Below are 72,089 nucleotides of genomic sequence, written 5' to 3'. Positions count from 1 at the left end.
AGCCATGTGCTCTTTATTGTGGAAAATATTGTATTGTTGATTTTTGTACAAGTTGAAATATTTGAGCACTCGATGTGAAATTTGTAATATGTTGTAATATTTGAGCACTTGATGAGCCATTTGTGATATGTGAGCACTTGATGTGCAGTTGTTGAAATCATATTTACTTTGGGACTACGGAACGGTATTCCGGGAGATTCTCCCGTCTTGCATATTTACTTTAGGAACTACGAGGCGGTACCTCGGGAGATCCCCTCTGTCTTGCATATTTATTTTTGGGACTACGAGGCACTACCTCGGGAGTGCCCTTTTGTTGATATTTTTCTATGGATGCACTAGCCTTTGGTTATTTTATTTTTTCGTGATATGTAAATTCTTGTGTTATTCCGTGATGTATTATTTGATTTTATTATGTGCTTTGTATTTCTTGTTGTATTGTGTTGGCTTTGGCTCTTTGTTTATGATTTTTACTGGTTTTCGAGAATTGAGTTGTTTCGAATAAAAGAAATTGCTATTATATTTTAATTTAATAAATTTTACATCCAAATTAGTAGTCATCGGATGCTTCATTTTAATTGAAATATCAGTTTCTTTACCCAAATGATTTCTAAAATAAATTCATTTATTTGTTAATTTCTTACTTGATTTAAAGATTTTAACCTTACTTTTGTGAAAATAAATTGATCATGCGGATCTTATATACATTGATATTTTGACACGTGAGTTGTCCGTGTGATGTCGATAGAAATATGGGCACGAGGTGCCATGAAAAATATGAAAGTGGTCTGAGACCCGTAATTTTTATGATTGTGAAATGATGTGTCACATGGTGACTTTTACTTGAAAATATATTTATTGGAAAGTATTATATCCTGAAGATTATTATTTGAAAAACATATAGGCGAAAGAATTTATATTTGAATGGCTTGATTAATTGGTTGTACTTGTGTTCCTTATTCGTCCGAGCAATAATTATGATGTTCTTGTTGCATTGTTGTTATATCACTGGTTGATTTTGTTGTTATCATTGCTAGTTATTTTTCAGTATTATTTTGTATACTATATTGCACAGGTTATTAGACTAGTGAGTGTCTTGACTGTACCTCGTCTCTATTCCACTGAGGTTAGTCTTGATACTTACTGGGTACCGACCATGGTGTACTCATACTACACTTCTGCACATTTTTGTGCAGAGTTAGGTATTGGAGGTATTGGACCCGGACAGAGTTAGAGTGTGATCGCAAGGATTCAAGGTAGAGCTGCTTGGTCGTCGCAGTCCCTTGGAGTTCTATTCATTTCATTGTGCTGTTAATATTTCATCAAACATTATTGTATATGTCACGACCCAATTTCACCTATAGGTCGTGATGGCGCCCAACACTATAGCTAGGCAAGCCGACTAATAAGTCAATCGTACATTGGTTAAACTTTTATTCTAAGAAAATAATAAAATACCAACTTCTACCAATGTATATGCCAAGACCCGGTGTCACAAGTGCATGAGCATCTAGTAGATTATACAAAACTCCAAATACTGTCTGAAATGAAATAGACAGAATATAAATATAAAAAGAGACAATGGTAGCTGCAGAACGACTCAGAAAGGCAGCTCACCACTAGGCCTCGGGATGACGTGGGTATGTGATGATAGGTCTTCCACTAGTACCTGTCTCAGGTCCTGCACAAAAAGTACAGCAAGTGTAGTATGAGTACGTAAACAACGTGTACCCAGTAAGTATCAAGCCTAATCTCGAAGTGGTAGAGACGAGATGGCCGACTTTGACACTCACTATGGGTCAATAATAACTGAAATAAAACTAGGATATTTAAATCAGCATAAATTACAGAATTTATAATAATTTATTTAATCAGCGGAAATAATTAAATTCATTCAAATGTAACAATTCTCAATATATTAATTAAATTCCTTAAATTCAAATAATTTCTAATTTATCAATTATATCTCATTTACAGGAGTAACAATTAATCCTTAACAAGCAAAAATAATAATTCATTAAATTCTAAAGATTTTCCAATTTATTTATTAGCTTCACAAGCTGAAATAAATTATTAAAGTATCGTATAATTATTATTATTAAGAACGATTTCTGCCGAGGACGTACGACCCGATCCAGAGTGTCGTGTACACTGCCGAGGGACGTGCGGCGCGATCCATAGATGCATCTATCTTGCCGAGATGTTCGGCCCGCTCCACAAGAAAGGAAGACATTTTCTTATGTGCCTCCGGAAGGAGAGTATATTTATTATAAGGTAAATTCGGGAGGAGAATAATTTCTTTTCACAATTAATTGATTTAAACAGACAATCAAGCCTATGAGATTTCCATCCTTTAATATCTGTATCTAACAATTCACAATATATTCATATAGATATCAATTAATATAAATAAATTAAAGAATACAATTTACACAAGTAAGGCATGCTTTAAGTCCTAAACTACCCGGACTTTAGCATTAATAGTAGCTACGCACGGACTCTCGTTACCTCGTGCGTACGTAGCCCCCCACAATTAGCAACAATTATTTAATTTTTATCACCTATGAGGTAATTTCCCTCTCACAAGATTAGACAAGAGACTTACCTCGTCTTGCTCCAATTTAATCCACTATAAGGCCTTTTCCACGATTATCCAACTCCGTCTCGCTCGAATCTAGCCAAAATAATTCGATACAATCACCAAATATTATAGGAATCAATTCTATAAGAAAATATCACATTTTAAAGAAAAGATCCCGAAATTAATTAAAAATTCGCTCGCGGGGCCCACATCTCGTAATCCGGTGAAAGTTATGAAATCCGACAACCCATTCAATTACGAGTCCAACCATACCAGTTTCACTCAAATCCGACTCCGAATCGATACCGAAATCTCAAAAATTTGTTTCTATGAGATTTCTAAAAATTTCCCAAATTTAAATCTCAACACACTAATTTATGGTGAAAACAATGATATACTTATATATGTAGACCAAATCCGAGTTAGAATCACTTACCCCAATGATTTTCCTTTGAAAATCTGCCAAAAGTCGCCTCTGCTCAAGCTCAAGTTCGTCAAAAATGGCAAAAGGGACGAATGCCCTCTTTTTATAAAACTGCCCAGCAGCCTTCGGAACTGGTCCTCGAACTGGGCCTCGATTGCGACTTCGATCACAGGCTCGAGCCTGGACCTCGGCCATGGCCTCGATCAGGGCATCGAGGTTGGGCCTTCGATCAGAGCATCGAGCATGGGCCTTCGATCAGGGCATCGAGCATGGGTCTCGATCCTAGCCCTCGAGCCTTAACTTCGATCATGTCCTCGAGCTGGACCTTTGATCGTGGCTTCGATCTCAACCTCGAGCCTGAGCCTTGACAACCCTGGGCTCGATACCTGGGCTCGATATCAACACATAATATCCAACAGAAGAGGAAACACTGCAGCAACTTTTAACTCCAATTTTTGATCCGTTAATCATCCGAAACTCACCCGAGGCCCTCGGGACCTCAACCAAATATACCAACAAGTCCTAAAACATCATACTAACTTAGTCAAACCTCTAAATCACATCAAACAACGCTAAAATCATGAATCATACCCGAATTCAAGCTTAATGAAACTATGAGTTTTCAACTTCTACATTAGATGTCGGAACTTATCAAATCAACTCCGATTGACCTCAAATTTTACACACAAGTCATAAATTACATAGCGGAGCTATGAAAATTTTCGGAACTGGATTCCAACTCCGGTATCAAAAAGTTAACTCATCGGTCAAACTTCCAAACTTAAATTCTTATTTTTATCCATTTCATGCCTAATTTAACTACGGACTTCCAAATAAAATTTCAAACACACTCCTAAGTCCAAAATCACCATACAGAGCTGTTGGAATCATCAAAAATCTATTCCGGGGTCGTTTTCACATAATTAGACATCCGGTCTCTATTCGAACTTAAACATTTTATTTTTTCTTCAAAATTCCATATCTCGGGCTAAGGACCTCGGAATTTGATTCCGGGTATACGCCCAAGTCCCAAATCATGATACGGACCTACTAGAACTGTCAAAATACTGATCTGAGTCCGTTTGCTCAAAATGTTGACCAAAGTCAACTCAATTGAGTTTTAAAGCTCTAATCCACATTTTAAATCCATTTTTCACATAAAGACTTTCCATGAAATTTTACGGATTGCGCACGTAAGTCGAGGAATGGTAAATAATACTTTTCGAGGTCTTAGAACACATAATTAATTATTAAATTTAAAGATAACATTTTAGGTCATCACAGTATATTTGGTCCTCGTGATCATTCCATGTATTCAGCTAGAGTTCGTGACTCAGTACTACCAGTCTTGGGAGGTTATATATTCTTATTTGTTCCGTTGTTAGTTTTGATTAATTATTTAATTAAAAAAAAAATAGCTTCAAAAATATAATTGAAATCGGCTTACCTAGTATTTAGAGACTAGGTGCCATCACGCCGCATGTGGCGGGATTTTGGGTCGTGACAGGTCTACTATAGTAGACATAATGTTTTGGAAATAATCAGGTTCTTGAGCCTCCAGAAAGACAGTGATCAACTCATGATTATCCATGGGTAGCTTAACTCTGGCTGGCTCCTTCCACTTGATGACATACTCCCTAAAGCTTTCCGTCGGTTTTTTCTTCATATTGGATAGGGAATTGCGATCTGGTGCAATATCAATGTTGTATTGGAATTGATTGACGAAGGCCTGGGCCATGTCATCCCATACATGCCAGTGAGAGATGTCTTGGTCAATGAACCACTCAGAGGCTACCCCTATAAGACTTTCTCCAAAATATGCCATCAACAATTCTTCTTTTCCACCTGCACCCCTCAGCTGGTTGCTTCAAGTGGGAGATAGGGTCGTCGTGTCCATTATACTTCTCAAATTTTGGGGTCTTGAACCCTGGTGGAAAATGGATGTAAGGGAACATGCATAGATCACTGAACGAAACACTTTTGTGACCACCTAGTCCTTGTATGTTCTCTATGTTTTGTTCAAGACTTTTCATTTTCCTGGCCATCTCATCTAGGGCTGCTTATCGGATGGATCAGGTGGTTATTTACTCTTAACGGTTCGGCTTATCGGTTATCAGATTTTAAATGTATTAATCCGCTAGCCACCCGATAAGATATCGAGCGGGTTGGTATCGGTTTAGCTATTATCGAGCGGTTATTGTGCTTTTTTAATTAGTAAATCGTGTAATAAACCAAAATAAAAATATAAAACACGGAAAGATAACATTTCATATCCGCACGAGTTTCGGCAGCAGCAACACATTTGGGACCCACATCTCAAATCCTGGAAAAACTTACGAAATTCGAACACCCATTCCGAGACGAGTCCAACCATAAAAATATTATCCAATTCCGATGTTAAATGGACCTTCAAATCTTAAATTTTCTTTTTTGGAAGATTTTGTAAAAATCTGATTTTCTTTCTTCCATAAATTCAAGGATTTATGATATAAATGAGTATGAAATAATGAAATATAATCAATATAGGATAAGGAACACTTACCCCAATATTTTTCCGTGAAAATCGCCTAAAAATCGCCTTACCCGAGCTCAAAAATGGAAAAAGTTGAAAATGCCAGAACTTAAGTTCTGTTTCTAGGACTTTTACCCTTCGCGAACACGGTCAGTGCCTCGCGTTCGCGAAGCACAAATTTCTACTGCCCAATTTTACTCTTCGCGAACGCGAGGGGTTACTTCGCGAACACGAAGCTTTCCTGGCTTGGCCTTCGCGAACGCGAGATGCCTTTCGCGAACGCGAAGGCAAATATCCTGGCCAGCCCCTTTCCCTTCGCGAACGCGAGGCTTTGATCGCGAACGCGAAGCTTCGCACAAATGAGATTAAAATGGTGGATTGACTCTACGATTGGTTTACACAGTATTACCCATCAAGTATAGAGGAGCGAAGCTCTAATATAGAGCGATAAATTAATATATGCATACAATTCCTCGAGGTCCTAACATATATATATGTGTGTGTATTCATAAGAAATTATATATTATACACTGAGATATACAGGAAGGAAAGCAAATTATTGATATACATTTTAATATATACAAAAAAGGATAATAAATTTGTGATATATATTTTGCTATACACGTTTTATTATGTATTATACACTGTGATATACAAATAATATAATTAGTTTTGTGTTATACACTTGGTTATAATGATAATAATAAATTATAGATAACTATATTTATAATTTTATATTTTAAATATACAAAAGAGGGAAAATAAAGTTGTGATATACATTTTGATAGACACAAAAAATAGAATAAAGTTGTGATATACATTTCGATATACACTTGGATATACACTTTGATATACAAACTATATTTATAATTTTTAATATTTTTAATGCTTATGGGAAATAATTTAAAAGCCTAGAAAAAAGATTGTAGAGATTTGGGAGAAAATCTTGAAAGATTTTCAAATTCTAACAAAAAGAAAATGAAAGCCTATTTTTAGGGTGATGGTTGGACTATTAGAAGACAGAGAAGATCATTAAATGTTAAATTTAGGCTACGTGTGCCAAATGCTAAAAGATAGGCCATTTTCTGCCAATTTCTGCCATGAAAATTTACTCGTATACGATATATATATATACACTAAATCATATGTTACATTGATATAAAAAATAAATATTAATCCACTAAAGAGGAAGGTACTTGATGAAAGTCAAGAGTAGACAATAGTTTTGAAGGTGACCTCTGAAATTAAAGAGTTGAACAATTTTTTTTAACTTTTTTATTCTTTTTAGAATTTATATATTTAGGTTAAAAAAGGTAATCGTCATAGTGAGATATGATAAGAGACAAAGGAGAAAGTCATTGTCGGATCCTTTTTTTCCCAATAATTTAACATGAAATTTCTATCACGTTTGCTTTGCTATCTACTTTCTCGTTTACATGATGTTATTTTTCCTATTATTTTTATTAGTGATACTGATATTTGAGCTGAACTCTTTCGGAAGCAATCTCTTTACTCCCTCGGGGTAGGGGTAAGGTCTGCGTACACACTACCCTCCCCATACCATACTAGTGGGATACCACTGGGTTGTCGTCGTCGTTGTTGTTGGAATTTAACATGAAAAAATAATTTAGTTGTCAATTTTCATGATGCAACTTACCATAAATATTTCAACTTAAAAAAAAATTATTGACATGTGAATATATGTTTAGCTAATTTCTATTTGTGTATTACAAAATTGTGGAAAATAATATGCCTTTCTCATCCTAATAATATTTAAATCATCTATAGAACAAAAAAGAACTTATTTTGTCTCCCTCATATAATCCCCCCCCCCCCCCAAATAAATTAATACCACAATTTACAATTTTTTAAAAATAGACAAGACGAGTCACATGATGCCATTAGACAACACAAAGGAACTTCCCCTCATGCTAGGGCTGCTTATCGGGCGGATTGGGCGGTTAATTACTCTTAACGGTTTGGCTTAACGGTTATCGGCTTTTAAATGTATTAATCCGCTAGCCACCCGATAAGATATCGGGCGGATTGATATCGGTTTAGTTCTTATAGGGCGGTTATTGGGCGGATTCAATCTATATTGCGTTCATTAATTGTTTGTTGACCGCCTAACATACAAATTCAAAATAGAAAATTACACATTGAATCCATACATACATGTTTGTTAACGCCTACATAAGAATGATGTAGTGTGTCATGTATTATAGAGTGAAAAAAGTTGTGGCATAACACTATTGTTCTTCTATTAAACATAGACAACATGCATTAGTTTTAAATAAATAAAAGCAGAGGTGAATCATAGAAAGCAGCTTAAACAATCTTGTTGTAGGGTGGGAGAATAAGCTAAGCTAAGCCAAGCCTGGGATCTTCTGATGCATAGTACGTAAAGGTTCTGATTATTTAGGAATAAGGCGTTAGAACTTAGAGATGGAGTACTGGAAGAAGTGGAAGGGTTTTTGATATTTAATATATATATATATATATATATATATATATATATATATATATATATATATATATATATATATATATATATATATACATGGATAAAAATGAATTTTAGAGATAGAGTACTGGAAGTGGAAGAATGGTTTTTGATTATTTAATATATATATATATATATATTCTTAACGGGTTAACGGATTATCCGTTAAGAAAATTGAATAATCCGCCACCAAACCGATAAGCCGTTAATAAAAAAATTTCAATCCGTTCCCCGTCCGTTAAGCCGTTAACCCGATACCAATAAGCCATTAAGCTTCGGTTTCGGTTCGGTTTTCGGTTTCGGTTCGGTTTTGAACACCCCTAAAGGCTGCTGGTTAGGGGAATCGATCTCAAATTTTATACGTGAAAAATTGCTATCATCGCTAATCGCTAATATTAATTAAAGGACAATTGATTATGCAGAGATCTCAATTTATTTTGGATTTAATTCCGAATAAGAGAGAATACCGACCTTCTAACATGGTATTACTTTATTTTTAATTAATGTCTGAAGTTATATTAGTCTTAGCGTGAAAAGAGAAAGTTAATAAAAGAATTTGAACATATATATATATGGAGCAAAGTTATATTATATTAATATACATTACATAGAGCAACTATTATGTCAAATAACTTGGCCAAGTCATTTTGAAAAGGTTTGAGTTACATTGGGAGCTACATTTACTGTAATAAATTTCTAATTTTTCTTTTTTCTTTTTCCAAAAAGGAATTAGTTGAAATGAACAATTTGAGTAATTCTTCTTAATTTAATTTATTGTCTTTAGTTACTCTCAGATTACGAAACACCCGATTCATCTCTTTTTATTTTTTAATTTACTTTTGATTGCACTTTTTCTAAATATTCTAATTTTCTTTCCTAACTTTTTTCTTCTTTATCTCCTATATATAAGCAGGCGTGGCAAATCAAAGTTATAAGTAAATAATTCAAGACAAAACAAAATAAAATGCTTCAACGACAAATGGAGTTGTTATACTAATTTGGATTATTTTAATCTAATTCTTACATAATACTTTATTATTAATAAGAACCATTTTTGTCGTTTGGGAGAGGCATGGCTAAACTAAACAAAATTATCCTAGGATTATGAAAATGTCAATGGTGGAATGAATATGACACCATTATTTGATTAAATTAAACTAAACAGCTAGATTTGACAAATTATGACATTAAATTTAAATTCTAAAATATTATTTCATTTATATATTTGTGGTCTAAATTTAAATCCATCATTAGTTGAGTCTTAAAAGTAAACAAAAAGAATTAAGTAAAATTAACGGCAAAGGGACAAATATACCCCTGTACTTTCGAAAATGGTCAAAGAATACCCATCGTTATACTATTGGGTCATCTATACATCTTCCGTCATATTTTGGAATAAATATACCCTTATTTTGGATGGAGTGCCACGTGGCAGCACCAGATGAAAACGACCCATTTTTTTTATACCCGATCCGTTTTAAAAAACCCGCCATCCGACCCGTTTTAAAATTTAGCTTTTTCAGTTTTTTTAAAGCATATATTTTGTAAAAACTGGAATTTTATTTTTGTTTGTAAAAACTGAAAAAAAGGAATTTACAAAATATATATTTTTAAGTTTTTTCAGTTTTTTTAAAGTATTTTTTTTGTAAAAACTGATTTTATTTTTGTTGTAAAAACAGAAAATAAAAACTGAAAAATAAATATTTTGTTAAAACTGAAAGAAAAAAAGAAATTTGTAAAATATATATATTTCAGTTTTTTAAAGTATTTTTTATGTAAAAATTGAAGAAGAAAAAATGATTTTGCAAAATATTTTCTTTTTTTAAGCTAATGCATATGTAGTTCACTACTTTAGAGGATTTTTTTTTTTAATGTTTTTACAAAAAAAATACTTTAAAAAAACTGAAAAAACTTAAAGCATATATTTTGTAAAAACTGAAATTTTTATTTTTTTGTAAAAACTGAAAAAAAAGAAGGAATTTACAAAATATATATTTTTAAGTTTTTTAAGTTTTTTTAGAATATTTTTTTTTGTAAAAACTGAAACAAAAACCTAAAGTAGTGGACTACATATGCATTAGTTTTAAAAAAAGAAAATATTTTGCAAAAGCTTTTATTTTCTTCCGTTTTTACAAAAAAATACTTTAAAAAACTGAAAAAACTGAAAAATATATATTTTGTAATTTTTTTTCTTTCAGTTTTTACAAAATATATATATTTCAGTTTTTACAAAAAATATTTTTTTTTCACTTTTTACAAAAAACATACTTTAAAAAAACTGAAAAAACTTATAAATATATATTTTGCAAATTCCTTTTTTTTTTTCCAGTTTTTACAAAAAATTAAATTTCAGTTTTTACAAAATATATGCTTTAAAAAAACTGAAAAAACTGAATTTTAAAACGGGTCGGATGGTGGATTTTTAAAAACGGATCGGGTTAAAAAAAAAAGAAGAAATTGGTCGTTTTCATCTGGTGATGCCACGTGGCACTCAATCCAAAATAAGGGTATATTTGTTCCAAAGTATGACGGGAGGGGTATAGATGATCCAATAGTATAACGAAGAGTATTCTTAGACCATTTTCGAAAATACAGGATATATTTAGCCTTTAACCGTAAAATTAACGACGAGTCACAAAATTACGATACGTGTTACGGTCCCATTTGCTTTTTAATTACTTTTGTCAGAATTTCAGCTTATCTGCCAACTAATGGTTGTCCCGTAAGGTTGGTCCATAAATTTTTCCCATAATTTATGAGTGTTTAATTAATTAATTAAAGTTATATTAGGTTATAATAAGATGATGAGAACAGAAAAGGGGAATTGATAATGTTTGTGTAATTTTTATAAATTATAATAATCATAAAGTACACCAACAATAGAGGCGGAGCCATAATCTGAAGTTTCTGGGTTCGGGATTTTAGTCAATTTAAGTTACTGAGTTTGAAATTAATAATTTGAACGTATTAAATGAATTTTTTGAGACAAATATAGAGATTGGACTAAAGTTATTGGGTTCGGCCGAACCCGCACCTCGGTCTCTAGCTCCGCCCCTGACCAACAAGGATTGTTGTGGAGTAATAAGTAATTCTTCATCTAACTAAAGGTTTCGAGTTCGAGGCGCTGAGTATAGAGAAGCGATTTACCGTTCAATATGAAATTTTTCCCCGCGAACTCGAATTTAGTCAAACCCAATACCAACCATAAAGTGCACTTGGAGTCTGTGGTTATAAGATTAAGTCATGTTGGTGGAAGTCATGATAGTTTGTACATATAAGGAGTTGCGAAAGTATTACTTAGTTTTCATACCAAATGAGGATAATATTTTCTAATAAATCTTTAAAACATACCTTGCTGTATCTCTACGTATGTTGCCAAATGTACTTGCCATACACAATTTTGTACTATCTACCATGTTTTTTAAAAAAAATAATTTTATTTGATGTTCGATATTCATATTAGAGCTCGATTAAATTTGAATTCACGGACAGAAATTTCATATTTGAGAGGTAAAACGCTTCCTAACAAATGATCGAACACAAAACTTTTGACAACAATAAAAGAGTATATACTATTTTACCACAACCGTTGTTGGTACTCTACCTGATTTTCCATTCGGTATTTGATATTCGTGTTGAGACTCGACTACTTCGAGTTCATCCTGGAAAGTTCCATTTTGAAGAGTAAAATATTATTTAACAAAGATTATTTCATATTCAAGGCTCAAATATCATCACTGAAAATCGTTTTATTATACTCCTTGATTAACCCTTGCCATATAAATTCCAATGTGATATTCTTATACCTTATTCATATTATGCTATTGTTGTATGTTTGCAAACCACAATCTACAAATTCAATGAATGGAATCTCGTTCCCATATACATTGCCTTTAAACTCATGATTCTCGTTAAGTCAAACATAAAGTAACCTTATATATAATCCTCTTTGATTTAGAAAAAGAACAAAATACAAAGATAAATTCTCTTCTACAATATTCCCATATATGTGTAAGGAGAATTCTTTCAAACCAAACATTTGTCAAATCTTAGTTATATTCTTTTGACAATTCAAACTAAAAAGAAATTTCATATATCTTTGTTTATTGAGGCATGCTTATTAGTCGTCAGATTTATGTTGTACATTAATATTGTTTTTATACCGCCATTAAATTTTAACATATGATAACACGTTAATTTTTATTTTTTCCAAGTTATCCATTAATAATTATATATTCCATTGAGATTTACATATAATTACCTTATAAGTGACCGATTGTGTAAATATTTTTTACAGTAATAATTTACTCCCCAAAGCTTAAGTTATTTACATTTGTTTCCACAATAATACATATCTTGATATAGTTACATAAAATCTTGAAATTTTTATTTTTAGATGGATTTTCTTTACTTCTTACGTACTAAGTGTACGTGAATATATTCTATTTTGTTTCTCCAAGTTGTTTTTAATGTGTGAAAATATAATATAAGGTGTGGTAGAAAATAGAAAGAGAAGTGATGTAAAGCAAAAGTAAGAATCATTTGGAGGAGGAGGGATTCCATTTGGATGCATATATAATTCTTTTTCACTTTTTGCTATATATATATATATATATATATATATATATATATATATATATGTATTTTATTTTTATTTTTTTTTTTTGCACAAATTTGATCTCACTTTTATGAGGTGGGTCATGTGGAAGAATATTATGAATCCATGGGTAGCCATCACTGGATTCTTTAAAGGAAACAAATGGGGGTTTTGTCTTGAATGAACTAACTTCCAAGAGAAAAGTATGTGTAACCCTAGAGAAGGATATAATAAAGAGAAGTGAAAAAAATATATTTAAAGAATGTATCTTTTTCACATCGATAATGTGAAAGATTTTGAAGTTGGTTGCCGGAACAAAGCGAGGAGGAAGCAAAGTTGTCTACGAAGCATTGATTCTCCCCTTGTAGTCGTAATACTCGGCTTGTCGGCTGTCACGTTTATTGACGCTTCTTCATACTATCCCGGTTTCACGATGTGAATTTAAACCACTGCTTTTCTTTATTGTCTTGAATGGATTAGCCCCCTCCTTAAATCACATAAATGATAACTACAAATTAACTATTCATAAAAAGTAAGATTAATAACCTGAGAAATAAGAATATATTATCTGATAAAATATATATAATATAATTTACTCATAATATAAAAATTTTATACATCGTCAGTGCATATGCATTTAGTCCTTAAAAATAAGAATAAGAAAACTAGTACTCCACTATTTTAGTCACAAGCTGACCAAGTAGTTGTACCAGACAATGTTACCTGTTGTTTCTTTGTAATTTGCATATAATCATAAGCTGTCAAAAGAGTTATAATTAATTTATTAATGTTACATACTTATTTATACTTTGCCAAATTGGGATCTTATCTTAGGAGTAAAGGCAATTATATGTAGTTCTATGAGAAGACAATTTCTCAAGAAGGTGCTAAATGTTTGACACCTAAAGGTATTAAGAATGATTATATGCTATTCTTGAACTTCCATACTATGCCAAAATATAGAAAGTTCTACAATTAATAATTAATAAAGAAAAATATATATCTCGAAACCTGATATAACAATGGGTTCTACTTATTTAGAGGCGGATCCACGGTTTAAATTTTATAGGTTCAGATTCGCAATTCTATCATATCTAATCTAATTTAATGGGTTCAAAATGTATTGGTTGTATATTTAATGATTTTTTAGGCAAAAATACGGGATATGAGCGAGTTGAACCCATAGCTTCTACACTGAATACGCCTCTGATCGTGTTTACGCCATACCAATACATACAAGACATGTGTCTTTTATTAGAGGCGGATGCAATCTTTTGGTATCGGGTTCGTCTGAATTCAATACTTTTTACTAGACATAAATTTGTGTAAAAATTTACTAAAAATGCAAGAAATAGTAGATATGAACCCATAATTTTAAATATATAATATGTTCACTGCCGAAAACTTTAAGATTAAACCCGTGAAACTTAAATCTATTTGTGAAGCTTTTCCAACAACAATGGGTTTTAAGTTGTTTAATTAACCCTTAAGACAAGAAGTAGTACATGTCATAGAAATATTAATTTTTAAAAACTGTCTTTCAAGACATTGACGTGTGTGATAAAAGCTTAGTCAGTTAATCATCAGTTGAAGTCATGCAAATCATGGTTATGCTGAAGCTTGATGCGAATATATAGTAGTAATTAATAGTTTTATTAGTGCTGACATAGTGTCTTATATTATACCTAAGATAACATTAAAGATAGGTAAACTAAAGATGTCCAACCAAGCAAAATCCTTATCTTCACACTACGAGAAACTGAGAAAGGAGATAATGGTAAGATAGATGGCTAAGATTAATAAACTCTTCTTCATTGTTTATTTTTATTATATGGGAGGGAAATTTTGGCGCAACGATAAGAGTTATCATCGTCTGATTAGAAGATTACAAATCTAAGTCGTGGAACCTCTTGAAAAAATATATGGCAAAATTGCGTACAATAAACTGATTAATGTGATCCGACCCACCCTCCCACGTTGCGTAGCGAGAGCTTAACACACTAATTACTGCCCTTCATTTATTTTTATTATTAATTTTTAAAAGGTGTCATCGTCGTTTGACGACAATATGAAAGCTCATTATATTGGAGGGCAATCTTGGCGCAACGGTAAGAATTTGTCGTCGTTTAATTAGAAGATTACAAATCTAAGTCGTGAAACCTCTTACAAAATATAAGGTAGACTGCGTACAATAGACTAATCAATGTGATCCGACCCTTCACCGCACTTTGCTGCATAGTGAGAGCTTAGTACGTCAGACTGCTCTTTTGTTATTTCTATTTTTTTTAAAGGTATCATCATTATTTGATGACAATATGAAAGCTTATTATATTGAAGGTCAATGTTGGCGCAATGGTAAGAGTTGTTATCGTTTGATTAGCAAATTATGAATCTAAGTCGTGGAATCTCTTATAAATATATAAGGTAAGACTATGTACAATAGACTGATCAATGTGATCCGACCCGCGACGACTCTTATAAAAATATAAAGTAAGACTGTGTACAATAGACTGATCAATGTGATCCGACCCTTCACCGCACTTTACTGCATAGTGAGAATTTAGTAAACCAAGATGCCCTTCTCCTATTTTTATTATTGAATTTTTAAAGGTATTATCATCATTTGATGACAGTATTGAAGGCTTATTAAATAATTTGTCTTTTTTTGTTTGCCAAATTTTGTCTCTGATGTGCACATGATTTGTCTTTTTTACTGCTTGGTCAAGCTAATCTACTTCCACTATTTGTAACGATTTGGTCGGTCGTTTTGAGTATTACAGCTCTGTTCTCTTATTTACTGCTCAATTTATGCTTTACAATTGGTTTATGACTTACCAGGTTAGTTGGTTCAGGTCCGGAAGGATTTCGGAGTGAAATGAGACACTTAGTCTCATAATTGAAAATTTAAGTTAGAAAAGTTGACCGGATATGGATTTTTGTGTAAACGATCTCGGATTTGAATTTTGATGATTTCAATAGTCCCGTATGCTTTTTTGACTTAGGAGCGTGTCTAGAAAATTATTTGGAAGTCCGTAATTAAATTAGGCTTGAAATGGCTAAAATAGAAATTTAAATTTGGTAGTTTGACCGGGGAGTTGACTTTTTGATATCGGGGTCGGAATCAGATTCTGGAAATTGGAATAGCTTCGTTATGTCATTTATGACTTGTGTGCAAAATTTGAGGTCAATCGGACTTGATTTGATAGATTTCGGCATCGAATGTAGAAGTTGATTTTTTTTAGTTTCATTAAGCTTGAATTGGGGTATGATTCGTGGTTTTAGCGTTGTTTGATGTGATTTAGAGGTTCGACTAAGTTCGTATGATGTTTTAGGACTTATTAGTATATTTGGTTGAGGTCCCGAGGGCCTCAGGTGAGTTTCAGATGATTAACGGATCAAATTCGGACTTAAGAAAATGCTAAAAATTTTCTGTTGCTGGTGTCTTCGCACCTGCGCATGAGGAACGCAGGTGCGGCTCGGAGAAGCATGAAAACTGGTCGCAGAAGCGACCTGGGGAAGGCTGGCTGGGAGGCATCGCAGAAGCGGCCCTACTCGCGTAGAAGCGCGACCGCAAATGCGGTTTGGACGTCGCAGAAGCGACCACTGCTGGCCAAGGTTGACTCGCAGATGCGAGCTTATTCCGCAGAAGCGGAGGCCGCAAATGCGACTATGCGACCGCAAATGTGGAATACGCTGGGCAAAAGCTTTAAGTTCGGGGTTTCGCTATTTTTAGCCATTTTCGGATTTTGGAGCTCGGTTTGGGCGATCTTGGAGAGGAAGTTTTTCACGCAGCTTGGGGTAAGTGTTCTTGACTTCCTTGTGATTATATTCCATAAATTAATCTTCGTTTTCGGCGTTAGATTATTGATTTTCAAGAGAAATCGGGGGAAGTTTCTACAATTTCATAAAATGAATTTCCAAGATTTGAACATCGATTCGGAGTCGGATTTAAGTGAAATTAGTATGGTTGAACTCGTAATTGAATGGATTGTCGGATTTTGTGAATTTCGTCAGATTTCGAGACGTGGGCCCCATTGTCGATTTTTCGAGCGTAGTTGGGAATTTTGTAAATTGTTAAATTATTAAATTGTAAGCATTTGAGTAAATTGTGATTAATTTGCATGTTGTTTGAATAGATACAGATCGTTTGGCTTGAATTAAGGAGATAGGAAATGTTCGGAAGTTGATACGCGCATAATGGAATTTCTGGAGCATTGTTTAGCTTGCTCGGCATTGAATTTGGCTTGTTCGAGGTAAGTAACTCTTCTAATCTTGGAGCCGAGGGTATGAACCCTGATTATACGTGTTATGTGTTTGATATTGAGGTGACACACATGCTAGTGACGGGCGTGTGGGGCGTGCACCGTGTGAACTGTGATTCTGTTATTTCTGTGGTACTGTGTAGTTACCTGAACTTATCTGTAATCATAAAATCTCTACGTACTAGAGTTATCGAGTTGTGATTCATGTTAGAAACCATGTCTAGGCTACATGCTTATTCTGTTGGGACCAATTGAGGTCGTTACTACTGTTGAGTTATTTGCTTACATTGTAATTTCATACTCAGTCATGTTCATTCATTTCATATCATATCTCAGTCTCTGTTGCTACATATTGACACATCATATCATCATTTTTGGGCAAGTTTCCTGACATTGTGAGCCCGAGAGACTGGCGAGATTGATGACTGAGTGAGGCCGAGGGTCTAATTGTGAGAATATTGATATTATGGCACGTGAGTTGTCCGTGCAGCACATGAGTTATCCGTGCGGATCCAGATATTGATATTATAGTACATGAGTTGTCCGTGCATCACGTGAGTTGTCCGTGCGGTTTACCAACTTATCACGACCCAAAATCCTAACCTGTCGTGATGGCGCCTATCTCAGTATTAGGCAAGCCGACAACATCAATAACCCACAATTTCCTTTAAATTTAAAAACGTAACGTTTAATACAATACCAAAGATCTAGAAATTTTTGATACAACACTCCCAAAACCTGGTGTCACTGAGTACATACGCATCTAATATGAGTACAAGTTTGGAAACAACGATCTACAATGGTCTGAGACCCAATACAGTAAACAACGAGATAGAGAAGGAGAGACAAGGTCTGCGGAACACGACAGCTACCTCAAAATCTCCTAAAAATTAACTGCGCGAAATGATCAACACCCGCTATGTTAAGGAATACCTGGATCTGCACACGAAGTGCAGGGTGTAGTATGAGTACAACCAACTCAGCAAGTAACAATAATAACTAAGGAACTGAAGATAATGACGAGCTACACAATCATAGTTCACTTTCAGTAGTTCCAGCAAAGAATAAACATGCTTTTAAATTCGGGAGTTTAAGTCAAATCAATTTTATACAATTCAATTTCAAGTAATCCGGATATAAATTCCTTCAGATATTTCACAACAATGACAGATAGCAACCAAGTGCAACAACAAATACAAAACAAGTACAACCTCTCAGGCAACAGTCACTCAGCTCATCACAACAACTCAACCACTCGGCTCTCAGCCCTCAGCACTCACACTCAATGGGTACCCACGCTCACTGGGGGTGTGTACAGACTCCGGAGGGGCTCCTACAACCCAAGTGCCATAATCTGCACGGACAACTCACGTGCTGCACGGACAACTCACGTGCTATAATATCCTGCACAGACAACTCATGTGCCATAATATCCTTACCTCACCGACATGCCCTCGGCCTTACTCAGTCCTCAACCTCTCAAGTCTCTCGGGCTCTCAAAAATCACAAATATCAGCCCAAACAAAGATAACATAGTATATCAATAAATATCGAGAAGGACTGAGGTATAATACACAAGAAAAATCATGACTAAGTACAAGACAACAAGTAGCAAAGCATGATTGTTTTTAAACATGATTTACAGTCAACTTTCTTCAACACAAATAGAGCTTATAGCTAACAACATGTTATTCAACTTTACAGTTTTACGGGACGGACCAAGTCACAATCCCTTCGGTGCATGCCCACACGCCCGTCACCTAGCATGTGCGTCACCTCCAAAATAATCACATGACATAAAATCCGGGGTTTCATACCCTCAGGACCAGATTTATAATTGTTACTTACCTCAACCCACGTAATTATTTATTTCGTTATGCCCTTGCCACAAGAATTGGTCTCCGAAAGCCTCGTATCTAGCCACAATTAATTCGAATCAGTCAATACAAATTATTGTAATTAATTCCATAAGGAAATACTAATTTTTCCAATAAAATCCGAAATTAACTCAAAAATCGCCCGTAGGGCCCATGCATCAGAACCCGACAAAAGTTACAGAATATGAATGCTCATCCAACCACGAGTCCAACCATATAAATTTTACCAAAATCCGACACCAACTCGACCCTCAAATCTTCAATTAAAGTCTATGAAGATTTCTACCATTTTCAACCCAATCCTTACCCATTTGAACTTAACAATCTTTCCACAATCTTATTGGTATATATACATGATATTCTATACCCAAGAATCATACTATTAATCACCCATCTTTACTCCAAACCCGAAATTGAAGAATTAGGGAAAGAAATTCTTACCTCTTTGAAGCCCTAGCAAGATCCTTGTGAAATCTTCAAACCTTAAAGAAGAATTGATGGATAAATGACTAAGTCTTCACTTTCTCTCTCTAAAATGCTCTCACCTCTCTCTAAAATATCAGATTTTGGCTCAAAAATGAGCTTCAAGGGCTATAAATTGAAGTTGGGTCGGGTCAAAAATTAGAAAGAATGGAAGCTCTGACACAGTTATGCGATCGCATAATAGGTATGCGGTCCGCATACCGGCCGCATAATTTGGCCTCCAAAGCTGGGCTTTACTGACCCGGTCTGTGGTCATTATGAGGTCCGCATACTTGTTCTGCGGTCGCATAATGCACCGCAAAATAGGTCTGCGATCGCATAGTGCACCGCAGATTTTCCTCAAATCTTGCCCCTCTCCTGAGCCACTTTGCGATCCGCAGAGTGATTCTGCGACCGCATAGTGGTCGCAGAAATGACCATTTTCTAACAAAATTTTCCTTTATACATCGGTGCATTGTTCAACCCAAAAAGTCCGAGCCGCGGCGAGCTTTCTATAATCTTTATACTAATTGATCTCCCTCGGCACCGCCAAACCTTAATTTCCTTAGCAAAATTTCTCCGGGTTCATTACACATAAGTTAACATCCGGTCAACCTTTTCAACTTAAATTCTAAACCTTGGAACTAAGCGCTCTAAATCATTTCAAGACCTCACCGAACCCAAACCAATTACCCCGGCAAGCCAGATAACAACTGTAATTCATAATTTGAGCAGTAAATGTGGAAACGAGATTGCAATAATCAAAACGATGGTCCGGGTCGCTACATTCTCCCCCTCTTAAACAAATGTTCGTCCTCGAACGGGCTTAGAATCATACCTGGAGTTTCAAATAGATGTGGATATTTACTCTGCATCTCCTGCTCAATCTCCCAAGTAGCTTCTCTGACTAGCTGGCCTCTCCACTGCACCTTCACCGAAGCTATGTTCTTTGATCTCAACTTTCGAACCTACCGATCTAAAATAGTTACCGGCTCCACATCATAAGTCAAATTACCGTCCAGCTGCACTATACTGAAATCCAGAATATGAGACGGATCCCCGACATACTTTCGGAGCATGGATACATGGAACACTGGATGAACACCTGATATACTAGGTAGCAAGGTAAGTTCATAAGCCACATCTCCAATTTTCTTAAGTATCTCAAAAGGCCCAATATATCGAGGGCTTAACTTGCCCTTCTTCCCGAACCTCAACACACCCTTCATGGGTGAAATCTTAAGCAGAACCTTCTCCACAACCATGTGAACAACATCATGAACCTTCCTGTCGGCATAACTCTTCTGTCTAGACTGTACCGTGCGAAGCCGTTCTCGAATTACTTTAACCTTCTCTAAAGCATCCTGAACCAAGTCAGTATCCAATAGTCTAACCTCACCCGACTCAAACCAACCCACCGGAGACTGACACCGTCTCCCATATAAAACTTCATACGGAGCCATCTGAATGCTTGACTGGTAGCTATTATTGTAAGCAAACTCCGCGAGTGGCAGGAATTGATCCCAAGAACCCCCAAAATCAATGACACAAGCGCGTAGCATATCCTCCAATATCTGAATAGTGCGCTCGGACTGTCCGTCCGTCTGAGGGTGAATTACTGTACTCAACTGAACCTCTGTGCCTAATTCTTGCTGCACTACCCTCCAAAACTGTGAGGTAAACTGCGTACTCCGATCTGAAATAATGGACACCGGCACGCCGTGTAGGCGAACAATTTCGCGAATATAAATCCCAGCCAACCTCTCCGAAGAATAATTAGTACCAACTGGAATAAAATGCGCAGATTTGGTTAGCCGATCTACAGCATCAAACTTTCTCAAGGTCCGTGGGAGCCCAACTACAAAGTCCATGGTAATACGCTCCCATTTTCACTCCGGAATTTCAAGTCTCTAAAGTAATCCTCCTGGTCTCTGATACTCGTACTTTACCCGTTGACAATTTAAATACCGAGCTACAAACCCAACTATATCTTTCTTCATTCGCCTCCACCAATAGTGCTGCCTCAAATCCTGATGCATCTTCGCGACGCCTGGATGAATAGAGTACCGCGAACTGTGAGCTTCCTGGAGAATCAGCTCGCGCAAACCATCTACATTAGGCACACATAGCCTGCCCTGCATCCGTAATACACCGTCATCTCCAATAGTGACTTCCTTGGTATCACCGTGCTGAACTATGTCCTTAAGGACAAGCAGATGTGGATCATCATACTGGCACTCTCTGATGCGATCATATAAAGAAGACCGAGAAACCACACATGCCAAAACTCGATTTGGCTCGGAAACATCCAATCTAATAAACTGATTAGCCAAGTCCTGAACATCCAAGGCTAAAGGCCTCTCAGCTACCGATAAGTATGCTAAGCTTCCCAAACTCTCCGCCTTACGACTCAAGGCATCGGCCACCACATTGGCCTTTCCGAGATGATAGAGAATGCTGATATCATAATCCTTAAGCAGCTCTAACCATCTTCGCTGCCGCAAATTAAGATCATTCTATTTAAACAAATATTGTAGACTCCGATGATCTGTATATACCTCACACTGGACATCGTACAAATAATGCCGCCAGATTTTTAAGGCATGAAGAATAGCTGCTAACTCAAGATCGTGGACTGGATAACTCTTCTCATGTATCTTTAACTGTCTGGACACATAGGCAATCACCCTACCGTCTTGCATAAGTACTGCGTCGAGACCAATATGCGACGCGTCACAATATACAGTATACGACCCTGAACCTGTAGGCAACACCAATACTGGGGCTATAGTCAAAGCTGTCTTGAGCTTCTGAAAGATCTCTTCACACTCATCCGACCACCTAAACAGAGCACCTTTCTGGGTCAATTTAGTCATAGGCGATGCAATAGACGAGAATCCTTCCACGAAGCGACGATAATAACCGGCCAAGCCGAGAAAACTTCGAATCTCAGTAACTGAAGAGGGCCTGGGCCAATTCTGAACTGCCTCTATTTTCTTCAGATCCACCTTAATTTCTTTGCTGGACATTATATGTCCCAAGAATGCCACCGAACTAAGCCAGAACTCGTACTTAGAGAATTTAGCATAAAGTCTCTCATCTTTCAACCTCTGTAATACAATACCCAAGTGTCGTGCATGATCCTCCTGGTTACGTAAGTACACCAAAATATCATCAATAAATACCACGATAAATAAATTAAGATATGGATGGAATACACTATTCATCAAATGCATAAATGCTGCTGGGGCATTGGTTAGACCAAAAGACATCACAAGAAATTCATAGTGGCCATAACGAGTTCTGAATGCCGTTTTCAGAATATCCGAATCCCGAATCTTCAACTGGTGATACCCAGACCTCAAATCGATTTTGGAGAACACCCTCGCTCTCTGAAACTGGTCAAATAAATCATCAATACGTTATAGAAATTTTTAGAATAACTTGAGCTGACAAAGTAAGTTAAAGAACTTCATTTGAATATCTCTCTCTCTATATAAATTTGATTTTCATTTTGCAATGGTTAAGTTTGTCTAATTATTTTTAGTAAGAATGGAATTGTGATATGCATTCACTTTCTTAACCTTTAGCCTAGGCACTCATCTTATTTGACTTTTTTGAAATAAAATACATATTTGGAAGTTGGTAAAGACTCGTCCCCCTTGTTTCACTCAGAATAAGTCTTAGAGACCGGATACATAAGATATCAAAGAAGGCTGGTATACGAACAATCAAATCATAGAGATAACGAATCTTAAGAGTCGGAAGAAAAGAAACCTCGATAATTTATTTCAACGGAGAAAGCCTTCTCTTTCCGATCGGCCGCATAAAAAATAAAGAGGAGAAAAGACCTTGAAATAGAGATTCAAAATATTTCAAAAACATAAATAGTATAACTAAATGCTAACAATTTACTTTAGGAAGAAAAGGGAGTTTAAAAGAGGTAGCATATGAGTGAAAGCAAATTATATAACATACACTACCAATAGTATAAGTGACTACTAATCATTTGGAGCTAAAATATTTAAGGGCTTTTTTCACTTTTAGTCCGCGTCAGAAACTATTTACGTTCGGTAACCGAAAAGATGTATAACTTTTGTATATAACATATAAAATGTATATATAAACAAAAAATATACAAAAGATATATATATTTTATCGGCTATTTTTTTAGAGCAGCTATACAATGTCATTTTTTCAATATTTAATTTTAGGTATATGGTTGGTAATTCAAAAGGAATGATGACCCCTATATATATATATATATATATATATATATATATATATATATATATATATATAAATAAAACTAATAGTAGTAACCTTTATGTTTCTTAGGTGGACTGAAATTTGACGAGTTTGTATAGTGTCTCAATACTATTCTCAAAAGACACGTACAGAGATGCCCAAGTTTGAATTATTTCTTTAGTATTAGATCTATAAAGACAGCCATGATTTCCTCCTACTACTTATGCTGAAAAACTAAACCTCATATTTTCTTAAAATGGCCTTTCATTAATTATGCCCTTTTTTAGACCATTATTATTATGATGATACTATTGATTAGTCGTTAATTGTATTATATTAATCTTCGAGCTCTGCTGCAGAAGTACTTATAATTTGGAGGTAATGATTAGGCTAATCTCGGTTAAGATACATAACTATGAGTCAAACGACAATAACTAGAAGATACATGCCTAATTAACCTTAGGTTAGTTACTAAGTTAATTTAGGCTAAAGGAAAATATAAAACTAATACTTGAAGAGAAGCATCAAAAGGGCACCCTGTTACACAAAGTATAATGCGTTTAGGCAGGGTTCGGTGAAGGGCCGCACACAGAGGCGGACCCTAGAGATTTGAAAGTGGAGGGACACATGAGCGGACCGATCAATCAGTGGCCCCATCGGACTTTTGATCTTAAGAATTGCAAGAAAAAGATATGATAATTTTTAACATATATACACATTTATATTCAGAATTTTGCCGAGGTTAACGGGGTCTGATGACCCCTCTAATGTATACATAGGTCTGACTCTGACCGCACCGTAAGGGGTGTGATACATGCAGCATATCCCGATACAAGTATAAGTGGCTGATTACACAGCTTGAATCCGTAATTTATAGGTCACACGAAAATAACTTGATCCCGTTGCTCCGAGGCTCCCTTCCAGCTTGAAAAGAAGCACCATTCTTGTTAAAAAGAGAAAGTTTAGATACCATTTTGGGTACTCAAAAAGAAAAGTGAAAAGAGAAATTGATCATGTGCTTGTTAATGAAAATCACATGATCATTTGCTAATAAAACCAAGAAATAATGCCAAAACAATAAAGTAAATTAAAGCAAAGGGTTTTTGAGGTTCTTTTATGCCGTCACTATCATGGAAGAATATGCATCCCTCCTGTTAAACCTTAGAAGACAGGTAACACTACAACTCATGAGCTGTCACATTTGGATTGGTTTATCAGACAGAATATTTGACAATGGGATGCACGAATGATGTTTGTATGAGCTCTTCAAGCCAAATGTAGCAGATCAAGATTTTAAAACCTATTTTTCATTTGTTTATGCATTTAAAACCTACTGGTCGGACTAATCCAAATTCACACCGGTCCGACTAATTTGAATATGCATAATGTAGAGCCCATTAAAGGGGAAGCACGGTTGCTACTAGCGTTCTTTATTTTCAAGATTCAAAACTAAGATATTTAGTTAAGAGTGGAGAGATTTAATCTATCCCACCATACCCCTTGTTAATGGCCCTATTACGCATTCGGAACATACTGGTCTGACTAATCTGTATTTACACTGATCCCACTTATTCAAATTTATAGCGTGTATTGTCTACTAGATGTTTTTCCGTTTCTGGGGTTCGAACCTAAGCTTCTGGTTAAGAGTGAAGGGACTTAATCCATCCCACCATACTCCTTGTTAAATGCTCTATTATGCATTCGGAACATACTGGTATGACTAATTCGAATTTATACTGGTTTGACTAATCCGAATTTGCAACGCGTATTGTCTATTAAATGAAGAAGCGCTTTCTATAAGGAATTTTTCTATTTCTGGGACTCGAACCGACGACTCTGGTTATAAGTGAAAGGACCTAATAATCCATCCCAATGTACCTGTTGGTGGTCCTATTTTTCTATTAACCCTTTAAAGTGCCTTTACTTCATAGTCTAATATTGCTTGAAAATTAATATATATACCACAATGTCTATATTTTGTATCATTTAATTCTATCTCTCATTTCCTCTTCCCCCATACCAATCTAGCTAAAACACCTTTATTGGATTTCTAATGGAGAATCAGTCTCCAAAATCAGAATCCTACATGCAAAAAGAATTGCCAACTTGTTATAAAGAAGTGGCCATAGAATCATTATCAAGATATTTCAAGAATCCTCACATTTTGGAAGGTCTAAATGATGAGAGTTCTGTAACTTCTTTTCCCAACATGAAAGAAAGATTGGTTTCAAGTTCAGATTCAACTTCTTCAACAAAATTCTCTGTGTTTTTTCCTCTCAATTTCCTTCAAAATGATCTAGGGAATAACAATATTTTTCCTTTGAATAATTTTCTTGAATCTTTTCATCATCATAATCAAGTGTCTGATCATCAAACATGTTCTTCACCAAATTCATTATCAAGTAATTACCCAACTTTAGGATTGTTTCTTCAGGAGCCTTCTATTTTAGAGATTTCAAAAAGGGCAGAAGAATCTCTAAACAACAAGAGCCACAAGTATGACTCTAATTCTTCTTTATTTCCATTTTCTTCACTAATTTCTCCTTTATTTCCATATGTGTATATATAGTTGGTGCGATTATGATATACAGTCAAACATGTCTATAACAGTCAACTTTTATAACAACATTTCACTATAACGGCTATGTTGTGTTGGAACCGATATTTTATGTTATCTTATATTATATGTTCTCTATAACAGCATTTCGCTATAACAGCCAAATAATGTCGGGACAAAGAATGATATTATAGAGAGATTTGACTGTACCTTCAAGCTCTCAAAATGTTTGTTTTTCTTTTTGGAACTGATTTTTCATGTTATATATTATATGATCTTTGTAATACCATTTCGCTATAGTGGCCAAGTAAATATTGGGACAAAGAACGTTGTTATAAAGAAGTTTGACTGTATGTTTAAGCTCTCAAAACGTTTGTTTTTCTTTTTGGTCAGGACATCAGTTGCCATATTTCCAATGTCTTCACTAGATGAAAGCCAAATTCATCAGCAGCAACAGGTTGCAGCTACAACAAGTACAACTAATTGGCTGAAAATGAATCAAACTTTAACAAATTGTACTACCACAAGAGGTTTTAGTGACTATTGGCTTAGTACTACAAAAACTCAGCCAATGAAATTCACAACAGGATCAAGAAAATCATCACTTCATTATAATCGAGGTAATCAAAAGTCATCGTTTTCTTCTTCTTCTTTGATCGCAACGTCTCAAGGGAAACTATTTAGAGGAGTAAGGCAAAGGCATTGGGGAAAATGGGTAGCAGAAATAAGGTTACCAAGAAACAGGACAAGAGTTTGGTTAGGTACATTTGATACTGCTGAAGAAGCTGCTATTTCTTATGATACTGCTGCCTATATGTTAAGAGGAGATTATGCACATTTGAATTTCCCACATTTGAAGAATCAATTAAAGGCAAATTCTATAAATGGGAATACAGCAGCCCTTCTCGAGGCGAAAATTCGAGCAATTTCATCACAAACAAAGAAGACTAATGATCAAGATCAATCTACAAAAGAAGTACTATTAGCTACTGATGATTCAACATCGAAAATCAAGAATGTGATTACTCAGAATCAAGAAATGGATAATTCTGAGAAAAAGGTGAAGAATATTAATCAAGAAAGGTTATTATCAGAAAATAATATTGATGGTGTTCAATTAAGTAGAATGCCATCTTTGGATATGGACATGATTTGGGATGCACTTTTAGTTTCTGATTCATCCTGACCTTCAACAGATGTATTTTTTTTTCTTTTTCATTTTTGACCAACATTATATTTCAGAAGGGGAGTCTTGGAGTAACGGTAAAGTTATTTTCGTGTGACATATAAGTTACGGATTTGAGCCGTGAAAGCAGCATCTAATGCTTGCATTAGGACAGACTGTTTGGATCACACCCCTAGGGGTACGACCCTTTCCTGGACACTGTATGAATTCGGAATATTTTATACACCAGGCTGTCTTTTTATTATATTTCAAGATTAAGAGCATACATAGGTGTTTCTTGTTTTTTTATTTTTTGAAGATTTATGTGGCAGTGGTTGGATTTCTGTACATGTTGTTCAAGAGGGTGTTCAACACGTTTTTTCATCATGTAATTCTTGTTTTTAATGACTCTAAGTTTGCCTTGTGTGTGATTTATCAGCCTGGTGCTTTCGGTTGACTCAATATTTTAAGAAAGTTAAAATTAGATACTCAAAAATTATACGGAAAGTACTACAAATCACAATTGTTCTCACGTCATATTAAAAAAAGGGATTTTATATTGGCTTGAACATTACAATTATAAAAAAAAGATTCAATTATATGATGAGAAAATTTATACGCGTTGTTAAGAAACTATGAGGTTTGATGTTCTTGATAAAATATTTTGAGCTTTTTTGGAGGTTACATTATGGACGCTGCAAAATCTACCAACTCTATACCAACAAAACTTGAACAAATATAAAAAAATCACCTAGAATTTTTTTGTCTCCACGCTGGTCTAAATATGAGATCTCAGGGTTCTATACTCCATTGACCACTAGGCTTTTACTTGAGTCTCTCATTATTTTTAATAATATATAGGGGGAGGAAAATAATGTCAATTAGAATCAATTTCGACAGGGGATTCGGATGAACTCCTTCTGCCCCTAGCTCCGCCCATGCATATACGTCCATCAATTATTATAAATGGTTTGCTAGGTCAGTATTTCATTAAAGTACCATAAAATAATTGCATAACATCACAAATACAAGCTTTGGTTGATCTCATTAACCTATTTGTTACCCATTTTTCAACAAATTTCTTTTTACTATGTTCTTAGAAGTGGTTCATGTCAAGCCTTCTCAAAAAGCTTCACAAAAGCTGAGACCATTTCCGAAGGTAGATCTTATATTGTCTAATGTTTATATTTATATTTCCCATAAAGTATTTTTGCTCCCTTAACTAGACTATATAAGTTGCTAACAATTATCATTAGAACATACTTGTGCATGTTCATCTTGGTGCAAATAATTACAGGCATTAATAGAAAGTAATGTAAAAGCAAGAACGATACTACGATCGACCACTAGGGGTTGTGGTGGGATGAATAAGATCCTTCTATCCTAAACTCGAGGACTTGGGGTTTGAGTCCTGAAAATGAAAAAAATTCTGATAGGGAACACTTCCCCCTTTAATGGACCTTACGCGGCACGAATCTTAATACTTACAATATTATTAAGAATAAATTCCATGCGTTGAAAGAGAAATTAAAGTGTTTAATTTGTTCATGATGTTCCAACTTACAACTTGTTCATCATTATCAGTGTGCTAAATTCGTTTACTTTGGAATTTACTTATTTAAATAAAAGTATAAAAATCGAAGTCAATACTTCTTGTTTTGTCAACCCATCTCAAGGGGTTGACTTTATCATTTTCTAATAATAGAGTGCAATTAAATTTTTTTTCCTTTCCTTGGTCATAAGATTTTTGACTTTTTCTTGATTATAATATCACTAAGACTATTAAGGCCAAATAAATTATTTAAAATCAAATAGTATGTTATTGTTGAGTAATGGCCCTTACACTATCACTAAGACTCAAGAGAATAGCTTTGACAACGTACAAACTTGTTGGTTAAGCTAAATAAGAAAAGTCTTTTAATTATTCAAAAGAAAATAGTTGAAAAATTGTTGATATATTGAAACAAAACTTTAATTAAATCATGTCGAAATGCACAAGCAAATGACATCAACATCAGTAGTTACTATAAACTTTAAAAAAAGAAAAAAAAAAGGGATTGGTTGGTCGGTATTTTTATGACATAGAATAATTGATAAAATTTCTTATCACAATGATATCACAATACAAACGCCATTATGAAAATAGAAAGAAAAAAAAACCATTGCGGGGTTAGGAGAAGAGGCGAATCCAGGATTCGACGGTCGAGGGGCAACATTCAATATAAATTTATTACTGCTCATAACGATTGGTACGTGAGACATTTGCAAGTATATATATAAAGTTTTTGCCGAAATTTTCAGGTGTCGGTGACCCCTCTACCTATAGTCACTGCTCATAAAGATTAGTACGGGGGACATTTGCAAGTATATATAGATTTTTTGTCGAAATTTTCTGAGTGCCGATGACCCCTCAAACCTATAGTGTAGGTCCGCTTCTAGTTGGGAGACATGGGAAAAACTTTCATCATGCACATTTTTAAAACAAGTTAAGAGCATAGATAAATGAGTGAAAAAATAATAATAATATAGATACATGAAACTTTGACACCAAAATCATGCCCTCAAGGTCAGAAAAAGATACTTTCATGTGTTATAGACTGCTTGGCCAAATTTCTAAAATCAGCTTGAAAATATATTTTTTTTAAAAGTACTTTTGGTAAAAAACACATCAGAACAACAATGTTTGACCAATCTTTTAGAAACTGCTTCTAAGTGTATTTATTTTCAAAAGCGCTTTCGCGAAAAAAACTACTTTTTCTGCTTCTCAAAAACTACTTATGTTTCTAGTCAAAAACACTTTTTCCTTCCTAGAAACTTGGCCAAACACCTTAACTATGTAAAAAAAAATATTTTTAACCATACAGAGAGCTCTTGAAGAACAAAAGACAGATATCTTTAAAGTAAGCCCATGTCATTAACATCAAAATGGTTCATACTTCCAAGTTGTGTCCCAACTATGCTAGAAACTTGACAATTGAACAACAAATAATCACTAAGTCAATAGGCAACTATAGTGAAGATAGGGTGTTATCTCTAGGAAGTTAACTAACTTAAGCTATGCCATGTTATATTTTCTCCTCAGTTGGTAATAAAGTTTTATCTTCTAGGAAAAACAAAACTTTCTCCTTACTATGTTGAAGTTCTTGTTTATCAGCTTCATCATCTTCTTCTACCTGCATTTATTTATCCTCACATTCAACCATGTCTACTCTTTTAAGCAACTCGAATTCCTCTACATCGCCCAATGCTTCCACGGCCGCGTTGTTGGCTGGAGCCTTCGCATCTAAATTCGGGTTTGTGCCTTTGTTGTTCTCCCAGTTGCTCTGTGCACATTTATCGGAACTTGGTCTGTACTCCGGACTCCAAGAAACGTTTCCGTTTTCACTTGGAAGTTCACTCTGCACATCAATCATATCGACGTTGTGTTCAAGAGGAAGTTGCATTTGTAGCGGATTACTAACAACTTGCCCTGTTTTTAATCTCTCGCGATAGTCTTCCATCTCCAATCTGTATCGTTCTTTGTCTTGCAAGGCTTTCTCCTGATAAATCTGAACTCAACAGAATATAACCATTGGAAGTAGTTAGCATGAAACAAACAAGAACAAGTATATGTCTTGGAATATATAAATCGGAAAAAGTGTCATATATAGCGTTGCACTATGCGAAATATCTCAATTTTACTATCAGTTATACTTTGGAGCCATTCATACCCTAATGTAATTCCCTAATGTAATTCCAACTCATGTACAATGACAGGTTGAATCCACTTAGTCCATGCTGGAGCTCCTTTAAAGTCAAGGGACGTATACGAGACAATTTGTCAATGGCAAGGGTAAAAAGATATTTCGTAAAATGGAGTAAAATTGGACATTTTCCCTATATAAATTATATATCATTTGGTTCTTACCATTTTCTCGGGTACGTTTAGGTTGTTCCACAATTCACCTATCATCCGACTAATCTCCCTATCGTTCCCAGGATAGAGAGGTTTCAGCCTGGCGTGTTGCTCTGCGAAGAAAAAGTTATAACCACTTCTGTTAGCCGATGCTGCTTTCCCTGTGTTATAATCAGGTAGATTCTGATTTTGCAACTCTTGATGCATTGCGTTCATTGGAACCTGATATAGAACACCTTTAAAATCTTCAGAACCGATCTTCACTGTAATAAGATATCCACTCTCGAACTTCCCATCAATGACACCACACACTGGCGAACCTGTCGATGGTGCTGCTGTTTCTGCAACCACAAAAGAAATATATTTAGATCTTAATATTTCATTACTTTAACAATAGGAACTTCATTTCCAAAAATCTGTATATAATCAAATAGTAAGGAACCACTCAAACAGACATCCACAAAAAAGGGCCCCAATCCGGTTACCACAACCTTAAATACTTTTCAGCTTTTTTGGCAATTCGCCTGCAATATAAAATCTAATTAACTCATGAACCCACAACGCAACGCCACAACCCCACGTCAAAATAATTATGTAATTGTTGCTATTCACATCATTCTTGTAACAAGACTACGTCCACGGTGGGGATTATAGACAATATTTGTTAGCTATAATAGGAACGTAATCGAACTTCCAACCCCGTTGAACAGATAAAAGCATTCTCAAGTTATTTTTACTTCAATATGAAACAGAATTATCAACATAGATGAGCACTCATCTTATCATGTGAATCTGTAGATACAAAGTTTTTGAGACTCCCACGTTCCTAGCACACACACACACACCCACCCCCACCCCCCCGGCTCTTGCATCAATCATCTTTAGATTAGTTGCTGATGCTGCTTTCCCCGTGTTATAAACAGGTAGATTCTGATTTTGCAACTCTTGATGCATTGTGTTGATTGGAACCTGATATAGAACACCTTTAAAATCTTCAGAACCGATCTTCACTGTAATAAGATATCCACTTTCAAACTTCCCATCAATGACACCACAGACTGGCGAACCTGTCGATGGTGATGCAGTTTCTGCGAGCACAAAAGAAATATTTCGATTTTTTTATTTCATTACTTTAACAAGAGGAACTTCATTTCCAAAAATCTGTATATAATCAAATAGTAAGAAACCACTCAAACAGATACATACAAAAAAGGGCCCCAATCCGGTTACCACAACCTTTAATACTTTTCAGCTTTTTTGGCAATTCGCATGCGATATAAAATCTAATTAACTCATGAACCCACAGCGCAACGCCACAACCCATGTCAAAATAATTATGTAATTGTTGCTATTCACATCATTTGTATAGATTTAGACTATGCTTGGTCGATGCATTATCCCCTTCAGTTGAGTAATAGTGTCATTCCTTACTTGATTTCCCTTTAAAGTTTTCAGTCAGACCATATTCAGTGTTCACCCATAGAAGAGAGTAAATTACTGCTGCTTTTAACTTGCAGAGGTCCTGTCTTCCTTCGGAATTTGTCATAAGAAACTAGAAAACTGGCTTTAGTGTGTGATCATGCAAATAATTTAGCTGGATTTCGCCCCTAGGGCTTCCCATAAGTGGTAAGATCGCAGCGAGTTGAAGCCTGTTGCGGAGGAAGCCTGGTATTTAAGTGAAGATGGGTAGTGGAAGTATTTAAGATTTTTGCTGTTTATATGGCTGGAAACTGCATACTGGTTTAGCGACTTAGGATATAATGATGCAGATTTTGTTGGTAAAGAGTGAGGTAGTGTTCAACATAAACGAAAAAAAAGTTTGGTGATTTTTCTCACTTGCCTAAGTTTAGGTGGGCAGAGTTACCGGTACTTGTACTGGTAGGAGGTTGCAGGTATCTAGTGGAATAGTCAAGTTGTGTGGAAGCTCGTTCAAAGTAATGAAAAGAGAGATAGGAGGTTGTGTTTCTGACATGAAAATAGAATACATTCCAGACAAAGGCAAATATTTTTAGAAGGGCAAAAGTTATCTGAATTCTAGTTTCTACTTGGTACTGTTTGGTTTGTGGATAAGATAAGGTGGAAGTAGTCTCTCTTCTTCTCTAAGAACTAGCAAGGGCATGCCCGTGCAATGCACTGGGCCCAACACAGTTCTAATCTTGGAAAATAAGAAAAAGGTTATGGCTCACTTAAATGTCATAAAACTTCTGTACAAGAACTATACCCATGTATATAAACAACTCGAATATCACCTAATTCCAGTAATACAACCAAAATATATTATACATATACTCATGCTAATTATTTCTAGATAAAGTTGTTACTAAAGCTAAATAAACCTTCATAGTTGAATAGTTGATTCCAATTCATCTTACTCCATCTCAGACATCTTCAACTTGAGATCACAAGTTATTTGCTATTGAAAATCTTTCAGGAGACACATAGACAACAATCAATCCAATCATGAGCATGAGCTTACCAGCCCGAAAAGTAAAACAAAAAATGAGGATGCAACCTGCAACATCAACTGGTGGAGTAGGGGATTAGTTAGTTGGATCTTTGTACAACATATATAACAATGACAATAAAAAATCTTGTCACAAGAATATTAGAGAACTCAAAATGTAGATACTACTTAATGCCTTTCCAATATGGAAAATACTTTCTAATAATCACTGTACGATTTAAAGAAAGTAATAGATGCTAATACCTACTTCAACCATGCAAGTGCAAGTGCAAGTGTTGGCAGGTGTTCATGTACCAAAGCAGCAATCTAAAGTAGCATTATACCTCAGCTGAACAATATCTGAGATCAAACATGCATCGATAATGCTTGATAGGCTAATGTTAATTGTATTTTGCGTTCAGGAAGTAAGGATGAACTGCAGAAGTATAAAAAATGTGAAGTATGAGCAGCCTATGATTTCTATACTCACATCAACTCGGTTTTCACAGAGTACTAAAAAAGCTTTGAGTTTGCATGCCTTCGAGAAGCTTACAAGAATCCCAGTATATGAAATCTTCTTGTTTAGTTGTTTCAATGACATAGGGCATGAGGGATCACGCAGCAAGCGTTTTCTTTAAGGATGTAAGTTATTTTTATAGGTAATTTTGTTTAAGAACTGGCTGCATAAGTAAATACACCAACATAACCAAATTAGATTAGTAATTCATATCTTTTGGAAGCAAATGAGACAACACATCATATTTTAAGCTCTAGGTTTGCTTAATCAAGTTTATAGCATCATATTCAAGAAATTCACCTGCCCCACAAAGATAAAAATAAAAAGTGGTTAAGATGTGTCAGAACAACAAACCCAAATAGAGCGATAAAGCAGTTCAGAGAGACAACCAGTGAGAAAGAAACTGAGAAAGACGGTACCTGAAATTACACTACGGGAGATTTCACACGTAAAGAAAGGGATTGTCGTCTACAGGTTGTACAAAGGGCTTTTCAAATCAGCCTTTTCCAATATGGTGGTACAGTTTAAATATTAGAGAAGGATGGAGCAAGACTTTGGAACTAAACTAAAAGAATCTTAGTGCAGATGAGTACCTCAACTACAGCACCAAGTTGGCAAGTTCTGTGTCAATACTTTGATATCTCTTGTGAACAACCTCTGCCAAAGAACCATCCTATTCTAAATCAGTAAGATAGTTATTATTTTTTTACAGTTATTACATTCTTATTCAATTGGTTCATCCTTTGAAGAAAGATTGAAGGAGCAATAACAAGGCCTGCATCGAGGAAGGAAAACTACCTCAATTAGCTTTGCGGGACTCCTAAGACAAAGGGGGAGAGTGTGCATACCAGTAATATAAGCAATGAACAGGTCTTCAATATCAGTGCTCTCCCTTCTCCTTTACCTAGCAGTATATTTAAAATTTTGAATTATTTACTTGTCGTTTTCTTCTTTCTCCCTAGTAAGATTTAATGATTTTTTGTGTAGCTGTTGTTAACCTAAACACAAGGAGGAGAGCCACTTCCTAGTCATGCTCAATTTCTCATTACAGACTGAGCTACTGGATTAAGTAACATAATTTGTAACCTTGAAGAAAAACACACATGAAGACAAACTGAAACTCAATTTCATTTTGCATAACTATTATGTGCAAGTTGTCATTCAAGGTATTACATCTTGTGGAGAAAGCCTTCACTCTATTGAAAACTAAATTTCAGTACATAAGCAGAATAGCAAGAAGTACCCATTATCCAAGCCCATAGCCACATCTAACGAAAATAAAGTAAGTAGCTTAGAGAGAGAATGAAATCAGACTATTAATATTTTATCACATATAAATTATCTTGGATTGGTAAATTTTATATCCATATTCTCAGCTATAATTCTCTAATCAATCTAATCATATAGGAAAAACAATCACTAAAAAATAAGAACTCACTCCCCCTCATTTTTTTCCCTTTGCTCACAGGAAATAACAAAAACAAGACATCTACATTTTAATATGCAAAAACAGGAACCTCATCCAGAAAATCCGCATAAAGCAGGGAAGCAAGAGCAGAAGAGAACTTAATATACCATTATTTATGATCCTGTATAATCATCTTTGTGAAAAATTAAGTAGAAAAAGAGATGCATGGCAAGCCAGAATGAGCGGTCAATTGCATATCAGTTGTTGATCGCCAGAAGCGACTAAACCTGTCGACATCAAAGAATACCATCGAGATATAGGAAATTTAACCAAAGGTTTTGATAACCAAGAGAATAAATAAATATAGGTGTTAGAGTTCATTTATTACCTCTAAACATGAGACACCAATCAGATGAGTAGAGCAAGCAGTTTCTATGCAGTCCTTACCCGGTCAGTCCCCCTAAATTTACAAGTAACACTACGTGCATTTGGAGAAAGATCAAACTTCAATATTAATGGTAATCAACAACATAATTCTATAACTCTTGTTTAAGTACAAATAAAGTTGATCTGTAGCAGCATAACATTAAAAAAAAATTTAAACTTACATACCAATACATATCTAGCCTGTTAATACAAAGAGGAAGGACATGTATATAAAGACGCCATTATAAGGGCAGAAAATAAATATGCAGCAAGAAATGAAGATCAAAGAACCAAATAATATCTCAAATTCACAATTTTAACGAAAAATGAAGAAAACTTTAGTACCTAAAACCAACCAAAACAGAAGTAGCAGTGTGCAAATATGAAAAGAAGAATTTAACCAACCTGTCGAAATGCTTGAAGACATACAGGAGGGGTACACCTTCTTTTAAAGAATCTGCAATTAAATAATCTAAAATTCCATCTTAAAAAAAATAGATATACTCGAACATAGAGAAAAAGAAAAAAAGCAAAGTAGAAGCAGCTAAAAATGGGCATAGGATGACTGATTAGGAACGACACAAAATTAGGAAGAAGGGAAATGGAATTAAAGTGGATGGCAGACGTTCCACAGAAATAAAAAAGTAAAAAAGTAACCACGTGTCAGTGAAAAAAGGAAATTGTTAATGAGTTAGTCTACTGCATTAACATATTATAAAACAACATTGTTTTAGAACCCACATATCATAAAAAAAAAAGCACATTTACTTGCGGAGGCGGATCCAAGATTTCATGGCTACGGATGCTATTATTTTAATATAAAACAATCACTAGCGAAGAAGATTGAATTAGGGTGTACATTCAGTCGATTCGATCCGTTTTGGATTACTTCGGTTCTGTTCGGTTCGATCCATTTTGAATTTATTCAATCCGATTTAAAATTTAATTTATGCATAAACGAATATGTGATACACCCCTTTCATCTACATGTAACTGATTAATATTATATTATATCTTTAATGCATCACTATTAAAAAAAATTTATAATTAATAAAATAACATTATATGGATAAAAAAAATGATTAGATTACATCCATCCAAATAAAATACGAACAAATATTTAAGATGAAGAAAATAAGAGAAATTAACAAAAACAACAAAAAGGGAACAACAATTGCATTAGGAGAGTCTTGATCCCAAGTGTTGTCCATGGAATTTCAGCACTTCATCCGAGGCAATTCAATCATTTTGTGACTTAGGGTGCCACTTGTTCATTATGTAGGCATTTTTGTAGAAAATACTAGTATGTATATAAAATTTTATCCGAGCGACCGAGTGGCGTGCCACCCCAACTCAATACATATATCCGCCCCTGTTTACTTATACAATGAAAATAGAGAGGCACGCAGGGAGTTCAGATAACACAAGTACTGCATTTTATCGCCAATAGGTTGACAAGCACATTAGAAGGATTGTTATTTGGATATACATTTCTGTTGACCTAGATAGTAAATAAATAGAAGAAAAAATTAATAATATTAATCATGTAAATCTTACTATTTATATAGATACTCCGGACAAAGAGATAGAATAAAAGTTTCTGCTAATGATGAATTCCCGAAAAAAACAACATTACTAATTGCAGCACGATCAAAATGCAAGACACCATGAAAGAATCATTCTTACTCATTTTCTTTCATGTAAAAGCTAGCTCCATTTTTCAGATACAAACGAATATGCAAACACATTACCAGTAAAGGATATGCTGCATATTTCAGTGTCATACCTATAATTGCCAAAACATATTTCAAATGTCCCATATTTGTGTTATCAAAAGTTATGTCCTTGCAAATGGATAGATAATTATGTTAAAATCACCTATGGGGAAAGAAAAGGAATAGAATTTTTTTTTCTTGTTTTAGGCATATTGTCAAACACCTTAATTGCACCAAGTTCTTCCTTTCTAATTAGACTTTTTTATTCTACAACTCAATGTGCTTAGTGCTAGAAGCGTTCAAACAATAAAAACCATATGCATAAACAAAATCTACCCAAGAAATTTTGAGAAAGAGAAAAAAACAGATGCTTGTAAACCTAATCTATTTTATATTGAATTAAAAAGAAAAATAAAGCACAAATGCATGCTCACTTAATAGTCTATAAAAAGTAAAATAAAAAATTTATATTCTCACCGAGAAAGAAAGGAAAATTTAGCATATCTCAGAATCTTCTTCCATTTTCAGGATTTTTTATTTTATCGACCATGATAAATTGATAATGCATATTTTTGAAGTGTGTATTATTAGCTGCATATACACAAAAACACCGCAGGATAATTAAACAATACAGGCTAAACATGCGGGGTCAGTACATTATCGCTGGATGTACCCATTGAAAGGTATGTAGAATACCAGTGAATTTTTATTAGATATATTTAGTTGTTAGATATTATAATATCAAACTAATAACATTACTTTATTTCATATAGGTACTTGGGTACATTAAAATCATATGTTCGTAATCGTTCATGCCCAGAAGATTCAATAGCAAAAGCATATATAGCAAATAAATGTTTGGCATTTTGCTCACGATATTTGGAGGGCGGAGATTCAAGGTCTTATTGCTCAAGAAAATGCGATGACAACATTGAGCATGAAACTAGTAAAGAAGAATGTCTTTTTCCTATTGTTGGAGAGTCCTATGATGGAGTAGATGTATTTGAGTTGGATGAGAAAATATGGTTGCAAACACATCGGCATGTGCTTTTCAATTGCGAGTCAGAGGTGGTTGAGAATTATAAAAAGTAAGTGTTATATGTATTATTGAATATATGTATGACTTATTTGATAATAAAATAATATATGCGAATTACATGAATAGGGAACATATTGCTGAAATCAAGAGATCACATCGTAAGCGTCGTTTGTGTAGGGTCCATCCCATAAATTAAGAAAGAAAACTTTCTTCCTTTAATTGGTAGCCATCTTTTCTTTTGCATTGTCAAATATGGTAGACAACATAAGAAAAATGCCAAATTGTTAGGCGGAAGAAAGAAAAAATTTGCATTGCAAATTTTCAACCAATCCTTCATTCTGATTGGTTGAAGAGGTAGGCTATTTCTCCTATAAAAGGAGAGCTTCGGCTTCTTCGTTTCATCACACAGAAAGAGAAGCAACACAATAGTTGCAGAGAGTATTTCTCAGGCATTGCGTGAAATAGGCTGTGTAGAGGAAAATAGAGAGTGAACGATATTGTAGTGAGGTGAGAATATCAAAAGAGGGTTATTTCTTTTGAGTGTTGTAGTGGTATTTGGAGTATTTTACTCGGACCTACAAAGTGTAAAATTCCTTGCTATAATTATATTAGTTGCTCGTCTCGGGGCCGTGGTTTTTTCCCTTATTCAAAAGGGTTTTCCACGTAAAAATCTTGGTGTCGTTGTCACTCTTTTATTCTTGTTAATTACCGTATCTCGGTACTACATTATTATTTTACTTTTAGTACCGTGAATATTATTTTTGTGGGGGTTTATTCCCAACAACTGGTATCAGAGCACAAGTTCTGCTCGTTCACAGAAAACTGTTCACTGTCGGTAGTACTATACTCGGTGAAAAATAAAAATGTCCGGAGTAAAGTACGAGGTAGCAAAATTTAACGGAGATAGTGGTTTCTCAACATGGCAAAGAAGGATGAGAGATCTGCTCATCCAACATGGATTACACAAGGTACTAGATGCTGATGCCAAAATGCCTGATACCATGAAAGCTGAGGATTGGGCTAACTTGGATGAAAGGGCAGCTAGTGCAATCAGGTTGCACTTATCAGATGATGTGGTAAATAACATCATTGATGAAGACACCGCACGTGGCATTTGGGCAAGATTGGAAAGCCTATACATGTCCAAAACGCTAACAAATAATTAGTACCTGAAGAAGCAGCTATACGTCCTACACATGGATGAAGGTACAAATTTTTTGTCACATTTAAATATGTTTAACGGACTAATCACACAGCTCGCCAATCTCGGAGTGAAAATAGAGGAAGAAGATAAAGCCATCTTGCTGTTGAACTCGTTGCCATCTTCGTACGATAATCTGGCAACAACCATCCTGCACGGTAAGACTACCATTGAGTTGTGTCACATCGGCTCTTTTACTCAATAAGAAGATGAGAAATATGCCTGAAAATCAAGGACATGCTCTCATCACAAAAGGTAAAGGCATGGTTTATCAAAGGAGTTCGAGCAACTATGGTAGACTCGGAGCTCGTGGGAAGTCTAAGAACCGATCCAAATCAAGAGCTAGAAATTGCTACAACTGTGATCAACCAGGTCATTTCAAATGAGATTGCCCAAATCCAAGGAAGGGCAAAGGTGAAATTAGTGGCCAGAAAATGACGACAACACAACCGCCATGGTGCAAAACAATGATAATGTTGTCCCTTATATAAACGAGGAAGATAAATGCATGCACTTATCAGGTCCAGACTCAGAATAGGTGGTTGATACATCGACATCTTACCATGCCACACTGGTAAGAGATCTTTTTTGCAGATATGTAGCAGGTGATTTCGGCCTTGTGAGAATGGGTAACACAAGTTACTCAAAGATTGCGGGAATTGGTGACATTTGTATCAAGACAAATGTCGGATGCACATTAGTTCTAAAGGACGTGCGACATGTACCTGATTTACGGATGAACTTGATCTCGGGAATTGCCTTAGACCGAGATAGATACGAGAACTATTTTACAAATCAAAAGTGGAGATTCACCAAGGGATCATTGGTGATTGCAAAGGGAGTTGCTCATGGCACTTTGTACTGGACAAATGCAGAAATATGCCAAGGTGAATTGAACTCGGCACAATATGAGATTTCTGCAGAGTTGTGGCACAAAAGAATGAGTCATATGAGCGAGAAGGGATTGCAGATTCTTGCTAGGAAATCACTCATTTCTTATGCCAAAGGTACAATGGTAAAACCCTGTGACTATTGTTTATTTGGTAAGCAGCGTAGAGTCTCATTTCAGACATCGTCTGAAAGAATATTAAATATACTTGATTTGATATTCTGATATTTGTGGTCCAATGGAAATTGAATCAATGGGCGGTAATAAATATTTTGTTACTTTTATTGATGATACTTCACGAAAATTATGGGTTTATATTTTGAAAACCAAAGATCAGGTGTTTCAAATTTTTCAAAAGTTTCATGCTATGGTGGAAAGGGAGACAAGCCAAAAGCTAAAGCGTCTTCGAAGTGACAATGGAGGTAAGTACACTTTAAGGGAATTTGAAGAGTACTGTTCGAGCCATGGGATCAGACATGAAAATGAAAATACGGTTCCTGGAACCCACATCATAATGGCGTAGCCGAAATGATGAACCACATCATAGTGAAGAAGGTGAGAAGCATGCTCAGAATGGCTAAACTGCCTAAGTCATTCTGGGGTGAAGTAGTTCAGACAGCCTGTTACCTGATCAATAGGAGTCCATCAGTTCCGTTGGCGTTTGACATCCCAGAGAGAGTTTGGACCAACAAGGAGGTGTCCTACTCGCATGTGAAGGTGTTCGGTTGTAAAACTTTTGCACATGTACCAAAGGAGCAGAGAACAAAGCTGGATGATAAATCTTTTCCTTGCATATTCATCGGATATGGAGATGAAAAATTCAGATACAGATTGTGGGATCCCGTAAAGAAGAAGGTCATCAGAAGCAGATATGTAGTCTTCTAAGAAAGTGAAGTTGGAACTGCTGATGATATGCCAGAGAAGGCCAAAAATGGTATTATTCCTAACCTTGTTACTATTCCTTCTACTTCTAATAATCCCACAAGTGCAGAAAGTACGACCGACGAGGTTGCCGAGCAGGGGAGAAATTTGATGATGATGTCGAGCAAGTGGATCACCCCACTCAGGGAGAAGAACAACCTCAACCTCTGAGAAGATCAGAAAGGCCAAGGGTAGAGTCATGCAGGTACCCTTCCACGGAGTATGTCCTCATCAGTGATGAGGGGGAGCTAGAAAGTCTTAAGGAGGTGATGTCCCATCCAGAAAAAACCAATGGATGAAAGCCATGCAAGAGGAGATGGAATCTTTGCAGAAAAATGGCACGTACAAGCTGGTTGAACTTCCAAAGGGTAAAAGACCACTCAAATGTAAGTGGGTCTTTAAACTCAAGAAAGATGAAAATGGCAAGCTGGTGAGATACAAAGCTCGATTGGTGGTAAAAGGCTTCGAGCAGAAGAAAGGTATTGATTTTGATGAAATTTTCTCACATGTTGTCAAAATGACTTCTATTTGAACAATTTTGAGCTTATCAGCTAGCCTAGATCTTGAAGTGGAGCAGTTGGACGTGAAAATTACATTTCTTCACGGAGATTTGGAAGAGGAGATCTATATGGAGCAACCAGAAGGATTTGAAGTAGCTGAAAGGAAACACATAATGTGCAAACTGAATAAGAGTCTTTATGGGTTGAAGCAGGCACCAAGGGAGTGGTACAAGAATTTTGACTCATTCATGAAAAGTCAAACTTACACAAAGACTTATTCTGATCCATGTGTATACTTCAAAAGATTTTCTGAAAATAACTTTATTATATTGTTGTTGTATATGGATGACATGTTAATTGTAGGAAAAGACAAGGGGCTGATTACAAAGTTGAAGGGAGATTTGTCCAAGTCATTTGATACGAAGGACTTGGGCCCAACACAATAAATTATGGGTATGAAGATAGTTCGAGAGCGAACAAGCAGAAAGTTATTGCTGTCTCAGGAGAAGTACATTGAACGTGTACTGGAACACTTCAACATGAAGAATGCTAAGCCACTCAGCACACATCTTGCTAGTCATCTAAAGTTGAGCAAGAAGATGTATCCTACAAGTGTGGAGGAGAAAGGAAACATGGCTAGAGTTCCTTATTCTTCAACAGCTGGAAGCTTGATGTATGCAATGGTATGCACCAGACCTGATATTGCCATGCAGTTGGTGTTGTTAGCAGATTCCTTGAAAATCCTGGAAAGGAACATTGGGAAGCAGTCAAGTAGATACTCAAGTACCTGAAAGGTACCACAGGAGATTATTTGTGCTTTGGAGGATCTCATCCAATCTTGAAGGGCTATACAAATGTTGATATGGCATGTGACATTGATAACAGAAAATCCACTACTGGATATTTGTTTACATTTTCAGGGGAGTTATATCATGGCAGTCTAAATTCCAGAAGTGTGTTGCACTTTCAACAACTGAAGCAGAGTACATTGCCGTTACAGAAGCTGGCAAGGAGATGGTATGGCTCAAGCGATTTCTTCAAGAGCTAGAATTGCATCAAAATGAGTATATCGTCTATTGTGACAATCAAAGTGCAATAGGCTTGAGCAAGAACTCCATGTACCATGCAAGAACAAAGCATATAGATGTGAGATATCATTGGATTCGTGAGCAAGTGGAGAGCGAATCTTTACAGGTCAAAAAGATTCACACGAGTGAAAATCCTGCTGATTTGTTGATCAAGGTAGTACCAAGAGATAAGTTCGAGCTATGCAAACAACTTGTCGGCATGCACTCAAAATAGAAGACAGTGCTAACTCCTTCAGGTGAATGGGACTGGAGGGGGAGATTTGTAGGGTCCATCCCATAAATTAAGGAAGACAATTTTCTTCCTTTGATTGGCAAGCAGCTATTCTCTTTTGCATTGTCAAAAAATGGTAGGATGTAGAAGGAAAATGTCAAATTGTTATGCGGAAGAAAGAAAAAAATTGCATTGCAAATTTTCAACCAATCCTTCATTCTGATTGGTTGAAGAGGTAGGCTATTTCTCCTGTAAAAGGAGAGTTTCGGCTTCTTCATTTCATCACACAGAAAGAGAAGCAACACAATAGTTGCAGAGAGTATTTCTCAGGTATTGTGAGAAATAGACTGTGTAGAGGAAAAATAGAGAGTGAACGATATTGTAGTGAGATGGGAGTATCAAAAGAGGGTTATTTTGTTTTGAGTGTTGTAGTGATATTTTGAGTATTTTACTCGGATCTACAAAATATAAAATTCCTTGCTATAGTGATATTAGTTGCTCGTCTCGGGGCCGCGGTTTTTTTCCTTATTCAAAAGGGTTTTACACGTAAAAATCTTGGTGTCGTTATCACTCTTTTATTTTTGTTAATTACCGTATCTCGGTGCTATGTTATTATTTCGCTTTTAGTACCGTAAATATTATTTCTGTGGGAGTTTATTCCCAATAGTTTGACACAACAACAACTTGATTGTGTGCATTTCGATACATTTTATGAGTGGTTCAAGGAGAAAATAAGTGACTAAGTCATTGTCTACGTTAAATTATTGTCCTTGTAGACATATCTACATTTATAGTTTTACCTTTATATTTGGTTAGGTGAAGGAGCTGGAAGCCACATCTAACATCTCACAAGGGTCGAGTTTCATTGCGAAAAGATTTAATGCGTTCGATGTAAATAACGGGTATCGTTTTCGAACGAAGAAAAGTGAAGAGTTTAAGGAGACACAAAATAGTGGTGTTATGTTCGTTTCAAAGACTGAAAGTTATGCAAGTACAAGTGACAATACTCCAAAGTCTGCAAATATCAAATATTATGGTAGATTGAATGATATTGTGGAGTTAAACTACTATGAAGAATTTAAGGTTGTCTTATTTAAGTGCGACTGGATCGATGCAACCAAAGGTAGAGGAGTTAAGGAAGACGACTTGGGTTTTACACTTGTGAATTTCTCACGCTTGAGCCCTTTATTTTTGCAGAACAAGCTCAACAAGTAATATTTGTGCAAGATTCTCAAGATCATGAATGGTTTGTCCCTAGGTTAATTAAACCTTGAGACATTTTTGATATGGGAGAGGAACAAAGTGTGCATTTTGAGTCATCAATGCAGAGTAATGCCACTGACTTAGCTCTATTAGAAAATGCTCATGTTTCAGAAGATGAGTATAATGATTGGATAAGAAGTGGTGTCGATGGGATAGAGATTCATAGGAACACATATGGCAAGATTCCCCAAATGATGGTGAAGCTAATGTTGAGAGAGGAAATGACATTGAAAATGAAAGTGATTATGAATAAGATAGGTGGTAATTATAAAATATTATTTTGCAAGTATTATTTAAGAACTTCTAGAGATTTTTCTTAATGCAGAAATTTGAATAAATATACTTTTTTTTGTTTCAATTTAAGTCATTTTTATTGAAGATGCATGTTAGTCAGCTATGAATTTTTTATGTTTGTATTGGTTGATTATTAGTTGAGTTGAGTGAATTCTTTGTGCTTTCTTTTACTTATATTTTGCTTATTGTAGCCATTATATTGGAATATGCTAAGGTGTTATTATCATTGGACAATTATTTTTGCTGGTACATCAACACCTTTTATCTCTTGAACTTGTGTGCACGAATTGCTATTTATTTGTTTTACATAGCTTGAGATGAGGAAGATGCTTCCTCTAATTTTGCATGTGACCTGTTGATTGGTTGGAGTTAATATGGTAATAGTATAATTTAATACAGTTAGATAGTTTCTTTATTTTGGAAAAGGAACTATGCAAACTAGAGGTCGCAACCGATTGGTAATTGAACAAGACGATGATGAAGATGTGAGACCTTATATTGAGCACTTGATGGATGATCAAAACTACTCTAAGGCCCAACCATATATTGAGCACTTGATGGATAGTCAGAACTACTCTGAAGCCCAAACACATGATGGTCACTCTAATGAGTTGAATAGTTCTGCTGGTGGCACTGAGATTTAACATGATGACGATTCGGGTAATGTTTCTATAGTATTACAATCTGGTTATATATAAAATTAGATTATAGCGTTCATTTTCTATATTAAAAAGAAGTCTCAGTGGATGGCTCACCAGAAAATTGTGAAGTTACATCTTAAATCAATAAAAGCTCTTAGTAGTCTCATTCTTTTGTTCTTCCTAGTAATTTGGACTATGATCTCCAAATGATAATGCATATCTGTGATGCTTGTTCGTGTTAATTGCTATTGAATTAGTGAACTTCATGAATTTGGAACACAACAAAAAACTATATATTGAGATGAATTATTTGCTTCTATTTTACTTTTGATGTAAAGAGGAGTTGGTAGAAGAAGTAGAATCACTGTTAAACATCATAGAATCCCTGTAAGATGAACTAGGGAACTTTTATGCTTGTTTTGTGGATTGTAAATATGGCTCTTGCACTGCCGTTGTGCTAATGGAATACAGTTTGTTATCTTTCTCAAAAATATTATTGCTGCTCAACAGTTTTGTCTGCCCGCAGTGTTGACATACAGAGAAAGTTCTTGTCTAGTTTTATTGGTGCTGCTCTTTCCTTTAATAGTTAAACTAGGGACTTACCAGTCGAAAGAGGAGCCGACCCAAATCTCTTGAAGAAGTTCGGCCACTCACGGATCCCCACAATATGAGTGAGGAGCCGACTAACCCAGTTCGAAATATCTTCAACCAGAGGAGGAGGTGAGGTCTTGGCTGTATAAAAATAAGAGAGGGGAGAGGACCATAAATCAGAACCCACAACCATGGACGTTGGCTACCACGTCTTCGTTTCTAACGAAGAAGTAGTTTAACCAAACTTGGCGATTAGCATTATCATCCATCTTCACCACCAGGCACTTGCCTCCTCGGTGGCGACGGTTTAACATTGTCCCCTGTAAAAGCTAGGGGCGAATAGGTGTATCAAATGCCAAAGTGAGAGCTCGACCCCAGCCAGCTCGACAAATTTAGTGAGCATCCTTGTAAGCTTGTAGAGGTATGAGGCGAGCTGGGCTGGGCAGACGCCGTAATAATGGCAAAATTCCTCCGCCAGCGGAAGGAGAGGTAGAGTGTCGCCGACTTGGAAGGGGTAGGCGTAGAAGGCACAGTATCTAGGATGATGAACCTGCATCGTATCCCACCCAACCGGGATTAATTCGAGGTGATCGGGGATGCCGTACTTACCCCTAAGTTCTCCCAATTCCTTATCTGTCATCACTGACTGAAAGGCTCTAGGGTCAACATCAGTGGACTTCGAGAAATCAGACCTGATGTCAGGATTGCGAGGAATTATCTCCTCCACCAAAGGGAAGCCTCCATCCTTGACGGCGGCAGGAGCATTCCCCTCATGAGGAGGGAGCACCATCGTTAAAGGGACTGGCTCACTTCCCTCAGTAGACTCGGAAGGTACGTTAGTCATGTTTTATCAGAAGAAAAAGAGTATCAAGCAGTAAAGAATCGAAAACAATGAAAGCATCTGGAACAGAAAGTGTTAAGTCACAAAGAAGAAAGAAAGAGATATGGAGTTTCAGAGTAGAAGGTCTAAAACTTCAAAATTACACCCTAGCACATCTATTTATAAGAACCTGGGCACCAAAACCGAAAATGGTTCATCATTACTGGCGCCGTAACCAAAGTGGCAGATTCAATCAAAGGACGCACGAGAAACAAAGCAACGCATTGGGAAAATGTGTCACAATGACACATGACGTCATCTTAATTTGTGGATAGTCCAAATCCAACAAACCGATCGAGAAAATCGAGAAGTTTTGAAATAGGTGGTCCGCATAGGGCCACGTTGCCGACTCACCATGACCACCACGATCTGAACTGCTCGCTCAATTGTTTCTACCATAACGAGCAAATCCGCTCATCGACCCCGCCTGAAGCCAGTCTCAATAAGCGGAGGGATTAACTGTATGGCAAAATCTATCTCTAGAGTACCTAAGCCAAGATAATATTATGGGAAGGATTCTCGAGTCGAGGTTAGTCAAAGCGACCCAAGAAGCAACAAAGTCCTTGGCCGAATTGTCAACATGAGCCATAGTCGAGATGTCTACAAGGGTCGAGGTCGAGATTGAATATTGATGATAAGAGTTATAACGGCTAGTTTGTCAAGATAGGATATTAAAAGGGAATATTCTATACACATGTACTATTAGGGTTTCTTAGGAACATGTCCCATATATATAGAAAAAAGAGACAATGATAAGGGCATGTGATATTCATTTGTAAGAACACACTTTGACAAAAAGATTCTCTCTCTCTTACTAAGATACGAACACCACCTTTTCACTGAGATTCTTGTCTATATTATTCCATACTTTTCCATCTAATCCGAGAATAACTCGAACATTCAAGGTTTTATCTGTCACTCATCATTGTCAGGAGGAACAACCATCTAGTTCATCCTTTATTGGGTGAATCATTCATCTTATTTACTTAAATATCATATATTGTTATTTATTGCTATTAAATGCTATATTATTGCTCATGCTTTTTGAAATAGCTATTGCCTATTGTTATCACTATTCGACAAAATCCATCTAATATTTATTGCACCCTCGAAAGCTACATCTAGAAATATTATTGTTAACTAAGTTTAACCCATAATTATATAAATTTAATTATTTGAAGCTGTTAAACTTCATATATGCACCCTTTGAATCCACATGACCTGTTTCTGAAGATAATTACGGTATGTCGCATCCAACCGAGACACGGAGAATGAAGATTTTTTTGTTAATAATGCAACCCTAAGCCACTATTAAAATATAACCAAAAATAAACAGCAATATAAAAATAAGTTGTTACAAAAGTTCAAGACGACATAAAATTCACTTTCTCAATTTTCAAAAACTTGTACTTGAAAACATGCAGGGAGAGTCAACATATATCACTCGAAGAGTCCGGGCGAGGGAGACTTAAAATCACACAAAGCAAAGATGTATAGGGGCATACATACATTGCACTCTTTCTCATTATACTCTTGGATAGCACAGTTAGCCAGTTCAATCAGTACCCCATAGTCGTTGTGGAACTTGAAATCCAGATATGGTGTTATTGGAACAGTCGGACCGGGACAGTCAACAAATTCAAAACCCTGTCAAACAAGCCAACAACGATGAAACCTATCCGCCAAACTGGAAGAAAGAAGAGGGATTATAATGGAATTGGACAAATCTATCCAATTAAAATAAATAAATTCAAATACAGGAAAGTAAAATAATGTCATAGGAATACAAACATTCGTCTAAATCGTATTTCATGGAGAATGAAACCTATTATCAGGGGGGAAAAGGAATAGAAATAAGAGGCTTTTACAGCTTGTTTGGATGGTTGTTACCTATCGTATCATATCGTTTGAATAGTTGTTACATATTGTTTCATAATATATCGTATTGTATTGTTTTGAGAATAAAATATTTAGATAGATTGTATCGTTTGTCATCATTTTATAATGTCATACCCACAATATGAAGAATAAACTTGCAATATTACAAAGAAAAAGCAAGGTAAAAGGTAGAATATAATTATTATATAAAAAAATAGAGTAAAGGATAAAATAGGATTATTTAATAAAAAGGAATGTCAGGATGAGGAAAAAAAGCAAGGTAACGACACGACCACACCAAATTCATCGTTACATAAAGTGATACTTTTCGTTACAATCAAAACATTTATTATATTAGCATTAGATGAATCATAGGCTTTACAATTAGCGGTAAGCAAAAAAATACGTGTATAAATCCATGACATATAAATAAAGCACATGAATCAAAGGCTTGACCAAAAATTGAATGACAGAACTTTAATAGGAAAACGAAAGAAAGGGAGCAAACATTGGATTCTTCAGTTTGATGGTGGTAGTTCAACCAAATTTGTTCAAGAGCAAGGCGATGATCTTCAGGCAAATCATCATCATCAGAGAGGTAATAAGAATAATCGGAGGTTGGGTTTAGATTGCAAACGCAGCATCCTCCTCCTGGGTGACAAAAGCTGCGGAAGATCCATCTGAATGCATGGAGAAATGAAATCCTAATGGTGGCTGAGAGATGAGCCTTTGCACACACTCTCTTTATACCAACTTTACCTTTAAAATTGGGGAAATAAAAAAGACGGAGTTATGGCCTGTGTTTTGAAACGGCGCAAAGACGGAGTTGTGGCTTGCATTTTGAAACGACGCTTTTATTCCTCTTTCATTGTTCTTAACGGAAGTACATGTAATTGAGTATTCAGAAAAGGTGCCTTTTTGAATTAAGTGTTGTATTAAAATGAGAGGATAAATCTTAAAAAAAGAGATAATAGATAAATCTTTTTCCTGGCCTATCAAAGGTGCCAAGTCACCTTTTTTAGACCCTCAATTATAGATATATATAGATTCTTAGGACGGTAAGGTGGTTCAAACATTGATCTATATAATTGTATAACTGATTCTTTTCCAATTAACTGAAGAGGTGTGTCTAGTGGTGGCAGAGAACAAATATAACACATGCAACCACATTTTTATGAAATAGAAAGTTCCGATAATATTGTGAAGACTTGGAGAATTGAAACTAACACAACTTCGTGATTAGGATCAGTTGCTTGCTTCTTTTCATGTGATGATTCTTGATTTCCTACAACCTTAACTTCAGTTCCAATATGAGTACTTTGTTGTAATTCCTTGACATTGTTGTGACATTTATAGTTATATTTCTGCTTTGCTAGTCTCTTTCTGTAGCGTAATGTTAAAGTATCTGGAGTTATAATTTTTGATGTCATAAGATGATTCAGATCTTTTTCATTTTAGGTAATTCAGAAGCAAAAAAAGTTTGTGGGCCTACTTTACTAAAAGATATTTAAAAACTTCCGCCGGAAAAGACCGTTGATGTGCCGTTTAATAATCGTAACCAAGCTATTGGGAAAGAGGGTCGAAAGCTTGCTAGCTTTCTAGGAATTATTTCCAGAACTTCAGAACTAACACCTCTACATGTAGATGATTGGAGAAATTTTGACAACGAGGAAAGAAGAAATTGGTAGATTTTGTAAGGGTATGGAGAAGTTATTATTATTATTATTATTATTATTATATGAACATGCTCAATCTTTTATACATGATATTATCTTCTAAATGTTGGCTTTTATTTTTGTAGAAGAAGTTCTCTATCCCAAAATGTGGAGAAGCGTGAATCTTAAAGTCACTAGGAAAGAAAGGGAAAGATTACAAGTCCGGATTTAAAAGTGAGTATATGCGAAAATATAAGACTAAAGACGCTTTGCTAAAAAATAGACCAAGTCGTATACCAAGGGATCAATGGAGTAGTCTTGTCTCTTATTGGCTTTCTGATAAAGCTAAGGTATCAACCTTGAAAATTCTCCTAGCTCATATTCATAGCGTTTTGATTTTAGTTATTCTCAACTTATATTTATAATTTATAAGATATCATTTTAATATTTCAATGACAGAGATAATCGAGTTAACGGAGAAACAAAATGAAGAAATGAATAAGATGAAACAAAATCAGGAGAAGATGCAATTAGAACTGCTCCAAATGAGACAATTCATGCGCAAATATGCTCCTAATGCATCTATGCCTCAAAGTAGCAATGGCACCTCAGGTGAACAAGTAACTCGATTTTATAAGCTTTAAATATTTTTAATGAAATTTTTATCATATAAAAGTATCGTTACCTAACATGTTAATATTTATTAGATACCTGACGCCAACAGTGGATATGAACAAGTACCACAAATATCAAAGATACCTAATGTTACTGAAAATGCTCAACCTTCTCACGGTACTACTCATCTTTGTCCTTCATCGCTATTGTTTGAGTTTTCCTCCTTCGGTTTTTATTACTTTATTGTTGTATTTGGGCTTACCTTGGATGATTCTTACTTTTATATATTTTCTTTTCCTAGTGTTGATGTCATAACTATTGCAAAATTTCTACATCATTCCAAAAGAATATGGACGTAGATTGGTCGTCATTTTCAATTACTCAAGTGTCATAGGAATTACACTTATTTTTCAATTAGGGGTTATTTGTCTTATTTATTTATCTCCATGATGATCATTTGGGGTGGTTTTATTAAAGTGAGAATGGCGGGACTAAGGCATCAAATATTCTTTAGTTTTCTAGTATTTCTCTCTGCAAATGCTATAGTCAACTTGATACTTCTTTTGGCCTTTCACCGAACCTGCCTTTTCTACTGGAGTTCATTGGATTGATTAACATCATATTAAACCTTCAACCAAGTTTGCTTCACTGGGTTTTAGAATATTTATGCAGTTCCTCAATAGATTGTCTATCTGTATAGTAATAATGAGGTAAAGAGAAACGATGATAGCTGGTTTTTCTAGATTTTAAGTATATGTCGCATGCTTATTTAAGAAATCCATGATGCTTTCTATTTCCTATTATAGGATCAAGTTGTAGTAACTTATTTCTTTTAATCTACCTTGTAATTTTGCATTCGTTCTGTTCTTAACACTGAAAGATTTCGGGTGTGTTGGTACAAAGGAAATTATTTTTTTAGTAAAAAAAGTGGTTTGCCTGGTTGGCTCAAAGAGTGTTATTGGAACTTCCGTTATTCTTGCCGTCCTCGTATGTGAAGAAAGAAAGAGTGTTCTTGGAACTTTTTTTATTCTTGCTTCTGAAGAACATATTTTTATGGGTCTTTGGTTTCTTTTATCGTTGCCGGTTCATACATTATTAGTATTATTTTTCTGTCCTTTGCTAATGATATTTGCTTGTTGTTATTGTTGTCGTTGTTGTAACTTGGCGTGCAACTTCTTTTTACTTCTCCAAGCTAATACTCTACTTTTGAATTTTTTGTTTGTTTCTTCTCTACCATAACAAAGAAAGAAACTGTCTTTAATTGTTTGCACATCCATTTTGCTCGCTTATAGATACATCTAGTTGTTTCTGCTTATATACGTTAGGTGAGGGTGTTTGCTGAAAAAGAATATTTTTTCACATTATATTTCATCTTTTGACACAGTTATTTTATAATTTCAGGTCATACACCCTAATGTTCGATAATTTAGCGGGTGGAAGATTTCAAAATGATGAAAAGTGCGAAAATCATTTGAACATCATTATTTGTCTGGATTAGTTATATAATGACATTAGTTATTTAGTTCAAACAATATAAGTTTATTTTAAGTTGCTATGACATTAATATTTTTTATTAGTACTTTCTTTTGTTAAGATTTAATGAGATATATTATGTTTTTTTGAATTAATATTAATATATTTAATTATTGGATCATATTCTGGATGGATGTAGTAACTATTATTGGCTAAACTATTGCTATTACAGCTTGTGACTTGTAGTGCTAATTTAGTTGGATATACCTGTTATAAAGTAGGATGATAAAAGGACAAATTAAGATGTTTTCACACAGTGTTGCTTCGTTCTACGACGGTTTTCAAGCTAGCACCCGTTTCAGCATATCATCTCGCTCGATTCCAAAAAAAAAAATCCAGTTCTATATCGCAAACGAGCAGTTGATCCCACGAAAGCAATGCTGGCTTTGTTGCGGGTTCAACTGGAATTGTAAGAAGTGAGGTAAATTGCCTTTCTCCCCACCGCATATGCCTCCTCTGCTTATGCCACTGGTGATGAACTCACTATGGCTATTCAACGTCAAACTCAAAGTTTTTCTTACTACATAGGTGGCAAAATGAAGCCTCTGTCTTGATTCTAAGATGTTCTTAGAAGGGATACTATAGCCATTTTAATTGCCACAAAATAATTATCATTAAAGATGCTAATTTTAGCAGTAATTATTTTGAATTTAGAGGCTATATAAATGGATGCTAAAGGAGTATAATTAGCCATTTTAGTTTGGATTTAGCAGCCATTATAATTTCCGCCAACAATTATCGTTAAAGATGCTAATTTTAGCGATAATTATTTTAAATTTAGCGGCTATATAAATGGATGCGAAAGGAGTATAATTATTCGTTTTGGATTGGATTTAGCAGTCATTATAATTGCCGCAAACAATAGCCGTTAAAGATAATAGTTTTTAGCAGCAATAACCATACCTTTTAACAGCTTTTGTTACAATGGCCGCTAAAGCCTTTGCCGACCCCGACTTCAGCGGTGAAACATCAATAGCCGGTAAAGCCATTTTGTATTGCCGCTAAAGCCCCTTTTTGTTGTAGTGAATATCCTTAAAGAACAAAATGTAAAGTCTTAAGGGACAAAATATGTATCCGTAAGGTGGAAACTTTCGTTCATTTCTGTGCGCAACATACAAGATTGCAAATGTGTACAAGCTTCGTGTTATGGCTCAAGTGATCTATGTGGGCACGGTTCACTTGACCGTTTGGCCATTACAATAAATCCTATCCATCGAGCCCCGACTGTTCAAGAACAAAGTTTTCTTCCTTGCTAAAGTAATTATTCGAGGGTGATGGCCCCTAGTATTCGAGGCCGATCGTAGAGAGGGATCGGATACTGTTGATGTGATCCTCGACTCCGGTTTATAACCGGTCTTCAATTCTAAGTTAGCACGATCTACCATTGTCTCGTTAAAAACCATGCCAGAAAACCCATTTGGGACAAAACCGGTTCAAGGAAAAAAGAGTGCAACGCGTGCTTTCAGGCCTAAAAGCTGCATCATCCTTTGGTCGTTGCCTGCAAGCATCAATCCAATTCGTAATATATGTAAATAAAAGAATGAATGGGGTCGTACCTTAACAGTAGTATCGTTTTAAATGGGCTACATTCCAGTTGTTTGGTAGTCTCTCACCGTTCACTGCTTCGAGTTTGTATGATCCTTTGCCGGTGATCTCGATAATTTGATATGGACCTTCCCAATTCGGTCCCAGCTTCCCTTCGTTAGAGTTCTGGGTGTTTAGTGTCACCTTTGTTAACACCAAGTCCCCGATATTAAAGTGTCAGAGGTTGGCTCTCCGGTTATAATACCTTTCGATCCGTTATTTTTTGGGCGGCCAACTAGACAAGGGTGGCTTCGCACCTCTCGTCCAACAGTTCCAGGCTCGTGCACATGGCCTCGTCGTTTAACTCTTCGGTCGCATATCGGAACTTGAGACTTGTTTCTACTACTTTGACGGTATTAGTGCTTTGGCACCGTAGACCAACGAGAATAGGGTGACCCCGATACTAGATTTTGAGGTTGTACGATACGCCCATAGGACTTCGGGCAAACTTTCCTTCCATTTTACTTTGGCCTCGGTAAACCTCTTCTTAAGATTTTGGATTATGGTTTTGTTCTTAGACTCCACCTGCCTGTTTCCACTAGGGTGATAGGGTGTTGATAGGATCCTTTTGATCTTATGGTCCTCGAAACATTTACTCACCTTACTGCCGATGAACTGCTTTTCCATTGTCGCACACGATCTTGGCCGACATTTCGAACCGGCATATTATGTGGTCCTAAATAAAATCAATAACTTCTTTCTCCCTGACTTTCTCAAATAAATCGGCTTTCACCCATTTAGAAAATAGTCAGTCATAAATTATATAAATTGAGCCTTACCGGGTGCCCGTGACAAGGGACCGACGATATCCATTCCCCATTTTATGAATAGCCAGGGTGACAAGACCGAATGTAGTAGCTCCCCAGGATGATGAATCATTGGTGCATACCTCTGACACCAGTCATATTTTCGCACGAACGCTTTTGCGTCTTTATCCATGTCGATCCATTAGTAGTCGACTTCGATTATCTTACGAACCAACGATTCGACACCCGAATGGTTCTCCTAGGTGCCTTCGTGAACTTCCCGCAAAATATATTTGGTATGTCATGGTCTCAAACATATGGCGAGTGGGCCATCGAACATTCTCCTGAATAGGGTGTTGTCTTCAAACAAGCTGAACCTAGTCGCCTTTGTGGAGAGAGCTCTCGGTTCTTTAGGATCCGAGGGCAGTTTCCCGGTCTTCATGTAATCTATATACTTGTTTCTCCAGTCCCAGGTTAAGCTTGTCAGGTTTATCTCGGTGTGGCCTTTTTTCAATATCGATTTCATGAGTTGCACGACCGTTCCCGAGTTGAATTCATCGTCATCAACCGACGATCCCAAATTAGCAAGAGCATCGGCTTCGTTGTTTTGATTCTGAGGTACATGTTGCAAGGTCCACTCCTTGAACCGATGTAACGTCACCTATAGTTTATCCAGGTACCTTCGCATTTGTTCCTCTTTGACTTCGAACGTTCCATTGACTTGGTTCACCACAATGAGGGAATTGCACTTAGCTTCAATCACCTCGACCCCCAGGCTTTTAGCCAGTTCGAGCCCTGCAATCATGGCATCATACTCGGCCTCGTTGTTAGTGAGTTTTACAGTTCAAATAGATTGCCTAGCTACATTACCCATCGATGGCTTCAACACGATGCCAAGTCCGGACCTCTTTGCATTTGAGGCACCGTCCATAAAGAGAGTCCAGATTCCGGAGGAAGTCCCCGAGTTCAACAACAATTCCCTTTCATCCTCGGGTATTAGGGCCGGCGTGAAGTCGGCCATGAAGTTCGCCAAAATTTGAGATTTGATGGTGGTTCGGGGTCGATATTCAATATCGTACCCGCTGATCTTCACGGTCCATTTGGTCAACCGTCCCGAGAGCTCGGGTTTATGTATTATGTTCCGCAAGGGGTAAGTAGTCACGGCTCATATGGGATGGTACTGAAAATACGGTTTTAACTTCCTAGATGCGCTTAGAAAGTGAGCGCCAATTTTTCCAGGTGAGGATACCTAGTTTCAACCTTGCCTAGAGTCCTGCTAACATAGTAGATAGGAAATTACATTCCTTCCTCTTCCCGAACTAGGACAACACTTACCGCTATCTCGGATACCGCTAAGTACAGGTACAACTGCTCGTCCGCCTTCAGAGTGTGAAGCAAATGCGGGCTCAAAAGGTACCACTTGAGTTCTTCCAAGGCTTGTTGACACTCCGCGGTCCATGAGAAGTTGTTCTTCTTCTTCAATAGAGAGAAGAACTGATGGCTCTTGTCGGAGGACCTTGAAATGAATCGACCCAAAGCGTCTATGCACACAGTTAGCCTTTGAACGGCCTTGACATTGTCCACCATTGTAATGTCCTCTATGGCCTCGATTTTATCTGGATTGATCTCGATTCCCAGGTTAGACACCATGAATTTGAGAATTTCTCAGACCCGACTCTGAATGCGCATTTTTCCGGGTTCAGCCTCATATTATATTTCTTCAATATGTTGAAGGTTTCCTGCAAATGTTTCAAATGGCCCTCTGCTCGCAGGGACATAACAAACATATCGTCAATGTAAACCTCCATTGATTTTTCTATTTGCTCTTCGAACATCTAATTTACTAGGCATTGGTAAGTGGCACCGGAATTTTTTTTGTTTGAATGGCATTACGTTATAACTGTAGGTGTCGTACTTAGTTATGAAGGACGTTTTTTCTTGGTCGCCTGGGTCCATCCGAATTTGGCTTTACATGGAATAGGCATCGAGAAAGCTGAGGATATCGTGGCCGGCCGTTGCATCGATCGTGTGATTGATATTGGGCAAAAGGAAAGAGTCCTTGGGGCATGCCTTTTTCAAGCCCTTTTTAGGGACTACTACTACGTTTGCTAACCAATCGGGGTACTTAACCTCTCGAATGGATCCTATTTTAAGGAGTTTAGATACCTCGTCTTTGATGAATGCATGCTTGACTTCGGACTGAGGCCTCATTTTCTGTTTGACCGGTGGATCTTCGGATCCAAGCTCAGCTTGTGAGTAGTTATTTCCGGCAGGATCCCTGTCATGTCATGGTGGGACCAAGCGAAACAATCTGTGTTAGCTATAAGGAAGTTAACGAGTTTTTTCTTGAGCTCGGGACGTAACCTCGTGCCCATGTATACCTTATGTTCGGGCAGGTGCTCGATCAATATGACTTGCTCCAGTTCCTTGATTGTTGATTTGGTGGCATCAGAATCACTGGGTTAGGGAACTCCGTAGTCGTCGTCCTCACTCGTCCCCTGCTTTTCTGGTTCGGTCGGGGCGGGTGTCGGGGATTGCTATTTGGTCTCTTCCTTGGCGACCTGTCACGACCCCAAATTTTCCTCCGTAGGATGTCGTGATGGCACCTAGTCTCTAAGACTAGGTAAGCCCATCAATGCAGAATAATAAGAGAAATATGAAATAAATAAATTTGCAAACTCACATAATTATAACTCCCAAAACCCAGTAGAAATAAGTCACGAGTTTCTAAGAATTTATCTTCAATGCCTTTATACATCAAGGTGTAAATAAAATAAGGAAACAATATAATAAGGATAGAAGGGGACTCCGGAGTCTGTGGACGCTGGCAGCTATACCTCGAAGTCTCCGCACACAGGTAACTCACTAATGTCTCGGCTGGTAGGAGGTACCTGGAACTGCACAAAAAAATGTGTAGAACCGTAGTATGAGTACACCACAACGGTACCCAGTAAGTGTCAAGCCTAACCTCGTTAGAGTAGTGACGAGGTCAGGTCAAGCCCTACTAGAAATAATAAAGGACATGGTGAAATGTTTAACAATATAATAAAAATAAAATGACAATGGAATGAATCAAGTAGTATGTCACCATTTAATTACACAAAATAAGGGCAAATAATACCTCGTGGAAAGAAAATAGAAATTTACAACTTAAAGAAAATCACAACAATGATCAAAGACAAATGCAGTCATAAAGAAATATCAACAACGGCACTCCCAAGGTACCGCCTCGTAGTCCCAAATCATAAATAAATTCACAATATCTCATTTCCTTATATCACCGCGGGAGCCTTCACAATCAATTTTAAAGAAATCATTTTTTTCCAAAATAGCATCTCGCGTTTTATCCACCCTTATCACACCACATGACTTCTAGTAGTTCCCCTACTAGCCACGTGTATCAAGCCACCCTTATCTCACCGCATGCGTTTCAACACCCAATGTATATCACCGCATGCATATCAATATCAAAATATATCACAATTTGCACCTCAAGTGCCCAAATATTTTACCTTGCCAAAATAAATCAACAACAATATTATTTTCACAATAAAGAGCTCACGACTCATGCCAAAATAAATCAACAACAATATTTTCCATAATAAAGAGCTCACGGCTCCATCACAATGAGTACGAAAATCTCAAAAAGAATATTAAACAAAAATAATATTTCACTAATTTAACACCTTGTCTAAATATCAAAATTTTAAATGAAAAATACTTTATTTTTAATAATATTTAAATTAAGAAATCCATCTTTCAAGTAATGCACAGAATAAAAGAAACGGAGTTTCAACTAAACAGGTAAAACACTTAGCAGGAACATATCAAGCAAATTTAAAATACGAAAATATATTAATGATGATGAATATAACAGAATAAAATAATTTAATTAATATGAAACAATGCTCTTACATAATTTACAGACATAATCTTCCATATTTAGCCCGTGTATACACTCGTCACCTACGTGTACACGACTTTCAACACATCAACAATTTCATATCAATACCAATCCTAAGGGAAGTTTCCCCCACACAAGGTTAGACAAGTCACTTACCTCAAACCGCACTCAATTAGTCAAGTAGTATGCCTTTTCCTCGATTTTACGACTCCGATCGGCTCGAATCTAGTCATAATTAATTCAATACAGTCAACAAATTAATAGAATCAATTCCATAGGAAAATAATACATTTTCAATAAAAATCCGAAAATAACCCAAACTTTGCCTGTGGGGCCTAAGTCTCGGAATCCGGCGAAAGTTACTAAATATGAATGCCCATTCAACCACGAGTCTAACCATACCAAAATGACTAAATTCCGATAACAATTCGACCCTCAAATCCTCAAATCTATCCAAGAGGGTTTTCAAATTTTTCCAACTTAAATCACCAATTAAATGTTAAGAACAACGATGGATTCAGGTAATCGAACCAAAATTGAGTTAAGAACACTTACCCCAATGTTTTTCTTGAAAATCTCCCGAAAATCGCCTCTCTCCGAGCTCCAATTAGTCAAAAATAGGAAATGGGACGAAGTCCCATTTTCTGAACTTAAACTCCCTGCCCAAACATTTCTCCTTCGTGAACACGGTCAGTGCCTTGTGTTCGCGAAGCACAAAATTGTGCTGCCAAACATTGCCCTTCATGAACGCAAATGCAACCTTGCGAACGCGATGCCTTGCCTGGCTTGGCCTTCGCGAACGCGAAGGCAAAAATCCTCTCTGGCCATTTCCCCTTCGCGAACGCGAGCCCTCGGTCGTGAACGCGAAGCACAAAATGTGCCAGTCCAAATTTCCTCTTCGCGAACGCGAGATTCCCCTCGCGAACGCAAAGAAGGAAACCAGAAAATGCATTAGAAAATTTCCAGTAGCATTCCAAGTCCGAAATTCAATCTGTTAGCCATACAGAACTCGCCTGAGGCCCTCGGGACCTCAACCAAAAATACCAACAAGTCCTAAAACCTCATACGGACTTAGTCAAAACCTCAAATCACATCCAATAACGCTAAAATCACAAATCACACCCCAATTCAAGCTTAATGAAACTTAAGAATTTCCAACTTCTACATTCGATGCCGAAACCTATCAAATCAAGTCTGATTGACCTTAAATTTTGCACACAAGTCATAAATAACATAATGGAGCTATAAAAAATTCGGAACTGGATTCCGACCTCGATATCAAAAAATCAACTTCCTAGTCAAACTTCCAAACTTAATTCTTATTTTAACCATTTCAAGCCTAATTTAACTATGGACTTCCAAATAAAATTACGAACACGCTCCTAGGTCCAAAATCACCATACAAAGCTGTTGGAAGCATCAAAATTATATTCTGGGGTCATTTACACATAAGTCGACATCCAGCCAACGTTTTCAAGTTAAGTTTTAAACTTTGGAACTAAGTGTTCCAATTCATTCTAAAATCTCACCGGACCCGAACCGACTACCTCAGAAAGTCACATAACAGTTATAAAGACCTGAATGAGCAGTAAATAGGGGTACATGGCTACAACTTTTAAAACGACTGGCCAGGTCGTTACATCCTCCCCCTCTTAAGCAAATATTCGTCCTCGAACGAGTTTAGATTTATACCTGTAGTGGTGAAAAGATGAGGATAACAATTGCGCATATCATGCTCGGTCTCCCAAGTATCCTCCTCAACCAGATGACCCCTCCTCTGTACTTTTACTGAAGTAATGCTCTTTGATCTCAACTTCCTAACCTGTCTGTCCAAAATGCCCACTGGTTTCTCAACATAAGATAGATCCTTGTCCAACTGAACTGAGCTGGAGTCTAACACATGAGATGGATCGCCGTGATATTTCTGGAGCATGAAAATATGGAACAGTGGATGAACTGTAGAGAGAATAGGTGGTAGTGCAAGTCTATAAGCCACCTCCATCTCCAATTCTTTCAAGAATCTCCAAAGGTCTGATATACCTCGGGCTCAACTTGCCCTTCTTTCTGAACCTCATAACACCCTTCATAGGCGAAACCCGGAGCAAAACCCTCCCACCAAACATGAATGCAACATCACGAACCTTTCGATCCGCATAACTCTTTTGTCTAGATTGGGCTGTACGGAGTGAAATGCCATACTCAACTCCACCTGAGTACCCAACTCTCGTTGTACGGCTCTCAAGAACCGTGATTTAAACTGTGTACCCCGGTCATAGATGATAGTTACCGATACGCCATGAAGCCTAACAATCTCGCGAATGTAAACCTGAGCCAACTGCTCCGAAGAGTAAGTAGTAACCACATGAATGAAATGAGCTGACTTGGTCAATCTATCTACAATCACCCAAACTGCATCGAACTTTCTCTGAGTCCGTTGGAGCCCAACAACGAAATCCATAGTGATCCGCTCCCATTTCCATTCTGGATTCTCCAACTTTTGAAGTAATCCACCCGGTCGTTGATGCTCATACTTCACCTGGTGGTAATTTAGGCACTGAGCTACATATTCTACTATGTCTTTCTTCATCCGCCTCCACCAATAGTGCTCTCTCAAGTCCTGATACATCTTTGCAACACCTGGATGAATGGAGTGCCGCAAACTGTGAGCCTCCTGGAGAATCAACTCACGCAAGCCATCTACATTGGGTATACATAACCTGCCCTGCATCCGTAATACACCGTCATCTCCAATAGTGACTTGTTTGGCATCACCGTGCTGAACTGTATCCTTAAGGACAAGAAGATGGGGGTCATCATACTAATGCTCCCTAATACGATCATGAAGAGAAGATTGAGAAACCACACAAGCCAAAACTCAGCTCGACTCGGATACATCCAATCTAACAAACTGGTTGGCCAAGGCCTGAACATCCAAGGCTAAAGTCCTCTCTACTACCGGTAAATATGCTAAGCTGCCCAAATTCTTCGCCTTACGACTCAAGGCATCAACCACTACATTGTCCTTCCTGGGATGATAGAGAATGGTGATATCATAATCCTTAAGCAACTCCAACCATCTCCGCTGCCGCAAATTAAAATCCTTCTATTTAAATAGATGTTGTAGACTCCGGTGATCGGTGTAGAACTCACAATGGACACCGTACCAATAATGCCGCCATATCTTCAAGGCATGAACAATAGCCACTAACTCAAGGTCGTGGAACAGATAATATTTCTCATGTACCTTTTACTGTCTGGACGCATAGGCAATCACTCTACCATCTTGCATCGACACTGCACCGAGAGCAATACGCGACGCATCACAATACACAATATAAGACCCTGAACCTGTATGTAATACTAATATTGGGGCTGTAGTCAAAGTTGTCTTGAGATATTGGAAGCTCTCCTCACATTCCTCGGTCCACCTGAACAGAGCACCCTTTTGGGTCAATTTGGTCATAGGTGTAGCAATATAAGAGAAACCCTCTACAAATCTGTGATAATACCATGCCAATCCGAGGAAACTTCGGATCTCTGTAGCTGAGGACGGTCTGGACCAACTCTGCACTGCATCAATCTTCTTCGGATCTACCTTGATCCCTCACACGAAACTATATGACCCAAAAATCCCACTGAATCAAGCAAGAATTCACACTTTGAAAATTTTGCATATAACTTCTTTTCTCTAAAAGTCTGAAGCACAATCTTCAGGTGCTGCTCATGATCTTCCTGACTCCGGGAATACACCAGAATGTCGTCAATAAACACAATGACGAAAGAATCAAGATAGGGCTGAAATACAGTATTCATTAAGTACATAAATGCCGCCGGGGTGTTGGTTAGCCCAAATGACATTACAAAGATCTCATAATGACAATACCGAGTCCTAAAAGCAGTCTTTGGGATATCTGGCTCTCGAATCTTCAGTTGATGATAGCCTGAACGCAAGTCGATCTTAGAGAACACTCTGGCACCTTGAAGCTGATTAAATAGGCCATCAATACATGGCAATGGATACCTGTTCTTCACTGTAACCTTGTTCAGCTGGCGGTAATCAATACACATCCGCATAAAACCATCCTTCTTATTCACAAATAAGACAGGAGCACCTTAAGGCGATACACTGGGCCGAATGAAGCACTTATCAAGTAACTTCTGTAACTGTTCTTTTAATTCTTTCAACTCTGTTGGGGCCATACGATATGGTGGAATAGAAATGGACTGAGTGCCCGATAACAAATCAATACCAAAGTCATTATCCCTATCGGGTGGCATACCCGGATGATCCGCTGGAAATACATCAAGAAAATCCCTTACTACAGGAACTGACTCCATGGTAGGAGTGTCAACACTAATATCTCTCACATAGGCCAGGTAACGCATCACACCCCTTCTCAACTATTAGTTGGGCTTTAAGAAATGAAACAACCATACTAGGAACATGATCCAAGGTACCTCTCCACTCTAGCCATGGTAGACCTAGCATAGCCAGCGTCACCGTCTTGGCGTAACAACCAAGAATAAAGTGATAGGGCAACAACAAGTCCATGCCCAAAATAATATCAAAATCCACCATACTGAGCAATAATAAATCAACTCTAGTCTCAAAATCACTGATAACAATCAAACACGACCGATACACGCGGTCAACAATGATAGATTCACCCACGGGTGTAGGTACATAAACAGAAGAACTCAAAGAATCACGAGATACGCCCAAATACGGGGCAAAGTAAGATGACACATAAGAATAAGTGGAGCCTGGATCAAACAAGACTGATGCATCTCTATGATAGATTGGAATAATACCAGTGATAACAGAATCAGATGCAACTGCCTCCTTCCTAGCAAGAAGGGCATAATATCTGGCCTGGGCTCCCCCTCTAGGGCGACCTCTACCTGTTTGACTTCCACCTCTAGCTGGCTGTGCAGGTGGAGTAGCAACTGGTGCAGTGATCATGGCCTGAGAAGCCTGAGGGCCTTGTGGAATAGGCGGGGCCTGAGAAATCTATGGAGGTGCACCCCTCCTAAGTCTGGGGAAATCCTTTATGATATGATGAGTGTCACCACACTCAAAATAATCCCTTGAAGGACGTGGCTGCTTGGACTGGCTTGGGCCTGGTCGACTAGAATCTCAGGGTCTCTTAGTTTCCCTTTCTTTTCTCTCCCGAGTTTGCATACGCTACAATCTCCTAGCAATTGACACCACATGTTGGTATGTGATGTCCATCTCCAGTTTTCGAGCCATAATGAATCTGATACTAGGGTATAGCCCCTCAATAAATAGGCAGACCCGCTCTCGAACAGTAGCAACCAAGGCTGGTGCATGCCTAGCCAAATCACTGAATAAGACCGCATACTCTAACACAGTCATAGAGCCTTGGCACAACTGCTCAAACTCTGCACTCCATGTATCTCTAAGTCTCTGAGGAACATACTCCCTCAAGAACATTTCTGAAAATTGAGTCGAAGTGAGACTGAAGCTGCCTCAGCCGGACTATCCAACTCATATGCCCGCCACCACTGGTAGGCCGCTCCTCTAAGCTAGAATACTGTGAAAAAAACTCCACTGGAATCCATAATGCCCATGGTATGGAGGATACAGTGACATTCCTTAAGAAAACCCTGAGCATCCTCTGAAGCTAAACCGCTGAATGTGGGAGGGTGGTACTTCTTGTACCTCTCGAGCCTGAGCTGCTCCCCCTCTGAAACTGCTGCCCTAACCTCGGGCCAAACTGGGACAACTGGCTGCACTTGTATAACCTCTTGGGAATGGTCAACTTGAGCTTGTGACTTTGGGGTACGAGCAGAGGGAGTTTGTGCTCCTCCCCCACACTGAGATGTGGCAGGAGCAAGTGGAATTAACCCGGCCTGAGCTAGAGTGCCAAACATGCTCAGAAACTTGGCAAGAGTTTCCTGAAGTGTAGGGGTAGTAACAAGCGCTCAGGTGCCTGCTCTCCAGTTGGAGCTACTGGTGGCTCTGCTGCAGCAACTTGTGCAGGTGCTCTGGGTGCACCACGTGGTCTTCCTCGGCCTCTGCCCCGACCCCGGCCTCTTGCGGTGCCAACAAGGGGTGCGGGTGTCTGATCATCAGATCCAGTTGTGCGTATCCTCACCATCTGGTGTAACCGCACCAGCGAGGTTTTGGTCGAGGTGTGGAGTTGCATAAGTGGTTCTGGCTGGGGAAGTTACGAAATATGAACGCCCATTCAACCACGAGTCTAACCATACCAAAATGACTAAATTCCGATAACAATTCGAGCCTCAAATCCTCAAATCTATCCAAGAGGGATTTCAAATATTTCTAACTTAAATCACCAATTAAATGTTAAGAACAACGATGGATTCGGGTAATCTAACCAAAGTTGAGTTAAGAACACTTACCCCAATGTTTTCCTTGAAAATCTCCCGAATATCGCTTCTCTCCGAGCTCCAATTCGTAAAAATGGAAAATGGGAAGAAGTCCCATTTTTCTAAACTTAAACTCTCTACCCAGACATTTCTCCTTCGCGAACGCGGTCAGTGCCTCGCGAACGCGATGCCTTGCCTAGCTTGGCCTTCGAGAATGCGAGCTGCCCTTCGCGAAGACGAAAATGCTCTCCGACCATTTCCCCTTCGCGAATGCGAGCCCTCGATCGCGAACGCGAAGCACAAAATGTGCTAGTCCAAATTTTCTCTTCGCGAACGCGAGACTCCCCTCGTGAACACGAAGAAGGAAACCATAACTGGCATCGGAAAATTTCCAACAGCAATCCATGTCCGAAATCCAATCTGTTAGCCATCTGGAACTCACCTGAGGCCCTAGAACCTTAACCAAATATACCAACAAGTCCTAAAATATCATACGGAACTAGTCGAAACATCAAATCACATCAAATAATGCTAAAATCACAAACCACACCCCAATTCAAGCTTAATGAAACATAAGAATTTCCAACTTCTACATTCGATTGCGAAACCAATCAAATCAAGTTCGATTGACCTTAAATTTTGCACACAAGTCATAAATGACATAACAGAGCTATGAAAATTTTCGGAACTTGATTCCGACCTCGATATCAAAAAGTCAACTCCCTGGTCAAACTTCCAAACTTAAATTCCTATTTTAGCCATTTCAAGCCTAATTTAACTACGGACTTCCAAATAAAATTCCGAACACGCTCCTAAGTTCAAAATCCAGCCAACCTTTTCAACTTAAGTTTTAAACTTTGGAACCAAGTGTTCCAATTCATTCTAAAATCTCTCCGGACCTGAACCAACTACCCCGGCAAGTCACATAACAATTATAAAGCACAAAATGAGTAGTAAATAGGGGAATGTGGCTACAACTTTTAAAACGATTGGTCGGGTCATTATACGACCTAACTCGGATCATTTGGTGTCGAAAGTACGGATATCAGGACAACCTCGTCGACCGCGAACATCTCCTTTCCGGCCGGTTGTTCTCCATAAATTGTTTTAACCCCTCATGGCATTGGGAATTTCAACACCTGGTGCAGTGTCGAGGGCACTGCCCTCATGTTGTGAATCCATGGCCTCCCTAATAGAGCATTGTATATCTTATAACCTTCAATCACGTAGAACTTTGTTTCCTTAACGGTTCCGGCGACGTTCACCGGTAGTGTTTTCTCCTCTTTAGTGGTCTCACATGCCATGTTAAATCTATTTAGAACTCGGACTGCAGGTACAATTTGGTCATGTTGACCCAGTTGCTCTATGACTCTCTATCTGATGATATTTGTCGAGCTACCTGGATGAATTAACACACTCTTAACTCGAGATTTATTTATGAGTACAAATATTACCAGTGCATCATTGTGTGGATGCACGATGCCTTCAGCGTCCTTGTCATTGAAAGATAAGGTTCCTTCTGGCACGTAATCTCGAGTCCATTTTTCCTTTGTGATGGATACTTTAGTGTGTTTTAACATAGGCCCCTAGGGATGTCGACCCCACCGATGATCATGTTAATGACGTGTTGAGGTTGCTCCTACTCGATCTGCTTATTAGAGTTGTCACGACTCAATTTTCCCTCCGTGTAACATCGTGACGGCACATAGTAACATTTTGAGGAATAATGAAATAAAAATACAAATTTAACCAATTATTCAAAAATACACAATAATCCCAAAATCTGAATCATCATGAATCACAAACAAAAGGAGGAAATTCTAGTGTCTCTATACATCAGAGTCTATCAAATTAAAATACAGAAGATAATGGACATGGGAAAGAGTAGAAGGGGACTCCGAGGTCTGCGGAAGCAACAGATATACCTTGAAGTCTCCAAAGCTGTCCCGACACACTGATAGTGCGGTTGATAAGGAGCACCTGGATCTGCGCACAAAAACCATGTGTAGAGAGTAGCATGAGTACACTATAATCGGTACCCAGTAAGTACCAAGCCTAACCTCAATCGAGTAGTGACGAGGTCAGGTCAGGGCCATACTGGTAAATATATAATAAAACAAGATAGAGTGTAATACCGCAATAAAATAAAGGCTGAAATCTAACAATAATGGAATCATAGAAGGTAACAACTCAGTACATAGAAACACTACAGGGGATCTCCCGAGATACCATCTCGTAGTCCCAAACGTAAATGTGCAGTACAGGAGAATCTCCCGGAATGTTGTTTTGTAGTCCCAAAGTAAACATGCAATACATGGAGATCTCCCGAAATACCGTTCCATAGTCCCAAAGTAAATATGCAGTACAAGGGGGATCTCTTAGAATACCGTTTCGTAGTCTGAAAGTAAATATGCAGTGCAGGAGGATCTCCCGAAATACCGTTCCGTAGTCCCAAAGTTAATATGCAACAAAAATAATAGAATTCAATAGTTACGGCACAAAATTTGACAGTTCAACCTATGTACCAGTTAAGGAAAGACAGGTAAATTCACTAAACATGCTACACATAGTTCAAGTAAACGGTTAAGGGAAGTAGGCATGCTATTATAATCTAGAAGGATACTACATATGCTGATCAAGCTCAAATAAAAAAGAAATCAGGTTATTACTTAGTAGAAAATTGGGTTTTTACAAAATTAGCCCGTGTATGTACTCGTCACCTCACGTACACGGCGTGCATATATCAAAACAGTACAAATCTTATGGGGAGTTCCCCCACACAAGGTTAGGCAAGCCACTTACCTCGAACCAAGCTAAATCAATCCGTAAGAATGCTTTTTCCATGAATATCCGGCTCCGAATGGCCCAAATCTAGCCAAAAGAAATTACATATCATAAATACAACCATACAGACTCATCTAATAAATGAAATCAATACTTTAACGAAAATTCCAAAATTAACTCAAAAATCGCCCGTGAGGCCCACGTCTCGGAATCGGGTAAAATTCATAAAATACGAACACCCATTCACTCATGAGTTGAACCATATAAAATTGTTCAAATCCGACCACAAATCCCCTTTCAAAACTCGAAATCTTTGTTAAAGAAGTTCTTCCAAACGTTTCCCAATTTCAACCCCAAAATCCGAAACTAAATGATGAAATCAACCATAAATTAGTAGGATATAATCATTAAGGAGTTAAGAATCGTTACCCAATCGATATATCTGAAAATCCTTCTAACTCTCATCCAAATCCGAGCTCCTTATCTAAAGTTTTGATAAAAATGACCAACCCCCGTTTTTGGAAACTTTAATACTGCAGAGATGCTTCCTTATTCGCGAACGCGACCACACCCTCGCGTTCGCGAAGCACAATTTACTTCGGCCCAAAAATCCTCCATCGCGAACGCGATGCACATGTCGCGAAAGCGAAGACCACTCATCCTGACCCTTCGCGAACGTGGGACCAACGCCGCGAATGCGTAGGCAAAAAATCCTGGGGACCCAATTTGCCAATACCTGTATGTGAACGGGGGACCTCCATCACGAATGCATTGACCAAGTACCTTAGTGCTTCGCAAACACGGGTTTGCCATCGCGAACGCGAAGCATGAAATCTCACCTGCCTCCACTTCTTCTTCGCGAACGCGAGGACCACGTCCCGAATGCGAGGACCACGTCCCGAACGCGTAGCTTCGAGGTTCAACACCTTCGAGAACGCGAGAACCACATCGCGAACGCGAAGAGTAATTCAGCTGCCCTTTTCAGAGCGTCGTTTGACCCTTCAGTAATGCACATTTTATTATTTTGTTGGATCAGGCAGTATGTCCTCGACATTATATGCGCATGCTCTTTGCTTGGAACTTTTCCGTGGTCTTAAACTATTTTAAATGCCTTGAATATAAATTGTCAACTGAAATGATAGCAATGAAATGTATATATTTATGGAAAGACTTGTCATATCTTGTCATTATTTGCTATTAAATCTTGATATTCATGTTAAGCCTCATACTTAAATATATCGTTTGGCCCTAGTAAGTGTCAAGTCGACCCCTCGTCACTACTTCTTCAAGGTTAGGCGGGATACTACTGAGTATATATTATTTATGTACTCATACTATACTTCTATACTTAATTGTACAGGGTCTGAGGCAGGTGCATCTAGCTACCCATCCAGAGCGCGTTCTTGATATTTGGCTAGAGATTCCACGGTGAGCTGCTCCTTTCTGATGCCGTTTAGCAGCGTGTTGTAGTCTTTCTTTTGCTTTGACTGTCTATTCTATTTCAGGCAGTAGGGTAGATATATTCTTTGTACATTCTACTAGATGCCCACATACTTGTGACACTAGTTCCTGGCACACGCATTGGTAGACTATTTTTTTTTTTGGGATGTAATTATTTAAATTTGACTTCTTTTGGTCGTTACAATCTAACTTGCCTTAATCACTTGTTATTATTGAATTCTTATCAATTTAAGTTACATTAAGTGTTGGGAAGGTTTTGGTAAATTCAATGGGACTTAGTAGATGATTAGTGTTGGCTTGCCTAACATAGGTGTTGGGCGCCATCGCGACCTAAAATAGAAATTGGTTCGTGACAACATGGTATCAGAGTGCTAGGTTCACGTAGGTCTCACAAGTAATGGGCAAACCTAATAGAGTCTTGTAGATCGGTATAGAGACGTCCGTACTTATCTTCGGGAGGCTATAGGGTGTTAGGAAACTACTCTTTATTCATTTCCTATCGTGCAGTTGATGGTGTACTGAATTTCATTCTTCTATTCTCTCACAGATGGTGAGGACACGTACGATTGATGTTTCAGACCCGGGAAGAACTGCTTCCCCCATTGCTAGAGGCCGAGCCAGAGGCCGGGGGAGGGCACCAGCCCAAGGTAGGGGACGAGGGCGTCCCAGAGCTGCCCCAGTTGCACCACTAGTGGATCCAGCAGAGGATCCTATTGTTGAGGAGCAGGGCGAGGTGCCCGCAGCAGAGCCCGCCCCGGTGGACTTTATGACAACGCCAGGCTTTTAGGAGATCATTGGCCGCTCCCATAAAAGTAGTGGAAAGAATCACCCCGCTCGTGGAATATAATTACGAAGCAGTTACATATAAATATAACATATTTTTCCTCAATCCTTTTGAAATAATAAATTACTTGAGACCTTCAAATTCTTAGGATCTTGAAATGAATTTCCTTTCAATACAAATAGTACTCATAATCAATTAACAGTGTTCACGAAGCATGGTGCAAGCCTAAACTACCCGGACATAACAAGAATAGTCACTACGTACGGACTCTCGTCACCTCATACGTACATAGTCCCCCACAAATATTCACATATCATATAAATTCACCTATGCGGAAATTTCCATCTTAGAAGGTTAGAAAGGAGACTTACCTCGTATCGAGCCTACTTCCCGATTCAAGAAAGCACTGAAACCTCCAAATTTGTCGCCCGACAACTCGAAACTAGCCAAACATTACATAAACTAATCAATCTATACTCAAAAGTTCATAATTCCACCATTTAAGTGATTACCCAAACTAATTTGTACGATTTCCTAAAATTCACCCCCGGACCCACATGCTTGGATTTCGGAAATTCTTAAGGAAAGTTGTTACCTATAATCTTGAGTAGGGAAGGCCGAGTAATAAAGATTGAAATAGTCAATAGCAATATAAAAATTCCATTTCTTTTTGCTAGAATCTCATATGGGCGTTTTTCTAGAATTACAAATGCTGGGCTCCATCAATTTCGACTCATTCCTTCACAAAAGAATTGAAAATCGTAAATCCAACCGTTTAAACAAAAAATAGTCAATATATATATATACACATACTATATTAAAAACATGAATGTCATTATCGAAATGTAGTTCGCCTTTTATATATATCCTCTAAAAATTGATTTCACACTAGACAAAATAGTCATTTAATTATTTTTTTAAATTTTAGGACTTTGAAATCAACTAAAATTTTACTTATTATAATTTTTTCCTTATTTGAATTTTGTTAAAAATCCTTATATAGACTTCAACCGACGTGTAACGAATTAACTAAACCAAAACTACTAACGCTACCGTCCAAAGCAAACTAAACCTCTTTTGTTAAAAATCCTTCAAAATTTAAAAAGTAAAAAAAAGGAATTTGAATTGGATACTGCCAATATTTAAAAAGTATGAATTAACTAATATTTAGGATTCTAAATTCATAATTTACCACTTTTACATTTTTGATTTTTGAATTTTTTTAATCTTTTTAATTAATTAAAAAGGAATTTTATTTCCAGCTCAAAAATATGAATAGTTCTTAATAACAAGTAATATAACACTGAATTTACTTTGGAATAGAATATCTTAAACTTTGGGTTATAGTTAAATTCGAATGTGTCAAGCCTTCATCGGAAGATAAAAATAAATCTGTACAATTAGGATACATTTTGTTTTTGCTATATCTTTTATTAATTCTAAGGGTGTAAGAAAAATTATTTCATCATCTAAATATAGATGAATGTCTATAATAAAATAATAATAATAATAATAATAAGCATTAATTTTCTGTCTTAAGGTTGCGTACAATAAATCTTTGTTGTTCGGTCTTTCCTGGGACCTGCGCATAGTGGAACCTTAGTGCATTGGGCTGCCCTTTTATTAATTTTCTACCTTAAATTTTTATGACAATTATTTTATTTCAATCTAGAAATATTTAGTT

At 36.9% G+C, this 72,089-nt stretch overlaps 2 protein-coding genes and 1 long non-coding RNA gene across 5 annotated transcripts; 2 read left to right on the top strand and 1 right to left on the bottom strand.

The window, feature by feature from the left end:
• Positions 1 to 25,452: 25,452 nt before the first annotated feature.
• On the top strand, positions 25,453 to 27,429 carry LOC107778745 (ethylene-responsive transcription factor ERF062). Its single transcript, XM_016599043.2, has 2 exons — positions 25,453 to 25,959; positions 26,414 to 27,429. Exons 1-2 carry the CDS (start codon positions 25,517 to 25,519, stop codon positions 27,204 to 27,206), a joined length of 1,236 nt encoding a protein of 411 aa, XP_016454529.1. The 5' UTR covers positions 25,453 to 25,516; the 3' UTR covers positions 27,207 to 27,429.
• Positions 27,430 to 30,078: 2,649 nt separating this feature from the next.
• On the bottom strand, positions 30,079 to 36,532 carry LOC107777696 (high mobility group B protein 15). 3 transcript variants are annotated; one of them, XM_075229287.1, is made up of 10 exons: positions 36,280 to 36,532; positions 35,837 to 35,926; positions 35,616 to 35,735; positions 34,889 to 34,944; positions 33,788 to 34,697; positions 33,557 to 33,604; positions 32,064 to 32,168; positions 31,317 to 31,421; positions 31,093 to 31,193; positions 30,079 to 30,733 (listed from the first exon to the last, which is right to left on the bottom strand). In XM_075229287.1, exons 5-10 carry the CDS (start codon positions 33,798 to 33,800, stop codon positions 30,365 to 30,367), a joined length of 741 nt encoding a protein of 246 aa, XP_075085388.1. In that variant the 5' UTR covers positions 33,801 to 34,697; positions 34,889 to 34,944; positions 35,616 to 35,735; positions 35,837 to 35,926; positions 36,280 to 36,532; the 3' UTR covers positions 30,079 to 30,364. The 3 variants fall into 3 exon arrangements, with proteins under 3 accessions (XP_075085388.1, XP_075085387.1, XP_075085389.1); XM_075229286.1 differs by having other exon boundaries at positions 31,093 to 31,421; positions 36,280 to 36,497; XM_075229288.1 differs by lacking the exon at positions 32,064 to 32,168 and having other exon boundaries at positions 33,417 to 34,697; positions 36,280 to 36,492.
• Positions 36,533 to 49,501: 12,969 nt separating this feature from the next.
• On the top strand, positions 49,502 to 52,808 carry LOC107777699 (uncharacterized). The gene is made up of 5 exons (XR_012698869.1): positions 49,502 to 50,684; positions 50,787 to 50,990; positions 51,100 to 51,252; positions 51,348 to 51,432; positions 52,657 to 52,808. It is a non-coding gene; the product is annotated as an uncharacterized LOC107777699 (long non-coding RNA).
• Positions 52,809 to 72,089: the final 19,281 nt, after the last annotated feature.

The sequence above is a fragment of the Nicotiana tabacum genome, chromosome 14 (genome assembly GCF_000715075.1).
Source record: "Nicotiana tabacum cultivar K326 chromosome 14, ASM71507v2, whole genome shotgun sequence".
NCBI lineage: Eukaryota > Viridiplantae > Streptophyta > Magnoliopsida > Solanales > Solanaceae > Nicotiana > Nicotiana tabacum.
The sequence above is the reverse complement of the archived record's forward strand: the minus strand, read 5'-3'. Positions and strand labels throughout refer to the sequence as shown.

Excerpts from the sequence above, each read along its gene's own strand:
- LOC107778745 (XM_016599043.2), top strand. The coding sequence starts at position 25,517 with ATGGAGAATCAGTCTCCAAAATCAGAATCCTACATGCAAAAAGAATTG. Across the intron at positions 25,960-26,413 it reads CTAAACAACAAGAGCCACAA|GACATCAGTTGCCATATTTC; the intron begins GTATGACTCTAA and ends CTTTTTGGTCAG.
- LOC107777696 (XM_075229286.1), bottom strand. Across the intron at positions 31,422-32,063 it reads CGGTTCTGAAGATTTTAAAG|AAACAGCAGCACCATCGACA; the intron begins GTGTTCTATATC and ends TTGTGGTTGCAG. Across the intron at positions 30,734-31,092 it reads TAAACGTACCCGAGAAAATG|ATTTATCAGGAGAAAGCCTT; the intron begins GTAAGAACCAAA and ends TGTTGAGTTCAG.